Below are 72089 nucleotides of genomic sequence, written 5' to 3'. Positions count from 1 at the left end.
GATCCCAGTTGGCTTCCGCCCTCACCACAATGCAACCTCCACTCACAAGCAAGCTCTCTGGTCCTACTGTACTCTGAAGATTCACCCCGTCACTAAGAAGGAGACCTATGAGTTGCCCGCCTTTCTGGACATCCTTCATCACATCTTCTGAGAGACTCTCTTCCCTCGTATTGGGAACCTGGATATGTGTAACACCACGATGCGGCTATATCTCCCACGTGTCGAAGCACGGCTTAGAGGCATAACTGCATTGTGGTTTTGTCGCAAGAAGGGTCATCTTCACACAATCCCATGTAATGAACAAGACTGGGATAAAGAGTTGGCTTACAATCGCCACTTCACACAATGAACATAAATAAATCATACATCATTCAGAGTACACACATATAGTCCGACTACGGACAAAGCCAAAAGAAAAGAAGATAACCCAACTGCTAGATCCCTGATCGTCCCAACTGGGCTCCACTACTGATCAACATGAACCGAAACATAGCAACAACTAAGATCTTCGTTGAGCTCCCATCTGAGCTCGGTTGCGTCACCTGCACTGGTATCATCGGCACATGTAACTGTTGTGATAGTATCTGGTGAGTCACGAGGACTCAGCAATCTCAAAACCCGCGAGATCAAGACTATTTAAGCTTAAGGGTACGAAGGGGTAAAGTGGTGAGGTTGCAGCAGCGACTAAGCATATATGGTGGCTAACATACGCAAATAAGAGCGAGAAGAGAGCAAATGGAACGGTCGTGAACTAGCAATGATCAAGAAGTGATCCTGAACTCCTACTTACGTCAAACATAACCCAAAACCGTGTTCACTTCCCGGACTCCGCCGAGAAGAGACCATCACGGCTACACACGCGGTTGATGCGTTTTAATTCGGATCTGGTGTCAAGTTATCTACAACCGGACATTAACAAATTCCCATCTGCCTATAACCGCATGCACGGCTTTCGAAAGATTATACCCTGCAGGGGTGTCCCAACTTAGCCCATGACAAGCTCTCGCGATCAACGAAGGAATAGACCTTCTCCCAGGCAGACCCGATCAGACTCGGGAATCCCGGTTTACAAGACATTTCGACAATGGTAAAACAAGACCAGCAAAGCCTCCCGCTATGCCGACAAATCCCGATAGGAGCTGCACATATCTCGTTCTTAGGGCACACCGGATGGGTCAGCCTACGAGTAAAACCAGCCCTCGAGTTGCCCCGAGGTGGCCCCGCAGTCTGCCCGTTTCAGACCAACACTCGAAGGAGCACTGGCCCGGGGGGGTAAAATAAACATGACCCTTGAGTCTGCAGAACCCAAGGGAAAAAGGCTTAGGTAGGCAAATGGTAAAACCAAGGTTGGGCCTTGCTGGAGGAGTTTTATTCAAATCGAACTGTCAAGGGGGTCCCATAAATCACCCAACCGCGTAAGGAACGCAAAATCCGGGAACATAACACCGGTATGATGGAAACTAGGGCGGCAAGAGTGGAACAAAACACCAGGCATAAGGCCGAGTCTTCCACCCGTTACCAAGTATATAGATGCATTAATTAAATAAGAGATATTGTGATATCCCAAAATAACCATGTCCATCATGGAGCAATCTTCAACTTCACCTGCAACTAACAACGCTATAAGAGGGGCTGAGCAAAAGCGGTAACATAGCCAAACAACGGTTTGCATAGGAAAGGTGTCAAAGGTTAGAGGCTGACATGGCAATATGGGAGGCATGGTAAAAAAGTGATAGGTAACGCAACACAGCGATAGAACGAAGCAACTAGCAAGCAAAGATAGAAGTGATATCAAGGGTAATGGTCATCTTGCCTGAAATCCCGCAAGGAAGAAGAACAAGTCCATGAAGAAGACAAACAGACGTAGATGAATGAATCCTCACAATCGCAATGTAACCGGAACTATCAAGGAGAAGCGCAACCGGAAAGAAGCAAACGACATAGTAAACAACCATCACATAAACATGGCATGATGCACAATCAAGTATGATGCATGTCCGGTTTAAAGAGGCATGGCATGGCAAGGTAAAGCAAACAACACTACAATTTAAGTGGAGTTCAATATGCAACGAGTTGCATATTGACGGAACACCACATCAATTATTTAGTTCGCTCTTGTTTAAGTACCCAACAATATTAAATGTTATTAAACATGGCAAGAGGTGACACATAAATAAACTAACTATTTAGGCAAGTTTAAATGAGGCCGGAAACAAGAAACAACAATTCCGGAAAAACCTCATGTCATATAGTAGTTTAATGCAAACACAATTTTAAGCATTTTAATTGTTGTTATCATGATGCGGATGACATATACAAGTTTATGCAATTTTTATGAAAAAGTTGACATGAAGATGATAAGGAGCATTTGTCGCCATGGCGGAAGGAAAAGGGTGCCACGGTGGCAAAACGAAAAATGGTGCCACGGCAACATATCGAAAAATGATGCCACGGCAGCATATCGGTTCCGGTAGCTCATGGAGATACCGGTGCAAAATGAAGTGAGCGTGAGCGTGTCATGCAAGATGGTGGGGTGATCCCGAAGTCCGGGTTCCCATGGGTCGACGGCATGGCAAAAGAGGGGCATCGCAAGGACGATTCGATCACGGTGCAAAACTCGAGCATCTCATTCAAGACATGCATTCGGTCCACGGCGGTCGTTCTCGGCGGTTATACCTTTGAAGCGTGCGTTTTGGGGCGGTTCGAGTTCGATGCGATGTAGATGGAAGTAGATGTTCTCGCAACGGTCATTGTGGGAAGTAGTTGTTCACGTGGCGACGGTAGTGGTACATCTCGTAGTGGAAGTAGTTGTACTCGTGTCGTAGTGGAAGTAGACGTTCTCGCAAATGAAGTTGTACACGTCGGTGGTAGTCGAACTTGACGGTCTTGGCGACGGTAGTTGTACAACATTTTTCGTAGATGTTCAGGTCGACGGTAGTTGTACACGCGACATCGGGGTACTTGTCGGTCCGGTCTTGGCGGCGTAGATGTACACGGCAGTCGTTGGTAGAGGTACTTGGCGGACCCTGTAGTCGAACTTGGCGCATCCGAAGGGGTACTTGACGAAATCCACCTCGGATGTAGTCGTACCCGTGAAGTCGGACTTGACAAAAAAAATGCACACTGGCTGCAGTCACGGTACTTGGTGAAAAACTAAAGATGGCCTTGGCGGATGCAAGCAGCAGCAAAGGGCTGGTAGAGGCAATGCGGGACAAGGGCGAGGCGACGCCGCGGGGTTGCAGGAGGCGAAGCCACAGGGCGGCGCGGCTGCTGGGGTTCCAATGAACCCCGGCCAAACGGAGGGAACAAGCGGCGCGGGGCTCCTGCTTGGCACAGAGGACGACGGACGCAGGCGCAGGTGGAGTGGCACCAGGGGCGGCGAGGAGGAGGGGACCGGGCGCAGGGAGCTCCACTCCCTGGCTCGATGCGGAGGAGGCAACGGCGCAGGCCTGAGGGGCTGGCTGGCGCCATGGACGAAGGAGACGCGCAGGCGAGGAGGCGCGCGGGGACGGCGGGGCGTGGTGGCATCCATGGCGGGCCGGAGCAGATCGGGCGCGGGCATGCCGGGGTCACCAATGTTCGGCAGGGCCGCGGCGGTGGACTTCGGCGTGGGAGCCAAACGGAGGCGGGGTGACGATGCCGCTGGAGGGACGGGGCGAGGGAGCGAGGGGGATCGAGGGCTGCGCGGGGCACAGGCAGGAGGAAGGGGCGCGAGGGAGGAGATCAAGGGGAGCGGCCGTGGTAGCGAGGGAGATGAGAGCGATCGAGAGGAGGGAGACGAGGATCGGGCGCAGGGGCTGCGGTGCTAGAGGAGGAACGAGGGGAGAGATGGGGTGCGTGGGGGCTGGGCTAGGGTTAGAGGCGGCTGGGCCTTGGGAGGACGGATGGGCCGGCCTGCTGCAGGCTCTCTCTCTCCCTTCCTCTCATACATTCTTACAGAAAGCATTAAAGAGAAGGAAAATGAAGACGGGGTTAGGGAAAGAAAATGCGCAAGGGGATAATTTTCCTGGACTCACAAAAATATGCGCGTTCCAAGAAAAATAGAAAGGCCATGATTAAAAGATTAAATTCAAACTCATTTGATTTAAATTGAAATGGGTTTGAACGGAAGCGAGGGTTTGGGAAGGTCCAAAAATGTTCGGATTTTTGGTGGAGCTCCGGAAAATGATGAAATAATTATTGGCAAGGTTGGAGACCAAACTTGAAGCAGAAAAGGAACAAAATTATTTTGTAAGTGTGTTTTGGTGATTTCCGAAATAAAGAAATATTTAATATAGCTCCCTAATATTGGAGGATATGTTATAAAGAGAAGTCACCATGTGAGTTCCCTCGGTTTAAATAGATCAGAAGATGTATGCAATTTATTTAGTTGAGTTTTAAAAATTAAATGGCATGATGGCATGATGACACGATGCAATGCAAGAGATGACATGATGCAATGCAACAAGCAAAAATAAATCACACAGCGAAACTCGGAGTAGCTGGAAGTCTTCTAGAGCGTCGGTCTCGGGGCGTTACAACACTCCACCACTACAAGAGGATCTCGTCCCGAGATCTAGGATGGCACCGGAGAGAAACGGAAGAGGAAGAGAAGAGGTAAAATTAAGTTGCTTCTTCGACAAAAGAGTGAAACCAAAGAACGTTGAGAGGTTGAAAAGTTGAAAGAAAGGACATAACAGAGTTGAACACAATTGAGAGCACTGCAGTAGAACAAATAGAAACAAGGAACGCCATTTGAACCTTAGAGGTTGCAAAGCTATGAATGACGAGTTCAATGAAGAAGAAGGAATTGAACCCGCTCTGGTTGAAACGAGATAAACAAGGAACACGGAAGATCAAATTCAGACAGCACTCCGATTGAAAAGAGATGCAAGACTTGATAAGATGAAAAGAACTTGAAGAGATGACACAACATTCCGGTTGAATGGATAAGCATGAAAATAACATGATCCTCAATTCGAGAAGATGAGTGAAGAGAGCAACATCACAATGCCTCCGGAAGAAAGAATAGACGATAGATCATTGGAATAACAGAATGAAGAAGAAAGTGCCAACTTCTACCACAAATGAGCTTGGAAAGCATCCTTGCAAAGAAGGATTGAACGGAGTTGTTGGAAAATCAACAACGAAAAGAATAAGCTTGTAGTTGGCTTAAGGAAAACTTCCCAAAATGATGAGGTGACAACCGGCCACTATCGAAAACAAATGCTTGCTTGAGATCAACGAAGGGATGAAAAACTGCTTTTGCCGAGAGGATAGAAGAAAACTTGGATCATTGATAAGCACCACAATACAACATTCCTTAGGGAAGGCTTTAGGTGAAATATGACACAAGATACTCCAACGAAGAGATTAATGGATTTAAAATACCTCATTCTTGACAACATATGAATCATGAAACATGAAGGAAATTGTCAAGAGTGACATAACACCATCTCGAAAGATAAGATAGAAGGAATTGCACTTCAGAATGCAAGATGAAGAATGCTTGAATGCCTCAAAACAAAACATGTGTTGAGCACCATGTTTAATTTTGTAGAGTGTGGCTTGGCGGATCTTAACTTCGAGAGAAATCTTGAAGAACAATTGAAGAATGAAAATAATCCTTGATGAACCACCATGTAGAGCCTCCATGAAGAACTCCGATAATAAAAGGATGATAAAAAGAAAGGGAAGTTGAAAACACAAGGTGAATCCTTGCAATGATTTAGATGGAGCTTCGCGATGATATAATCGAGAGAACTTGGAACTCCAGAAAGAAAAGATGAACATCTTAGAACTGAGAATTGATATCATGAACAAACTCCGAAAGAAGGAATTGGATCCCCTCGAGGAAATAAGAATAAGATTTATTGTATGTTTATCCTTCATCAAATTAAATTGATGACAAGCAATGGATTTGGCATACTACTTATTCTCATAGAAAGAATTAAGAGAGATATAGCGTAAACTTGAGAAGGTATTGATGGAACCACCGATTGGATTTGTTAACAATGAATGAATTGATATGATAGCCAAGGAAGAGAACTCTTGAACGAACCACCGTAAGAATTCAAAATGACTGATGAAAGAGAATGAATCACCGGGAAGAATTAGAAGAACCAATATGCTAGAGGGGATTTAGGTACAAGAGAACTGGAAGAACTCGAGTTAATTAAAGAACATTTGAACGAAGTGCCGGGATAAACAGAGAACGATAACTGGAATGATGGCCTCCGGTGAAAATAAATGGAAAACAACTCATGAAATGCTCTGGATGGGTGAAAAGAATTCCCACAATCGAAAACAATTATGAGAAGATGGCATCAAGCTAGAACCACGAATCTTCAAGAGAGCGGACCAAGATTTAGGAGAAATCCTTCTTCGGTCTTCAAATGTTGAGAATGATGACGAGAACCACCCAAAATTGTTGAGACACTCCAGGAGAATGAAAAACAAAGGGGTTGAGCCAACAATAAAAATAATTTGAAATCGATCTTGGAAAACATCTGACTGATGAAATTCATTCTTACGTCAAACTTGGAAATGAATTCGAGAATCGCTCCTGATAATTAGAAGAGTCAGGTAAGATCCTGGGAAAAGACCTGTGGGTTAGGGCCCACTCAAAAGAAACATCGTTGAATGATTGATTGAAAGGGGGGATTGCATCGGTTGAATTAAATGGCTTGAAAGAGAGAAGAAAACCTCGAAATAACTCGAACGGATTAAGAATGGACACGCAAATATTCTGAGATATCTTCAACACTCCGGAACAAATGAATAGCAAGAGGTGAGTGATTGATAGGTGCACCGGTATGAGAAAGCATTTGACACGAGGAAAGGAGTATGATCAACACTGCAAGTTTGAATTGAATCCACCGGAGAAGAAAAGAGATGAAGAATAATAAACTAGAAGCTCTGTTAGTATCTTCACGAGGGATCACCGGATCAGAACATTGACGGAAAAGGTTGAAGTGACTTCACATGAATAAATGGATACATGATTAACATATATGAGTCCTTGAAGAAAAGGGTGGGAGGGCGGGAAAACAAAGACAACTTGGGATGAACGAAACAAACACCGTTGAGAAAACTTAGAATTGATCTTGCGGATGGGGAGAATGATGGGATCATCTCGAAGAGAAACACACCGGTAGGTAAAGAATTGACATGACAACCTCAATGATCAAGAAGGATTAGTATTCACATAGCAATATGAGAACACCATTTAGGGAAGGTATGGATTCAACATTTGACTTCGAAGCAACTCAAATGCCACGACTCAAAACAAAACAAAAGATTTGGCTTGCAAAATAAGCCAGAACAAACATATGATAGAGATTTCGTCCGAAGTTTTCGTGGTGGGGCCCACACGGGCTCGAGTGTACAACACCATCATGTACAAGGCAGTGCACATGACATACGAAGTGTCCCCGAACCAGCATAGCCAAGGGTTCTTTAAGACACAACGAGACCACTGTAAAAACGACCGTGGAATGGCGGACCACTAGACGTCGAACCCCAATCTCATATCATGCATCTGTCGAAAAGATATTCTAGGAGCTACTTGAATTCCCACCTATAAAACTCCCGAAACTTTCTGGTTATGCAATCTGGTGTTGGGGATACAGGGGAAGCAATATATATCTCACCCAAAACTAACAATCCCTACATCCAAGCTGTATCCATCCGTCAACACATAACCAAGAAACCTTCGGAAATCGTGTACCTCAACCTTCGAAAAGCATCCGTTATACGAGTTATGGCAATACTCTCGAGCTCGCCCCAGTACTGGGTTATCGAGGTTATCTCACCAACAACTGCATAAAAGAGATTTTCGATGTCGGCAAAACTCAGGTATTCCAGAACTGCAACGATAAAATTGTGACGACAACACCTCGGAGCTCAACTCCCCGGGACAATGCTACATAATAGACAGGAGGCACCAAGAACAATGTTCTCATCACAAAACCATCAGAACGATTCCAAGATACCCGCGTGATCCTAAAAAATTTAGTGAAATTTGAGGAGAGGAAAGTCAAAACATCTACGTTAGGAGACCTCACCAAAGTGATGAAGGGACTGAGGAGTAAAAAGAATCCTACTCTCCGATATATATAATCCTAAGACTCAAAACATTTTTTTCTAGACTCAACAACGCCAGCAAACAATCAAGCAGGGGGCTCCTAAGTCGGGGATGGCTCTGATTACCAACTTGTAACACCCACGATGCGGCTATATCTCCCACGTGTCGAAGCACGACTTAGAGGCATAACCGCATTGTGGTTTTGTCACAAGAAGGGTCATCTTCACACAATCCCATGTAATGAACAAGACTGGGATAAAGAGTTGGCTTACAATCGCCACTTCACACAATGAACATAAATAAATCATACATCATTCAGAGTACACACATATAGTCCGACTACGGACAAAGCCAAAAGAAAAGAAGATAACCCAACTGCTAGATCCCTGATCGTCCCAACTGGGCTCCACTACTGATCAACATGAAACGAAACATAGCAACAACTAAGATCTTCGTTGAGCTCCCATCTGAGCTCGGTTGCGTCACCTGCACTGGTATCATCGGCACCTGCAACTGTTGTGATAGTATCTGGTGAGTCACGAGGACTCAGCAATCTCAAAACCCGCGAGATCAAGACTATTTAAGCTTAAGGGTACGAAGGGGTAAGTGGTGAGGTTGCAGCAGCGACTAAGCATATATGGTGGCTAACATACGCAAATAAGAGCGAGAAGAGAGCAAATGGAACGGTCGTGAACTAGCAATGATCAAGAAGTGATCCTGAACTCCTACTTACGTCAAACATAACCCAAAACCGTGTTCACTTCTCGGACTCCGCCGAGAAGTGACCATCACGGCTACACACGCGGTTGATGCGTTTTAATTCGGATCTGGTGTCAAGTTATCTACAACCGGACATTAACAAATTCCCATCTGCCAATAACCGCAGGCACGGCTTTCGAAAGATTATACCTTGCAGGGGTGTCCCAACTTAGCCCATGACAAGCTCTCGCGATCAACGAAGGAATAGACCTTCTCCCAGGAAGACCCGATCAGACTCGGGAATCCCGGTTTACAAGACATTTTGACAATGGTAAAACAAGACCAGCAAAGCCTCCCGCTATGCCGACAAATCCCGATAGGAGCTGCACATATCTCGTTCTCAGGGCACACCGGATGGGTCAGCCTACGAGTAAAACCAGCCCTCGAGTTGCCCCGAGGTGGCCCCGCAGTCTGCCCGTTTCGGACCAACACTCGAAGGAGCACTGGCCCGGGGGGGTTAAAATAAAGATGACCCTTGAGTCTGCAGAACCCAAGGGAAAAAGACTTAGGTAGGCAAATGGTAAAACCAAGGTTGGGCCTTGCTGGAGGAGTTTTATTCAAAGTGAACTGTCAAGGGGGTCCCATAAATCACCCAACCGCGTAAGGAACGCAAAATCCGGGAACATAACACCAGTATGACGGAAACTAGGGCGGCAAGAGTGGAACAAAACATCAGGCATAAGGCCGAGTCTTCCACCCTTTACCAAGTATATAGATGCATTAATTAAATAAGAGATATTGTGATATCCCAAAATAACCATGTCCATCATGGATCAATCTTCAACTTCACCTGCAACTAACAACGCTATAAGAGGGGCTGAGCAAAAGCGGTAACATAGCCAAACAACGATTTGCATAGGAAAGATATCAAAGGTTAGAGGCTGACATGGCAATATGGGAGGCATGGTAAACAAGTGATAGGTAACGCAACACAGCGATAGAACGAAGCAACTAGCAAGCAAAGATAGAAGTGATATCAAGGGTAATGGTCATCTTGCCTGAAATCCCGCAAGGAAGAAGAACGAGTCCATGAAGAAGACAAACAGACGTAGATGAACGAATCCTCACAATCGCAATGTAACCGGAACTATCAAGGAGAAGCGCAACCGGAAAGAAGCAAACGACATAGTAAACAACCATCACATAAACATGACATGATGCACAATCAAGTATGATGCATGTCCGGTTTAAAGAGGCATGGCATGGCAAGGTAAAGCAAACAACACTACAATTTAAGTGGAGTTCAATATGCAACGAGTTGCATATTGACGGAACACCACATCAATTATTTAGTTCGCTCTTGTTTAAGTACCCAACAATATTAAATGTTATTAAACATGGCAAGAGGTGAAACATAAATAAACTAACTATTTAGGCAAGTTTAAATGAGGCCGGAAACAAGAAACAACAATTCCGGAAAAACCTCATGTCATATAGTAGTTTAACGCAAACACAATTTTAAGCATTTTAGTTGTTGTTATCATGATGCGGATGACATATCAAGTTTATGCAATTTTTATGAAAAAGTTGACATGAAGATGATAAGGAGCATTTGTCGCCATGGCGGAAGGAAAAGGGTGCCACGGCGGCGAAACGAAAAATGGTGCCACGGCAACATATCTGAAAATGATGCCACGGCAACATATCCGAAAATGATGCCACGGCAGCATATCGGTTCCGATAGCTCATGGAGATACCGGTGCAAAATGAAGTGAGCGTGAGCGTGTCATGCAAGATGGTGGGGTGATCCCGAAGTCCGGGTTCCCACGGGTCGACGGCATGGCAAAAGAGGGGCATCGCAAGGACGATTCGAACACGGTGCAAAACTCGAGTATCTCATTCAACACATGCATTCGGTCCACGGCGGTCGTTCTCGGCGGTTATACCTTTGAAGCGTGCGTTTCGGGGCGGTTCGAGTTCGATGCGGCGTAGATGAAAGTAGACGTTCTCACAACGGTCGTCCTGGGAAGTAGTTGTTCACGTGGCGACGGTAGTGGTACATCTCGTAGTGGAAGTAGTTGTACTCGTGTCGTAGTGGAAGTAGACGTTCTCGCAACTGAAGTTGTACACGTCGGTGGTAGTCGAACTTGACGGTCTTGGCGACGGTAGTTGTACAACGTTTTTCGTAGATGTTCAAGTTGACGGTAGTTGTACACGCGACGTTGGGGTACTTGTCGGTCCGGTCTTGGCGGCGTAGATGTACACGGCAGTCGTCGGTAGAGGTACTTGGCGGATCCTGTAGTCGAACTTGGCGCATCCGAAGGGGTACTTGACGAAATCCACCTCGGATGTAGTCGTACCCGTGTAGTCGGACTTGACAAAAAAAAATGCACACCGGCTGCAGTCACGGTACTTGGTGAAAAACTGAAGATGGCCTTGGCGGATGCAAGCAGCAGCACAGGGCTGGCAGAGGCAACGCGGGACAAGGGCGAGGCGACGCCGCGGGGTTGCGGGAGGCGAAGCCACAGGGCGGCGCGGCTGCTGGGGCTCCGACGAACCCCGGCCAAACAGAGGGAACGAGCGGCGCGGGGCTCCTGCTGGGCGCAGAGGACGACGGACGCAGGCGCAGGTGGAGTGGCACCAGGGGCGGCGAGGAGGAGGGGACCGGGCGCAGGGAGCACCACTCCCTGGCTCGATGCGGAGGAGGCGACGGCGCGGGCCTGCGGGGCTGGCTGGCGCCATGGACGAAGGAGACGCGCAGGCGAGGAGGCGCGCGGGGACGGCGGGGCGTGGTGGCATCCATGGCGGGCCGGAGCAGATCGGGCACGGGCATGCCGGGGTCACCAACGTTCGGCAGGGCCGCGGCGGTGGACTTCGGCGTGGGAGCCGAACGGAGGCGGCGTGACGATGGCGCTGGAGGGACGGGGCGAGGGAGCGAGGGGGATCGAGGGCTGCGCGGGGCACGGGCAGGAGGAAGGGGCGCGAGGGAGGAGATCAAGGGGAGCGGCCGCGGTAGCGAGGGAGATGAGAGCGATCGAGAGGAGGGAGACAAGGATCGGGCGCAGGGGCTGCGGCGCTGGAGGAGGAACGAGGGGAGAGATGGGTGCGTGGGGGCTGGGCTAGGGTTAGAGGCGGCTGGGCCTTGGGAGGATGGATGGGCCGGCCTGCTGCAGGCTCTCTCTCTCCCTTCCTCTCATACTTTCTTACAGAAAGCATTAAAGAGAAGGAAAATGAAGAGGGGGTTAGGGAAAGAAAATGCGCAAGGGGATAATTTTCCCGGACTCACAAACATATGCTTGTTCCAAGAAAAATAGAAAGGCCATGATTAAAAGATTAAATTCAAACTCATTTGATTTAAATTCAAATGGGTTTGAATGGAAGTGAGGGTTTGGGAAGGTCCAAAAATGTTTGGATTTTTGGTGGAGCTCCGGAAAATGATGAAATAATTATTGGTAAGGTTGGAGACCAAACTTGAAGCAGAAAAGGAACGAAATTATTTTGTAAGTGTGTTTTGGTGATTTTCGAAATAAAGAAATATTTAATATAGCTCCCTAATATTGGAGGATATGTTATAAAGAGAAGTCACCATGTGAGTTCCCTCGGTTTAAATAGATCAAAAGATCTATGCAATTTATTTAGTTGGGTTTTAAAAATTAAATGGCATGATGGCATGATGACACGATGCAATGCAAGAGATGACATGATGCAATGCAACAAGCAAAAATAAATCACACAGCGAAACTCGGAGTAGCTGGAAGTCTTCTGGAGCGTCGGTCTCGGGGCGTTACAATATGGTCCACTCTTTTCTCGTGGACATGCTTCTCTTCTGCCAGCATGAGAAGGAAGAAAACACTGGAGAGTCCCTAGACATTTCCCATGTCATGTGGTCTGAACTTGTCTCAGCCGTCTCTGAGTGCAAGTGCCCAATCTATGATCCGTTTATCATGTTGCTTCTTGAGAAGGCTTGGGCGCGTGTCTATCCTAAGGTTGTGCTGGAGACTAGAGAGTTGGTCTCTCATGAGATCAAGCGTCTGTGGAAGAAGGAGAACTGGGGCACCCCGGCTCCTACGTCTGGATTTCCATCTAAAGCTGCTCACATGGAGACCGAGGGTGAGGCTAAGGCCGATAATGATGAGGATTATGAGCCCTCGGGAGTGGAGCCCTCTTGGGCAAAAAAGAATAAGCGCAACATGAAGAAACTCTTCTGCATGGAGTCTCGTGGTCAGTACATGTCCCATGTTTCTGAGAAGAAGGCCCGGGGCCGTGATACATCTCCAACGTATCTATAATTTATGAAGCATTCTTGCTATTTTACTATCTATTTTGAATGTTTATGGGCTTTATTATACACTTTTATATTACTTTTGGGACTAACCTATTAACCGGAGGCCCAGCCCATATTGTTGTTTTATTGCCTATTTCAGTGTTTCGAAGAAAAGGAATATCAAACAGAGTCCAAACGGAATGAAACCTTTGGGAGCGTGATTTTTGGAACGAACATGATCCGGGAGACTTGGAGTACAAGCCAGGGAAGCTTCGAGGAGGCCAGGAGATAGGAGGGCACGCCCACCCCCTGGGCGTGCCCCCTGTCTCGTGGGCCCCTCAAGGCTCCCCCGACCGACTTCTTTCGCCTATATATTCCCATATACCCTAAAACCATCGAATACGAAGATAGATCGGGAGTTCCACCGCCGCAAGACTCTGTAGCCACCAAAAACCTCTCGGGTGCCCGTTCCGGCACCCTGCCGGAGGGGGGGGATCCCTCACCGGTGGCCATCTTCATCATCCCGGCGCTATCCATGACGAGGAGGGAGTAGTTCACCCTCGGGGCTGCGGATATGTACCAGTAGCTATGTGTTTGATCTCTCTCTCTCGTGTTCTCTCTATGGCACGATCTTGATGTATCGCGAGCTTTGCTTTTATAGTTGGATCTTATGATGTTTCTCCCCCTCTACTCTCTTGTAATGGATTGAGTTTTCCCTTTGAAGTTATCTTATCGGATTGAATCTTTAAGGATTTGAGAACACTTGATGTATGTCTTGTCGTGCTTATCTGTGGTGACAATGGGATATCGCATGATCCACTTGATGTATGTTTTGGTGATCAACTTGCGGGTTCCGCCCATGAACCTATGCATAGGGGTTGGCACACGTTTTCCTCTTGACTCTCCGGTAGAAACTTTGGGGCACTCTTTGAAGTACTTTGTGTTGGTTGGATAGATGAATCTGAGATTTTGTGATGCATATCGTATAATCATGCCCATGGATACTTGAGGTGATAATGGAGTATCTAGGTGACATTAGGTTTTGGTTGATTTGTGTCTTAAGGAGTTATTCTTGCATGAACTCTATGATAGATCGAATGGAAAGAATAGCTTCATGTTATTTTACTACGGACTCTTGAATAGATTGAGCAGAAAGGATAACTTTGAGGTGGTTTCGTACCCTACCATAATCTCTTCGTTTGTTCTCCGCTATTAGTGGATTTGGAGTGACTCTTTGTTGCATGTTGAGGGATTGTTATATGATCTATCTATGTTATTATTGTTGAGAGAACTTGCACTAGTGCAAGTATGAACCTTAGGCCTTGTTTCCTACCATTGCAATACCGTTTACGCTCACTTTTATCATTAGTTGCCTTGCTGTTTTTATATTTTCAGATTACAAATACCTTTATCTACCATCCATATTGCACTTGTATCACCAGCTCTTCACCGAACTAGTGCACCTATACAATTTACCATTGTATTGGGTGTGTTGGGGACATAAGAGACTCTTTGTTATTTGGTTGCAGGGTTGTTTGAGAGAGACCATCTTCATCCTACGCCTCCCACGGATTGATAAACCTTAGTTCATCCACTTGAGGGAAATTTGCTACTATCCTACAAACCTCTGCACTTGGAGGCCCAACAACGTCTACAAGAAGAAGGTTTTGTAGTAGACATCAAGCTCTTTTCTGGCGTCGTTGCCGGGGAGGCTAGGTAAGCGGCACTCACACCCCGTCAACTAAGCTCTTTTCTGGCGCCGTTGCCGGGGAGGTGAGTGCTTGAAGGTATATCTTTAGATCTTGCAATCGAATCTTTTTGTTTCTTGTTTTATCACTAGTTTAGTTTATAAAAGAAAATTACAAAAAAATGGAATTGAGTTTGTCTCACACGCTTCGTCTTTTTAATATCTTTCGTGAGTATGATGAAAAGGAAAATTGTGCTCAAGTGCAAGAAGAAGAATTACATAGAATGTTTGGCACTAAATCTTTATATGATGAGCATGATTGCAATGTTGTTAGTATGAATTCCTTGAATATCCATGATGCTAATGATATGCAAAGCCACAAGCTTGGGGAAGCTATGTTTGATGAAGATGATATGTTTAGTCCCCCAAGTTTTGATGAGAATATTTATTATGATGAAAGCATGCCTCCTATTTATGATGATGAAAGTGGTTTGGAAGAGTGTCAACTTTAGGAAGTAATGATCCCACTATTTCGGAGGATGTTGAACATTATTGTGATAATTATGAAAGTGGATTTGGAGAGGTCATGACTTTATTTACTGATGAATCCACTATTTTGGAAGAGGTTCCAATTGATTATGAGAACAAAGTTGCTATATATGATGATTATTGTGATGACTTGTATGCTATTAAGAATAGTGATAACCACGAAACTTGTCATCATGATTTTAGTTTTCAATTGGATTATGCCTCACATGATAATTATTTTGTTGAGTTTGCTCCCACTACTATTCATGAGAAGAATTTTGCCTATGTGGAGAGTAGTAAATTTTCTATGCTTGTAGATCATGAAAAGAATGCTTTAGGTGCTGGTTATATTGTTCAATTCATTCATGATGCTACTGAAAATTATTATGAGGGAGGAACATACGCTTGTAGGAATTGCAATAATACCAAGTTTCCTCTCTATGTGCTTAAAGTTTTGAAGTTATGCTTGTTTTGCCTTCCTATGCTAGTTGATTATTGTTCCCATAAGTTGTTTGCTCACAAAATCCCTATGCATAGGAAGAGGTTAGACTTAAATGTGCTAGTCATATGCTTCATGATGCTCCCGTTATGTTTCAATTCTTATCTTTTAGGTGAGCATCATTGTCATCATCATGCCTAGCTAGAAAGGCATTAAAGAAAAGCGCTTGTTGGGAGACAACCCAATATTTATCCTTACTGTTTTTGTTTTTTCACATGATTATGCTACTGTAGTAATCATGTTTTATAGCTTTTGTTTCAATAAAATGCCAAGTAAGACCTTTAGGATAGCTTGCGGTGATAGTTGTGTTGATCCTGCTGAGAATCGGAAACTTTTTCACCCAGTAAATTAGTTTTGTTAATTCACCAAAATGTGCTTTTGATCTGATTCTTTTTTCTTTGGATTGGTAAACAAATTGCTTAGGACTTCCTAATTTGGTAGAATTTTTGAAGTTCTAGAAGTATAAGTTTTATACAGATTACTACAAACTGTTCTGTTTTTGACAGATTCTGTTTTCTATGTATTGTTTGCTTATTTTGATGAACCTATGAGTAGTATCGGAGGGTATGAACCATAGATAAGTTGGAATACAGTAGATATTACACCAATATGAATTTAGAATGAGTTCATTACAGTACCTAAGTGGTGGTTTTATTTTCTTATACTATCGGAGCTTACGAGTTTTTTGTTGAGTTTTGTGTTGTGAAGTTTTCAAGTTTTGGGTAATGATTCGATGAACTACGGAATAAAGAGTGGCAAGATCCTAAGCTTGGCGATGCCCCGAAAGGCATCCCCTCTTTTCATCTTCGTTCATCGATAACTTTACTTGGAGCTATATTTTTGTTCGCCACATGATATGTGTTTTGCTTGCAGCGTCATTTTATTTTGTTAGTATTTGCTTGCTGTTATTTAGAATAATGTTTTGCATCTGTTTTTTCAATAAAAATGTCAAGGATAGCCTTTACCACGCTTATTTTGCTAGTATACATGTTGCTGTTTGAAAACAGAAAGTTTACCGCTGTTGCAAAAATTCCCTAGAAAAGTCAGAGAATGATATAATGTTGAAACTTTTTGCATATTGAGCTCTGATAAATCTTCTACAGCTTAGTATTTTTCCCATAATTTTTGGAGGTAGGGAAGTATTGATACTCTTGCATTCTTTACAGACTGAACTGTTTTGGCAGATTGCTGTTACGTTTGCATTGTTTGCATATGTTTGCTTGTTTAATGATTCTATTTGAGGATAGAAGTATTAAATATGCAGAGACATTTAGTATGCAATGTTGGATAATAATTTTAGTGATTTGTTACAGTAGAAATTGGTAAGTTTTTGCATTGGTTTGTACTAACCTATCTCACGAGTTCTTGTTGAGTTTGTTGTGAATGAAGCTTTTGATAAAAAGAGAAACCATGATATGAGAGGAATTAAGGAGACACAAAAGTTCAAGCTTGGGGATGCCCAAGGCACCCCAAGATAATATTCCAAGAAGTCTCAAGCATCTAAGCTTGGGGATGCCCCATTAGGCATCCCACCTTTCTTCTTCAACAATTATCGGTTATTATCCGTTGAACCTAAGTTTTTGCTTCTTCACATGAGTTGTGCTATCCTTGCAAAGTCATTTTATTTTGTTTTGCTTGCTGTTTGAATAAAATACCAAGATCTGAAATTCTTAAATGAGAGAGAGTCTTCACATAGTTACACAATTATTCAACTACTCATTGATCTTCATTTATATCTTTTTGGAGTAGTTTGTCATTTACTCGTGTGCTTCACTTATATCCTATGAGTAAATGGTTGAATGAGTTGATTGTCATAAATTTGAAATTATATATGTTTCATTTGCTTATCCCATGGGGAGTAATGACTTCACATCTAAGAAGTAGAGGTTGTAAATTTATTGAAGGTTAGCAAGCATTGTGTTGGTCATTTGAACAATTCATGAAAGAATATTGAAGAAAGAGAGATTTCACATATAAATATACTATCTTAGACATCTTTTATAATTGTCAGCACTCATTAAGTATCACATGCTAAAGAGTTGATGTTAGACAAGGAAGACAACATGATGGGTTATGTTTTCTCACATCTCAGTTAAAGTATATTGTCATGGATCATTTAAACATGTTGAGATTGCCTTTCCCCCTCATGCTAGCCAAAATTCCTTGCACCAAGTAGAGATACTACTTGTGCTTCCAAATATCCTTAAACCAGTTTTGCCATAAGAGTCCACTATACCTACCTATGGATTGAGTAAGATCCTTCAAGTAAGTTATCATCGGTGCAAGCAATAAAAATTGCTCTCTAAATATGTATGATCTACTAGTGTGAAGAAAATAAGCTTTATATGATCTTGTTATGGAAGCAATAAAAGCGACGGACTACATAATAAAGGTCCATATATAAGTGGCAATATAAAGTGACGTTCTTTTGCATTAAGATTTTGTGCATCCAACCATAAAAGCGCATGACAACCTCTGCTTCCCTCTACGAAGGGCCTATCTTTTACTTTATGTCTTTTACGTTATGCAAGAGTCAAGGTGATCTTCACCTTTCCCGTTTTCATTTTATCATTTGGCAAGCACCTCGTGTTGGAAAGATCCTGATATATATCCAATTGGATGTAAGTTAGCATGAACTATTATTGTTGACATCACCCAAAGGTGAATACGTTGGGAGGCAACACTATAAGCCCCTATCTTTCTCAGTGTCTGATTAAAACTCCATAACCATTAGTATTGCGTGAGTGTTAGCAATCATGGAAGACTATATGATAGTTGAGTATGTGGAGTTTGCTAAATCAAAGCTCTGACATAGACCCTTCCTGAAAATAAGATGAATTGTAATTGTTTGATGACTACGAATGAAGTTTGCTAGTTTAAAGAAAGTTTATGGTCTATGCTCTAACATGTGAATAGTTTGTTACTTGATCTTGAGAAGTTTTATGAGATGAACTACTGTTATGACATATAATCATGCTAGAAAAGGTGATTGAAATTATCATTGATCAAACTTGCGCACCTTCTAGCATTCACACTTCATAAATTCTTTCTTTTAGCATTTACCTACTCGAGGACGAGTAGGAATTAAGCTTGGGGATGCTGATACGTCTCCAACGTATCTATAATTTATGAAGCATTCATGCTATTTTACTATCTGTTCTGAATGTTTATGGGCCTTATTATACACATTTATATTACTTTTGGGACTAACCTATTAACCGAAGTCCCAGCCCATATTGCTGTTTTATTGCCTATTTCAGTGTTTCGAAGAAAAGGAATATCAAACGGAGTCCAAACGGAATGAAACCTTCGGGAGCATGATTTTTGGAATGAGCATGATCCGGGAGACTTGGAGTACAAGCCAGGGAAGCTTCAAGGAGGCCAGGAGATAGGAGGGCACGCCCACCCCCCTGGGCGCGCCCCACTGTCTCGTGGGCCCCTCGAGGCTCCCCCGACCGACTTGTTTCGCCTATATATTCCCATATACCCTAAAACCATCAAATACGAAGATAGATCGGGAGTACCGCCGCCGCAAGCCTCTGTAGCCACCAAAACCTCTCGGGAGCCCGTTCCGGCACCCTGCCAGAGGGGGGATCTCTCACTGGTGGCCATCTTCATCAACCCGGCGCTATCCATGACGAGGAGGGAGTAGTTCACCCTCGGGGCTGAGGGTATGTACCAGTAGCTATGTGTTTGATCTCTCTCTCTCGTGTTCTCTCTATGGCACGATCTTGATGTATCGCGAGCTTTGCTATTATAGTTGGATCTTATGATGTTTCTCCCCCTCTACTCTCTTGTAATGGATTGAGTTTTCCTTTGAAGTTATCTTATCGGATTGACTCTTTAAGGATTTGAGAACACTTGATGTATGTCTTGTCATGCTTATCTGTGGTGACAATGGGATATCACGTGATCCACTTGATGTATGTTTTGGTGATCAACTTGCGGGTTCCGCCCATGAACCTATGCATAGGGGTTTTCACACATTTTCCTCTTGACTCTCCGGTAGAAACTTTGGGGCACTCTTTGAAGTACTTTGTGTTGGTTGGATAGATGAATCTTAGATTTTGTGATGCATATCGTATAATCATGCCCACGGATACTTGAGGTGACAATGGAGTATCTAGGTGACATTAGGGTTTTGGTTGATTTGTGTCGTAAGGTGTTATTCTAGTATGAACTCTATGATAGATCGAAAGGAAAGAATAGCTTTGTGTTATTTTACTATGGACTCTTGAATAGATTGAGCAGAAAGGATAACTTTGAGGTGGTTTCGTACCCTACCATAATCTCTTCGTTTGTTCTCCGCTATTAGTGGCTTTGGAGTGACTCTGTGTTGCATGTTGAGGGATTGTTATATGATCTATCTATGTTATTATTGTTGAGAGAACTTGCACAAGTGAAAGTATGAACCATAGGACTTGTTTCCTACCATTGCAATACTGTTTACGCTCACTTTTATCATTAGTTACCTTGTTGTTTTTATATTTTCAGATTACAAATACCTTTATCTACCATCCATATTACACTTGTATCACCATCTCTTCGCCGAACTAGTGCACCTATATAATTTAGCATTGTATTGGGTGTGTTGGGGACACAAGAGACTCTTTGTTATTTGGTTGCAGGGTTGTTTGAGAGAGACCATCTTCATCCTATGCCTCCCACGGATTGATAAACCTTAGGTCATCCACTTGAGGGAAATTTGTTACTGTCCTACAAACCTCTGCACATGGAGGCCCAACAATGTCTACAATAAGAAGGTTGTGTAGTAGATATCAAGCCGTCACAAGGAGCTCATGCGTCTCTTGGGTGCAATAGTTGCCAGTGGATCTGAGGGAAGGATCACCAATGAGGAGGAGTGGGTTCAACAGCACTGCCCGTGGGCCGATTCGTACACCGAGCAGTTTCCTACCAATGACGACGGTGCAGACGATCCCCCTGGGATGTGATGCTTGAGATCCTCAGTTTGCTATCACCTGGGGCCGTAGCAGCGCTCTTTGCCTTTTTGGTGTCTCGATGCCAAAGGGGGAGAGAGTCTAGGGATTTGTGTCGTTGTCGAGTTGCGAGTGTGTGTTTGTGGCTTGTTCACTTTGTCTTTCTCGCAAACTCTTTTCTCGTCGTATGCTTTGATTTGGTTTGTGCCTATGAGACCTGGTTCCAGTTCATATGGTGTGAGACATATGCTACATTATTCCTTATTATCTATGTCTATCAAGTACTTTGGTAATTTGTGAGTTGCATGCTTATCTGGTTATATACCTTGCTCACACGCACCCCTCTACCCAGTTGCATTCTAACTGCATGTATCTTTACTTGTTGCTATTGCTGTTGGACTATAAAATATGGGGGGGTGTTGATCCTAATGTCCCTCTAATTTGATGCACACATTTAGGGGGAGCCCATCTATATTTTGTAGTTCTGGGATTCGTTTTACTTTCTCATCCTATCTTTGTGCAAATCCCGGGTTGTCATCAATCCACCAAAAAAGGGGAGATTGTTAAGGCATATCTCTCTTTATGTAGTTTTGGTGATTGATGACAATGCTTTTGCGGAATAATTGTGTGCATTGAGCATTTCAGAGATTCATCCTTTGGCACGAGATGATTCCTTCCCCTCGGAGGATTAATCAAAGACAATGTAGCTGTTTCGTTTTACTTTTGGTGGACTTGTTTCATAGGAGTCAGCGTACTATCAAAGGGTGTCCGCATTGGTAAGGCTAGGGTGGAATCAACACGTACACATCCTCTTTGCACCCATAGAGCCTTCCCGCTTCGATGGAGTTTTTCCTCGTCACTTCCCTGAGTGTGTGTTGGTCCCAGCGGTAGTACCGCGGACCCCAGCGGTAGTACCACTCAAGACCCACAGGCGGCAGTACCGCTCTGCAGCGGTAGTACGGCTTGTGGGTCCTCAGCCGTAGTACCGCTACGGTACCGGTCTCCTACCGCCTCGACTCGAGGGGGTCGCCTCTCGTGTCGGGTTGTGCGGCACTAACAGCGGCAGTAGAAGCGGTAGTACCGCTCGCAAGCGGTAGTACCGCCCTACCACCGCGGCTAGTACCGCCCTGGGTCCAGTTCCAACTCATATTCTAGCCCTCCCAGTCTGTGCGGCAGTACCGCGAGGGGGAGCGGTAGTACCGCTGGTCCCAGCAGTAGTACCGCTGCCCACTACGGTCGTACCGCCCTCTACGGGGCTGTTTGGGGGGTAACGGTTGGATTGTTCCCCCCTCTATAAAAGGAGGTCTTCTTCTCCAAAGTTGACCTACCTCTTCCCCCAAAGCTCCATTGATGCTCCAAGCTCCATTTTCGCCCGATCTCTCTCCCTAGCCAATCAAACTGGTTGATTCTCTAGGGATAGTTTGAGAAGGCCCCGATCTACACTTCCACCAAGAGAAATTCGATTCCCCCACTAATCCCTTGCGGATCTCACTACTCTTGGGTGTTTGAGCACCCTAGACAGTTGAGGTCACCGCGGAGCCATAGTCCATTGTGGTGAAGCTTCATGGTGTCGTTGGGAGCCTCCAATTAAGTTGTGGAGATTGCCCCAACCTTGTTTGTAAAGGTTCGGTCGCCACCTCCAAGGGCACCAATAGTGGAATCACGGCATCTCGCATTGTGTGAGGACGTGAGGAGAATACGGTGGCCCTAGTGGCTTCTTGGGAAGCATTGTGCCTCCACACCGCTCCAATAGAGACGTACTTCCCCTCAAAAGGAAGGAACTTCGGTAACACATCCTCGTCTCCATCGATTCCGCTTTTAGTTATTTCTCTCCTTTACTTGTGCAAGCTATATTGTGTTATATCCTTTACTTGCTTGTGTACTTATCGTTGTTGCATCATATAGGTTTTTCACCTAGTTGCATATCTAGACAACCTACTTTGATGCAAAGTTTAGTTTGGTAAAGAAAAGTTAAAAATTGTTAGTTTCCTATTCACCCTCCCTCTCTAGTCAACTATATCTATCCTTTCAGCTGCATTGGCCCGGGGAGACGGCATGGTGCAGAAAGGGAGGGAGCTCGTAGTGCCGCTGCCAGATCTACTCCGGCTGCGGAGAGGCCGGCAACCCACCTCTCTTGGATGGGATTACTGCCGGCGATGACCGGAGTGGGTGGGGCGTGGCGAGACGCCGACATGGCCATCGGAGAAACCGAACGGGCGGTGAGGTGAGAGAGATGGAGTGGGTGTGAACTAGCGAGGGAGGTGACTATAGGACCTTGAAGTATGTCTAGAGGGGGTGATTAGACTACTTGACCAATTAAAAACTTAACCTTTTCCCAATTTAGAGTTTGACAGATTTTAGCAACTTTGGACAAGTCAAACAATCAACACACAAATCAAGCAAGCATGCAAAGAGTATATAGGCAGCGGAAATTAAAGCATGCAACTTGCAAGAAAGTAAAGGGAAGGGTTTGGAGGATTCAAACGCAGTTGGAGACACGGATGTTTTTGGAGTGGTTCCAATAGGTGGTGCTATCGTACATCCACGTTGATGGAGACTTCAACCCACGAAGGGTAACAGTTGCGCGAGTCCACGGAGGGCTCCACCCAAGAAGGGTCCATGAAGAAGCAACCTTGTCTATCCCACCATGGCCCTCGCCCACGAAGGACTTGCCTCACTAGCGGTAGATCTTCACGAAGTAGGCGATCTCCTTGCCCTTACAAACTCCTTGGTTCAACTCCACAATCTTTGTCGGAGGCTCCCAAGTGACACCTAGCCAATCTAGGAGACACCACTCTCCAAGAAGTAACAAATGGTGCGTTGATGATGAACTCCTTGCTCTTGTGCTTCAAATGATAGTCTCCCCAACACTCAACTCTCTCTCATAGGATTTGGATCTGGTGGAAAGAAGATTTGACTGGAAAGCAACTTGGGGAAGGCTAGAGATCAAGATTCATATGGTAGGAATGGAATATCTTGGCCTCAACACATGAGTAGGTGGCTCTCTCTCAGAACTGGTAAGTTGGAAGTGTAGATTTGTTCTGATGGCTCTCTCCACGAATGAAGAGGAGGTGGAGGGGTATATATAGCCTCCACACAAAATCAAACCGTTACACACAATTTACCAATCTCGGTGAGACCGAATCAACAAACTCGGTCAGACCGATTTAGTAAACCTAGTGACCGTTAGGATTTCCGGTGGGACCGACATGCAACTCAGTAGGACCGATATGGTTAGGGTTAGGGCATAACGTAATCTCGGTGAGACCGATTACACAAACTCGGTGAGACCGATTTTGGTAATAAGCTAACCAGAGAGTTGGTCAGGTAAACTCGGTGGGACTGGTTCGCTCATTTCGGTGGGACCAAACTGTTACGAAAAGGAAACAGAGAGTTTACATTACAATCTCGGTGGGACCGATCGCTCATCTCGGTGGTACCGAAACGTTACGAAGGGAAACAGAGAGATTACAATCCCATCTCAGTGAGACCGAGATCCCTATCGGTGAGACCGATTTGCCTAGGGTTTGTGGCAGTGGCTATGACATCTGAACTCGGTGGCGCCGGATAGAAAGAATCGGTGTGACCGATTTTGGCTTTAGGTTTAGGTCATATGTGGATGTGAGAAAGTAGTTGAGGGTTTTGGAGCATATCACTAAGCACATGAAGCAAGAGGCTCATTAAGCAACACCTCATCCCTCCTTGATAGTATTGGCTTTTCCTATAGACTCAATGTGATCTTGGATCACTGAAATATAAAATGAAGAGTCTTGAGCTTTTGAGCTTGAGCCAATCCTTTGTCCTTGATATTTTGAGGGATCCACTTTCATCATCCATGCCATGCCATTCATTGAGCTTTCCTGAAATGTATGTCTTGGAATAGCATTAGCTCAATGAGCTATATGTTGTTATGAATTACCAAAACCACCTAGGGATAGTTGCACTTTCAATCTCCCCCTTTTTGGTAATTGATGACAACATATAGATCAAAGCTTCGACATATGATAATAAGAGTGAAAAACATCGTCGCTTTGAGAAGTATGTGATAAGCAAGAGCTCCCCCTAAATTTGTGCATAGTTTAAGATTTGCTTTGGACTGCAAATGCACAAGAGTTAGGCTCATGGGTTACTCTTCCATGTCACATACATCTTGGTGGAGCGCTCAAAATAATAAAGATTGAATACATGCACTCATCACCAAGCAAAGTGAATGATCATATAGAGATAGATAGGATAATTCATCAATCAAGCAAATGTAGCTTATGATCAAACACATGATCAATGTCTCCGGGTAATCCACAGTACTTAAGCATTCAAAAGCAAACAAGTTTAACCATCAAAGCAAGAGAGAACAAAAGCAGCAAATCTCTCTCTCGAAGCCTATGATCTATACATTTTTCTCCCCCTTTGGCAACAAGTTACCAAAAGTTCATAGAAAATGCATAGTGCTATGTCGTCTCTCAGGCTTGGTCTTCATGTTGGTGGTGTAGAGATGGCTCCAAGGACAAAGGATTCAGTTGATGTGGATGGAGCTAGAGGTGTAGGTGCTGGAGCTGGTTGCACTGGAGTTGTAGGAGTTGTAGCTGGTGCAGATGAAGTGGCTCTGGTGTCTGTCACTGGCACTGCAGCTGATCTCTGAGCTCTATGCACTCTGGAAAATGCATCAGTGATTGTCTTGACCTTCCTCTCCTACATATCATCCTGAAGCTACTCAACAACAAACTGGATCTCAATTACCTTCACATCCAAGTCATAGAACTTCTGCTCCATGATCCTCTTCAGGCTCTCCTGGTTTTGAGTCAAGGTGGCCAGCCCCTTCTCAATCCTCAGAGTGGATGCAATCAAGTAGCCTTGTTGATCTTGTTTGCTCTTCAAAAAGTACTGAGATGCCTCTTCCATTGTTGGCATCTTGGTAGCCTTCTCTTTCCTTGCCTTCTCCTTCTTTGCTTGAGCATGCACAGAGGATGGTTCATCTTCATCCATAACCACTTGTTGTCCTCAAAATCTGGAAAGATAGGCATGTGTTCCTTGTCCAATAGGTATGTGCATGTGCCCATCTTGGAGTTAATCAGCTCCTGGATTTGTGGGGCATACCCACAGCTTCTCTTCTGGTCAGCTGATGTCCTCTTGATAGTCTCAACTATGAGGCTCATGACTTTGAACTTTTGAGGCACATCAAATATGTGTAGCAGATTTATTGCATGGCCTATGATCATGTTGTGATCTCCTGACTTAGGCAAGAGTGTGTGCCTAAGGATCTAGTTGATGGTTGGCAGTCCTGACAGAAGGAATGTACAGATCCAAACTTGTGTGTCTCAACTGCAGCATCTGGGATCTCCTTGTACATAGTGCCATAGAATTGTGATCCTTCTTCTTCTTGGCATAGACATCCAAGTCATCTTCTTTCTCCTTTGGTGCATTGATCAGATTTGCCCATTCTTCAATTGTAGACTGGTAGCTTGTACCTTCAGACATCCATACTATCCTGCCATCTGGATAGAAGTGTGCTGTGGAGTAGAATTGCATTATGAGCTCATCATTCCACTTTGTGAACTTCTGTCCAACAAAGTCTGCAACTCCACAAGCACTAAAACTGTCATACACACCAGGATAGTGTTCCTCATTCTCCTTGATGTATTTCCAGTCCACCCACCTCATGTCACAAACTATAGGCTTCTTGTCCAGCAGCACAGTTTCATAGAAATCCCTGTTGTTCCTTAGTATGGAATTTGTATTCAACAGCAGTCCTTCTCTTGATAGCATAAGGATCAGATAACCTCCACTGTCTGAGTCCTGCATCCTTCCTCAGCTTCATGTTCTCAGCCACAGGATGAGAATCATTGTGGTATGGAATCTTGGCTTCAACTTCCTCAAGATATGCCTCTTCATCTTCTTCTTCTTCAGCAAGTAGCTTCAGGCACTAGGGCCTGTTCTTTTCAGCAGCAGATATGTTTCTGGTATTCCTCTTAGGTGCAGTCTTGGGCTTGGAGGTAGCTTTGGGTGCTTCTTTGGGCTTTGATGTTGCAGCCCCTGACTTTATTGCATCACCCATAAGCTTCTGTGCCTTTGGTGCTGGTGCAGCAACCTCTTCTTCCTCTTCCATCATGGAAGGTTGACCAATAACTCTGGCCATGGTCTTCTTGAACCTTTCCTTCCTTTTCTTTCCTTCTACAGCTAGCTCTTCAGGCATCTCAGGTTCTTGAGTTGATCCTTTGGCTTTAGACATTGGCTGTCTCCTTGCTGGCCTTTTGATCTTCATGCCTGGCTTTACTGCAGTTGAACTGAGCACCTTCTTGAGCACTACCTTCTTGGAAGTAGCCTCATCTTCTGCTGCCACATAGTCCTCATCCTCTGAGTCTGAGGTTCTCTTCCTTCTAGCTCTTGTGGCTGCTTTGGGCAAATTGCTTGGAGTGCTTCTGCTCCCTTCATCTGAAGTACTTGAGGGACTAGTGCCCTCACTCATGTGAATCTGCTCTTCTTCCCTGTTCTGACTGTCACTACGGTCTGACATGCTGCAAATTACTGACTGCTGACCCTGTGAATAGTTATAGTTGAGACAGAGTGGATGAGCATCACAAAATGCAGAGATTTTTGAAAAAAATGATTTAAAAACTTAGTTTTAGTTTCCACAGAAAGCATTTAGGATCTACCGATTTTCAAACTCGGTGATACCGAAGCAGTTTTGGAACCTAAACTAGTGATCTCGGTCAGACCGAGTCACAGTTCGGTGGCACCGAGACTTCTAGGGTTTCACGAAGTTCTAAAATCGGTCACACCGATTTTTAATTCTTGGTCAGACCGAGACTTACTAGTGCAATGGCGTTAGCCAGATCGGTGGGACCAAGTTTTCCAACTCGGTGGGTCCGAGATGGTTTGGGCGGAAACCTAACCCTAAATTTTCGAATCACATCTATTCTAAGGATCACATTGGCTGGATAGGAGTGTTTTAATCGTGGCAAGATGTATTACGAACACAATGTGCTGAGAATCAGATGAGGATAGCACTGTGGTTGAGTTCATACCCTAGTTCGGCGGTGAACTCACTACGGCGGCAACGGCGGAGAAGAAATCCGTTGACGCCGGCGGAGACCAGTGACAGGAGGCGGCTGGCGACGAAGCCGACGATCCGTAGACCTAGTAGGCAGAGCGAGCTACGCACGGGCGAAGGGGTTTGGAGGAATTTCCAAATTTTTGCCCGTGTCTATATATAGCCCGACACTGTCGGTGTGACCGAGTTGAACAACTCGGTGGCACCGAGATGCATAACTGTTAACAGTTACAGCAACTCGGTGTGACCAAAAAGTTCATATCGGTTGCACCGAGATTGAAAACCTAGATCGACTTAATGATCTCGGTTGGACCGAAATGGAGAAATCGGTCAGACCGAGAATCACAAAGAAGTTTTGGAAGTTTAAGTCTATGACGAATCAGGGACTCCAAGTGCTCCTCACACAGAGTGGTTCGAATCTGACTTGATCAAATTTTGTGATGTAGCATGAACAGAGTTTGAGACGAGAAAAGCATAGATAGCTAGAGAAGGTTTTTAGGCATTCTTGTCCATTCACTTGGCCAAAGAAAAAGGAAACCAATCAATCAAAACAACATGGATGTCCTTGAATGAGTAAAATATGCAATCAGCATGCTCACACAATAAAGTGACAAATGAAATATGTGGCAAAGCATGCACAACCAATTCTAGCATCTATCAAACAATTGTCGATGACTAGGTCATCTATATATGAGTATATTGACTTAGGAGTCAAATGAGAACATTTGATCATAGGTCATACTCATCGTTTAAGCTCAAGTGGGGTTACCACTTTTACATAATGCATTGATGTGTTCACACCATTAGAGTTGCTTTGACTCAATTCTTAGAGTTAAGCTCCCACTAGATGTGAGATCCCCCCTTGGAGGGATGAACTAACCTTGGGTTTTGTCGATGATGACTTCATGTAGGTGTTGAAGATGTGGATGCTCAATGTTTATGTAGATCTTTTGGAGCAATCCTTTGGAGTGAGTTGCACTTTCAATACCTACACGGGTTAGTCCCACAAGGAACAAAACAAGAATATCCATAGACATAGAGTGATGTACACACAAGATGATGTCCATGAACTCATTTGGTTACCTTGTCCCTTGCCTTACCAATATGAGGGTTTGTGACTCCTTGAACTAGTGCAAGATGTGGAGGTTGATTGCACTTGTTCTTGCCATAAAGATATGAGTGAAGAATGTTGGCGGAGTCACCCTCAAGAACTCTCTAGTTCTTCTTCTTTGGGATCCACATCATCTTGATGGGAATCCTTGGAGTTGTAGTTGTACTTGATGAAGTAGAACTTGACGTAGTCTTGGGAACCCACTTGACCAAGGCCTTAGGTGCTTCTTCAAATGCATCAATCTCCTCTTGAAGCTTGTCCTTGCCTTTATGGTCTTGTGGTGGAAGATCATCTTGAGCTTGTGTTCCCTTGAAAGAAGTAGGATCATACTTCTCTTGTTGAGGAACAAACTTCGTCTTGGGATATTGATCTTCTTCCCACTCAACTCCATTGGCATTGAACTTTCATTCAAAACCAACACCTTGGTTCTTCCGGTGCCTTCCTTGCTTGCGTACAATTTCCTCAAATTGCTTACTCCTGGCAAGGCTCTTGTAAACACCTTTCTCTATAATTCCCTTCAATAAGCTATTTTCTTGCTCAAGTGTAACTTGGCTAAGAGAATCATTAGTGGATTTGGCATGATTATTGTTACTACTAGAGGAAGAATATTTCTTGTTCTTGTTAATGGACTTGACTTGAGGCATGTAAGTTGATAAGAGTAAGCTCTTGGCAATGTAAGAAGAACTTTTCTTACAGAGATCATCATTGATTGCCTTTAAGAACTCATGCTCTTGCTCAAGGTTGAGCTTTTCAAAGCGTAACTTCTCATGAGCCCTTAAAAGTTCTCGATGATCTTCTAAGATAGTTTCATGAGCTAACTTAAGAGTGTTTAGTTCTTTAGTTAGAAGCTCAATCTTCTCCTTATCATTGTCATTCGTTTTATCTTGTTTAGCATGATTAATTGATGTTTCATCATAGTATTCATCACTAGAGTTGTCAATAAGTAAATCATCATCACCTAGCAAGTCATCTTCATCACTATTGAAATCAACATACTCGGGATGTGTTACCTTTGGACCTTTGGCCATGAAGAATCTTCCAATTCCTTCATTTGGTGAGTCAAATATGTCGTAGGAGTTGGTTGACACAAGTGCTAGACCGGCAACACCTTCATCTTGAGTATGTTCAGAGTCGGAGTGATAGCTTCTCTCGGAGTGATGTTCAGATTCGGAACCGGATACCCATTCACCAACATGAGCTTGATGTCTTTGTTTTGTGTAGCTCTTTGATGACTTGTCCTTCCTTTCCGAATCTTTGCTTCTCCGTGAGGGTCTTCGTTCATAATGATCATCTCTACTCCTTCTCTCTCTTGGTGGTGATTCTTCTCTTCTACTTCTTCTTTTGGAGAATCTTCTCTTCTTTTGTAGGGTGCCGTACACTCATTGGAATAGTGTCCGGGTCTCCCACAATTGTAGCAGTTGCGCTCTCGACTGGAAGATCTTTTGTCATTGTAGGACCTTGACTTAGAGCTTCTTTCTTTGCTTCTACTCTTGTAGAATTTGTTGAATTCTTCACCATTAAGCTCAATTCTTCATTGAAGGTTTGTTTCTCACTTGATGATGTGGGGGCTTCACATGAGGCTTTGTAAGCACCACTTGACTTGTTGTGAAGTTCCTCCTTATCCTTGAGTGACATCTCATGAGCAACAATTCTACCAATGACCTCCGTTGGCTTGAGATTCTTGTAATTGGGCATCATTTGAATCAATGTGCACACGGTATCATATTTTCCATCCAATGCTCTTAGGATCTTCTTGATGATGAATCTGTCGGTCATCTCTTCACTCCCTAAGCCGGCAATCTCATTTGTGATAAGAGCAAGCCTAGAGTACATTTCAGCGACACCTTCACCATCCTTCATTTTGAACTTGTCAAGCTGACTTTGGAGCACATCCAACTTGGATTCCTTGACGGAGTCGGTACCTTCATGCATATCAATCAAAGTGTCCCAAATTTCCTTTGCATTCTCAAGACGGCTGATTTTGTTGAACTCTTCGGGGCACAATCCGTTGAAGATGATATCACAAGCTTGAGCGTTGTATTGCAGCATCTTCAATTCTTCCGCATTAGCTTCACGGTTCGGCTCTCTCCCATCAAAGAATTCACCTTGCAAGCCAATACAAATAATAGCCCAAACGGCGGGGTTATGTCCGAGAATATGCATTTTCATCTTATGCTTCCAACTAGCAAAATTAGTTCCATCAAAGTAAGGACCTCTACGGTGATAATTTCCCTCGCTAGACGCCATACTCTCCTAGGTTGTGAAACCAAGGCTATGACCACCAAAAGCTATGGAAATCAAAGCAAATGGAGACCAAGGCTCTGATACCACTTGTAGGATCGGAAGTATGTCTAGAGGGGGGTGATTAGACTACTTGACCAATTAAAAACTTATCCTTTTCCCAATTTTAATCTTTGGCAGATTTTAGCTATCTTAGCACAAGTCAAGCAATCTTCACACAATTAAAGCAAGCATGCAAAGAGTATATGAGCAGCGGAAAGTAAAGCATGCAACTTGCAAGAATGTAAAGGGGAAGGGTTCGGAGAATTCAAACGCAATTGGAGACACGGATGTTTTTGTCGTGGTTCCGATAGGTGGTGCTATCGTACATCCACGTTGATGGAGACTTCAGCCCATGAAGGGTAACGGTTGCGCGAGTCCACGGAGGGCTCCACCCACGAAGGGTCCATGAAGAAGCCACCTTGTCTAGGACTTGCCTCACTAGCGTTAGATCTTCACGAAGTAGGCGATCTCCTTGCCCTTACAAACTCCTTGGTTCAACTCCACAATCTTTTTCGGAGGCTCCCAAGTGACACCTAGCCAATCTAGGAGACACCACTCTCCAAGAAGTAACAAATGGTGTGTTTATCATGAACTCCTTGCTCTTGTGCTTCAAATGATAGTCTCCCCAACACTCAGCTCTCTCTCATAGGATTTGGATCTGGTGGAAAGAAGATTTGAGTGGAAAGCAACTTGGGGAAGGCTAGAGATCAAGATTCATATGGTAGGAATGGAATATCTTGGCCTCAACACATGAGTAGGTGGTTCTCTCTCAGAACTGGTAAGTTGGAAGTGTAGGTTTGTTCTCATGACTCTATCCACAAATGAAGAGGAGGTGGAGGGGTATATATAGCCTCCACACAAAATCTAACCGTTACACACAATTTACCAATCTCGATGAGACCGAATCAACAAACTCGGTCAGACCGATTTAGTAAACCTAGTGACCGTTAGGATTTTTGGTGGGACCGACATGCAACTCGGTAGGACCGATATGGTTAGGGTTAGGGCATAACGTAATCTCGGTGAGACCGATTACACAAACTCGGTAGGAACGATTTTGGTAATTAGCTAACCAGAGAGTTGGTCACGTAAACTCGGTGGGACCGACATGCAACTCGGTAGGACCGATATGGTTAGGGTTAGGGCATAACGTAATCTTGCTGAGACCGATTACATAAACTCGGTAGGACCGATTTTGGTAATTAGCTAACCAGAGAGTTGGTCATGTAAACTCGGTGGGGCCGATTTGCTCTTTTCGGTGAGACCGAAATGTTACAAAAGGGAAACAGAGAGTTTACATTGCAATCTCGGTGGGACCGATCGCTCACTTCGGTTAGACCGAAACGTTACGAAGGGAAACAGAGAGATTACAATCCCATCTCGGTGAGATCGAGATCCCTATCGGTGAGACCGATTTGCCTAGGGTTTGTGGCAATGGCTATGACATCTGAACTCGCTGGCGCCGGATAGAAAGAATCGGTGTGACCAATTTTGGCTTTAGGTTTAGGTCAAATGTGGATGTGAGAAAGTAGTTGAGGGTTTTGGAGCATATCACTAAGCACATGAAGCAAGAGGCTCATTAAGAAACACCTCATCCCTCCTTGATAGTATTGGCTTTTCCTATAGACTCAATGTGATCTTGGATCACTGAAATATAAAATGAAGAGTCTTGAGCTTTTGAGCTTGAGCCAATCCTTTGTCCTTGATATTTTGAGGGATCCACTTTCATCATCCATGCCATGCCATTCATTGAGCTTTCCTGAAATGTATGTCTTGGAATAGCATTAACTCAATGAGCTATATGTTGTTATGAATTACCAAAACCACCTAGGGATAGTTGCACTTTCAGTGATAGAAGGGGGTGTGGGGAGCTATGAGCCGTCATGTCGTCTCCCACGTGTCCCTAGGCGTGCAAGAGCTCGCCACGCGTGGCTCCAGCGAGCCTGGCTCGCAAAAAACGACTGATTTGGGCGTTCCTCCAGAGCCAGGCCAAGGCTTGCATTGAGGTTCGTGCGGGCCACGAATTGGATGCGACCCAGGCATCCAAATGGGCCAGATTCTTCCCACGCGGGTCTAGCTCGACCTAATGTGACCAACCAAACGAGTCCTATATGTCTGTCGGTAAAAGGCAATTTGAAATTTAAATATGTTCGATCTATAGCGTGCCAGATCACATCATCGGCCGATCACAACAGAAAAAGGAAAGTATGCTTAGTTTTTACATACCCAATCATAAAGGAATATTGGCGGCAGTCCGTGCATTTTTCCCTACCGTCAATCTTAGTCTCCATGCTCAATTTGTCGTTGCCGCCATGTAATCCATCTGCGCCTCCTCCTCGGCATCCGCCTCCTTCTCCGACAGGTCTTCTCCGGGTCCATGGGTCGGCAATGGGAGGAAAGAACAGAGTGGGGAAAAGGGCATGAAATTGGTGGAGAGCGGTGGATGGAACAAGAGAGATTTTGCCACAAAAACAGTCCCACCAACTACAAAAGCGCGGGCTCCGCCTCAGTTTGGTGAGCCGGAAGTATTGTTGTCCTACGTGCCCCCCTCACACCCCACACGCATTTGTTTCGACTTTGCAAGAAAATTGTGGTCTGCACTTCCCCGTAGACCAATGGAATCTACGTTGGATGGCTTGTGGAGTCCGTATAACTGCATCCGCATAGATACGGACGGTTTGAGAGTTAGTGTTGGAGATGCCATCACTACTAGGGAAAAGCCTATACATAGGATATTACCAGTAGCGCGTTCTAAAATAAGGCACTGCTGCAAAATAGCAATAGCGTGCTCCAGCAGAACTCGCTCCTGAAATAAAAGTAGCAGTAGCTCGCCTCCACTAAGTCGCACTACTGCTATAATTCCCACGACCCCGCCGCGAAGCTAGTTATAGCAGCAGCGCGTTAATTCGAAGTGCGCTACTGCTAGGTAGTTTAGAAGTAGTGCCTTTACCTATAGCGCGCTACTGGTAAAACTAGCTATCTCCCACTACCCATGCTCTCCTCTATCCGATCCACACTCACACTCACAGTCACTCCATCTCCCCTTCAATCCCCCCCCCCCGCTGGTCCTCCCCCGCCGGCCGCCATTGCCTACCCCTCTTCCCTTCGCGCCGCCGTCACCTCCTCCTCCTCGCTGGACTCGATACCGCCCTCCTCCTCCGTCCTCCCTCGACTCGCCACCGGCCGTCCCCTCCTCGCTCCGCCCTTCCTCCTCCGTCCTACTCTCTCCTCACTCCTCTAGTCGCCCCTCCTTCTCCCTCCTACCTCCTCCATCCACAACCCCTCCTCCCTGCTACATTTTGATTTAGTAGGGTAGTTCATATACAACATTTTGATTTAGTTCATATGATTTAGTTGATTTAGTAGGCTAGTTGCTTTAGTTGATTTAGAACATTTTGATTTAGTTGATTTAGTAGGCTAGTTGATTTATAGAACATTTTGATTTAGTTGATTTAGTAGGCAAGTTGATTTAATAGGCTAATTGATTTAGTTGATTTATAGAACTTTTTGATTTAGTTGATTTAGTAGGCAAGTTGATTTAATAGGCTATTTGATTTAGTTGATTTATAGAACATTTTGATTTAACAACTATTTTTCTTTCCTGTGAAGTGGATCGTTAATCCTTTTCTCATATTGCTTTAGGAAAATGGCGCCACCACCACCACCACCACCATGTCGATTGTGCAAGTCAAGGTGCGACAACAGCCTTGCAACTGGCAAGCTGTTTGACATCTACTTCCAGCCGAGTTTTCGTCATGCGGCGGTAAGAAATTATATGAAATGTAACAACTATTTTATTTTTAGCGTTGGCATTACTGCATTGTGTCATTTTGCTTTTTTTACACAGATCGTCCAATGCAATGTGAGGTTCAAATTCAACAAGCTGACAGGAGACACTGTAACATTTGAAGCTCCTGGGTGGCCGTACACTATGGAGGTCGAGAAAGGACGCAATATATCGCAGATTGGAGGAGATGGATGGGCTCGTTTCCTCGCCGGCATGCATCTTACTGGTGGTGAGTTGATCAAATTCTCCTTCAGAGCAGAAAGACCCAAGCTGACTGTCATTTATATCAACCTGGTGGAAGATGATGAAGATGACGAAGATGATGAAGATAATGAGGACCCACTCGATGAAGATGATGAGGACCCACTTCTTGAAGCCATCGTAGCTCAAAGAATGAGGCTCAACGAGGAGGAGGTGTGCAACCTATTGGACATAATTCCGCCATGTGCTGACTTTGTCGGGGTGCCATTCGTGACCCGCCTGACAAGTACCATGGTCGATCGACATGATATGGTATGTTATACTTACAAATGCAAATTATCCGATGATATGCTTAGTGTGGAGTCCAATGATATATTGTGTGGAATCTAGTCGATGATATGCTTTAGTGTAGAGTTCAATCACATGCTTATTAGTGTAGAATCTAAGGAACTATTAATAGTGTAGATAGTCCATATATACCTATTTGCAAGAGTATGTGCGAGGCTATTTATTAATTGATATGTTTTTCTTATTCGGAAATTGGCAAAGAGCCTATCTATGAGTTATGGTACCGACCCTGATGAAGAAGGCTCAGCTGGACTACGCCTTACCGCAAGGGGCTCCGTCACAACCTGTACTTACCGCGTGGACACGGACGGTCGCACATACTTAAACTCAGTTGGGTGGAAGAGATTCCTCGATGGCAAGAATCTTCGTGTTGGACAGGCCATCCTAATTACTATCAGGAACACCCACCGCCCAGGCTTGAGGATGATGATCGTCTTCGATATCATCTAGAACTACATATGTGGGTGTGGCTATATCATCTAGAACTACATATGATGATTGTCGGTGTCAAAACCGGCGGATCTCGGGTAGGGGGTCCCGAACTGTGCGTCTAGGCGGATGGTAACAGGAGACAAGGGACACGATATTTTACCCAGGTTCGGGCCCTCTTGATGGAGGTAAAACCCTACGTCCTGCTTGATTGATATTGATGATGTGGGTATTACAAGAGTAGATCTACCACGAGATCAAGGAGGCTAAACCCTAGAAGCTAGCCTATGGTATGATTGTTGTTCGTCCTACGGACTAAAGCCATCCGGTTTATATAGACATCGGAGAGGGCTAGGGTTACACAGAGTCGGTTACAATGGTAGGAGATCTACATATCCGTATCGCCAAGCTTGCCTTCCACGCCAAGGAAAGTCCCATCCGGACACGGGACGAAGTCTTCAATCTTGTATCTTCATAGTCTTGGAGTCCGGCCGATGATGATAGTCCGGCTATCCGGACACCCCCTAGTCCAGGACTCCCTCAGTAGCCCCTGAACCAGGCTTCAATGACGATGAGTCCGGCGCGCATGTTGTCTTCGGCATTGCAAGGCGGGTTCCTTCTCCGAATAATTTATAGAAGATTGTGAACACCAGGATAGTGTCCGGCTCTGCAAAATAAGTTCCACATACCACCGTAGAGAGAATGATATTTACACAAGTTCAATCTGCTGACGTATTTGGTGGCGTGACGTCACACCACTACCAAGCCTTTACTCGAATCGTTTTTATTGTACCACCCCAGCGTGTTTAGCGAAGCGGTTTCCTTGGCACGTCTTGTCGAAGCAGAGATCGTGTTCCCCTTATTCCGGGATTCCCATAAATACGGACGTGGGTAATCCAACCGCGCCCGTTGCCACGCCCCCTCCATCAAAGGCAGGTTCCAAACGGTCACGGGGACGGCTCTTGGTATTCTTCCTCTTTATAATGAGACCAAGGCCCGTTCTTTTTCTTCAATCCTCAATCGAATCCGCCCCTCGCCCCGAGTTCCAACACCCAGGGCTCCAGATTCGGGTACTTTCGACCTTCGACAATGTCCGGCTCCGACCTACGAGGCCGGTGGATGCCCTCCTCCATCACGGAAGAGGACGTGCTAAAGATGAGAGACGCCAGGTACTTAACCTACGAGATTTCGCATAGGTTGCCTGCCCGAGGGCAAGTTATTCCTACTCCCGAGCCCGGCGAGAGCGTCGTGTTTGTGTCTCACCTCCGTCGGGGTTTAGGCTTCCCGATGGATCCCTTCGTGAGGGGGCTCATGTTTTACTATGGGCTGGAATTCCATGACTTGGCTCCGGAGTCCATCCTCCACATCTCATCATTCATTGTCGTCTGCGAAGCCTTCCTCCGCACTACCCCTCACTTCGGCTTGTGGCTCAAAACCTTCAACGTGGAGCCGAAGATGATTGAGGGGCGTCAGGCAGAGTGCGGAGGGGCGGTTATAAGCAAGAGGGCCGATGCTCCATGGCCCGAGGGCTCTTTTCAGGAGGAGCTCGGCTCGTGGCAACAGGAGTGGTTTTATATCACCGCGCCCAGGGGCAGCAGGCAGAGGCCGCCGCCCGTCTTTCGCCCGGGCCCTCCACAACGGCTGACATCATGGGTCAACAAGGGGCTTGACTGGGGGCCGTCTAAAGACGTACCTCTATTGCAGGACCGGATTCGAGGCCTCCAAGAAAGGGAGATCAATCTGGTCGTAGTGGCACAGGTTATGCTGATTCGGCGCCTTCTGCCCTGCAAACGCCGCCCCCTCCGCCTGTGGGAATTTAATCCGGAGGGGCCACGGGCTCTCCAACACTTCATGGGTTTGACGCCCGTGGAGATGTACAAACTGTTCTTCGGATCGCAAGAGATGCGTCCGGACTTGACCGAGGATGCTGGCCTAAGCTGCAATCGCCCGAATACTCAAGTAAGTAGCCCTGTGTCCGGACACATTGTCCATTTATTTATCATGGGTTTGCCTTTTAACCAGCTATCCCTTGGACAGGAGTGGATAGCGCAAGCAAAACTGATACGATGTCCGGCCCCCCTCCCTGAGACCACGCCGGATCCCGTGTTAATCAAAATGTTGGAGGTTGCACCTTCGGAGGAGGGCGAAGGGGGGCACAGGGAAACTACCACCTCTGCCAAGGAGGCTTTCAGTAAGGGGGGAATCGAGAGTCCCTTCTTCCAGGGGGAGAAGAGGACCGCTTCCGGAGACCCGGAGGCCAAGGCCTCAAAGCGGGGAAAGAAATCTGCACCGGAAGGTCCTGTGCCGGGAAGAGCCCCGGCAGCACTGTCTCCTCAGAGGAATCAGCCCTCCAGCGAGCCGTAAGTAAAAAGGGGGAATTTTGTAATAGGGGACACCCCTGCTTTATTTCTAAGGGTAACCGAAGTTTTCACCTTGTAGTTCGGATCTCAGCCCATCTCAGCAGAGCTCATCTTCGGGGGACCTTCGTCCGGAGATGATGGAGAGCGAAACGCCTCCATCTGCCGCCCCGTCGGAAGGGGCGGACGACCCTGAGGTGTCGTCACGGAGGGTCTCCCCGAGTCCGGCGGGGCCGGGGAGTTCGGCACCCACTGGAGTACGGCCGGTGGAGCTGCAGGATTTGCTCAAGAGGGCGTCTATCTCAGAAGATCACCGCACATTAATGAGTATGGTGATTGAAAGGATCTCATCCGCCGAGAGCGGGTTGTATGAGGCCGCCGGAAGTTTGCTGACGGGGTTTGAGGTACGCAAAAAATGACATACCTTTTGACAGTTTTGCACATGGAGTGCACCCTGTATAGATAGTAGCCCCTGAGACTTGGTATGCTGTCGAAAGCGACAGCGTGCCGAGGATCATAATCTCAGTTATAGGATGTCGCCTTTCTTATGCAGGTGGCGGAACGTTCGGTGGCCAGCCGGACTGATGGAATTGCCGAGCTGAAGCGGCAACTCGACGTTGCGGATGCGGACATTGCGCTAGTCAATAAACGACTTAACGAGTCACAAGGTAGGTGGTTGCTCCGCGGTCACTTAGTAAGGGAGCTGATGCCCGTTCCTTACAATTTGTATGCTTGATGCAGATGGTGCCGCTGCTGTGGAAGACCTTCGAGCAGAGCTTGCTCGAGCCAAGGAGCAAGCCAGGAAAAGTGATGCGGCTGCCTTGAAGGCAGCGGAAGAGCTAAAAGCCGAAAAGGCTGCTCACTGCCGAAGCAGGGAGGAGATGGCCGGAATGGCCGTGAAATTAAAAGATGCTACCGACCGCTATGAGGTTCTTGAAAGAGAACGCCGAGCGGAGCAAGAGGACCTGAAGAGGGCCGCCGCCGAAGCCAAGGATGCCCGTAGTGCGATGCGGGCTATGAAGGAGGAACTGCGTCAGGCCGGAGATATTGCGGCTGGAAAGCCCTTTCTGCTGCGTAGGAAGTTCACGGATCCGAAGTATGCTCAGTTGGGCCAATTGTGTGGTGCGGAGGATCCTTATCTGGATTTGGCGGCGAGTGCGGCGGACGCGGTCGTGCACTTCCGAAGCCAGAAGGATCACGAAATGGAAGAGCTTTTTTGGTCTCAATTCCATAGTCCGGAGCGTCCACTTCCGTTGACTGACCGGCTGGCTGAGTGGGCTGAGTTGAATAGATTGTCCGGACTTGCCATGACAGGTGTGGTCGCTCATCTGTGGCCGGAAAGGCCCAAGCCTGAGAGTTATTTTGGCTTGTTGCAGCGATTCCTTGGGGCGGTGCCGCATATCGAGGCGATGAAGCGGTCGGCATGCATAGAAGGTGCACGGATGGCTCTCGCCCGTGTTAAGACATACTGGGCGGAGATGGATGCCACCGCTGTTGCATCCCGGGGTTCGGACAAAGGCCGATTACCCGCCGAGCACTATTTTGAGGAAGTCCTGCAGGGCGCTCGTTTAATAGAGTCGCAGTGCTCGAAAGATGTTATGTTCAAATGACGTGTATGATTTATGAGATCATGTTTATAATGCAATAGCTTTTTATACTTGTGCGTTCAAGTATTGAACTATCTCCTGTGCGGCCGTGTATGTATAACCTGAAAGATGGCAGTCTTTGGCTTCAGCCCCCACGCACATGGTGCGGGGGTGTTTGCAAAAAGAAAAGCGCTTTTTCACACTTAATCCAACGTCTTGGTCCTTTGAAGGAGGTGATAGCGTAGCAAACTAGGCAACCGGACTATAATGCTTTATCACTTTCACTTAGCCATAGGAGCTCGAAGGTGGGGCTACTATATAGCCCCTAGAGGCACCGCGCTTCTCCGAACTCGGGGCGCGTATGTGCCTGACCGGGAAGCGGTCCTTCGTCAAAGCGGAGGAATTCTAAACAATCCAGTAGTCGATCGAGTGGTTGACCAGTCTCTCGCTATATCATGACAGTCAGTTTTCGGCTTTCTCTACTGAGGTGCTCGGCCGGCCGAACCGGGGCACAATCGCAGTAGTTCTCCTGGTGCCGCGTTAGCCGATGGTGCGGAACGTAAGGCAGCAAAACACAGGAGCCGGGCAAACCCAACATTTGACCAAAGACATGATTCGGAGCTGATGCATATAAGGCCTAACTCGAGACGCCGAACACTCCCTGAGGTGTTCGGTCTTTATGATACCGGGCATGACAATGCCCTAAGCCCCTAGTGTCCAGGTACGGGCGGGAACTTCTGACGCGGCCGATGCCAAAACGCCAGCCTCCTCCTCGGTTATGGTAAGAAACCGGGGGATGTGTATCAACAAGAGACAGTAAGAAAGGTTTACGCAGGGTCTTAATCTGAAAAGAATCCTTGTAACGGGTCCCTGCTGCACGTCTGCGCCTGTGTCTCCGTTGTGTTGTATCCTGGACAGGTGTAGCACGTGCTTCATCTGTAAAGGAGAAGAACTTAGTTTGGAAAAGTATCGTGCAAAAGGTGTAGTTAAAATAAAGTATGATGAATTTGAGCTTTATTGGCTCTCATTGTTTGTACGTGCAGCCCCTTGTAAAGGGGTATGCGGCGGTGAAGCCCCTTGTTTATTTATGCCGGACTCGCCTAACCGTGTCCAAGGTCTGAATGACCTGTTTTAGGGCTTTGACCAGCAAGGTCGGATTAGTGTGCGGCTGTCAAAGCAGTCTCACGTTTTCCGTGGTCGAGGAACACTCAGATTTACCCTTTGCTGAGATTATGCCGTATGGACCAGGCATTTTAAGCGTAAGAGACGCGTAATGCGGTATTGCGTTAAAGTGGGCGAATGCTTCGCGTCCCAGTAGTGCTTGATAGCTACTTTTGAATGGGGCGATATGGAAAATGAGCTTTTCGCGACGGAGGTTGTCGGATGAACCGAACACGACCTCTAGTAGTACAGAGCCTGTATATTTGGCGTAAAGGCCAGGCGTCACTCCTTTGAAGGAAGTGCTGCTATGGTGAATTTCGGTAGGGTCTATCCCCATTCTGCGGACGGTGTCCTGGTATAGCAGGTGCCGCACTATGTTTCCGTGTTATCACATGGAGTGAGTTCACTGTTTTGACTTCTAGTGGGAAAGTCTTCTGTTTTCCGGCGTGCTGCTTGTGGGGTTCGTCGTCTTCGCTTGGTGTGTCGGACCCCTTGCGTTCGGCGTTAAGTCGGCCGGACTGCTTGAAGACCCAACAATCTCTGTGGGTATGGTTTGCAGGCTTCCCGGGGGTACTATGTATTTACATATCCTATCCAAAATTTTGTTTAGGTTGGATAGCTCGTCACTGTTGTCCTTGAGGGGCAGTGTTTTATTATTCGGCCGAGAGCTTTTGAATCCGGCGTTGACCGCCGTGCTATTTGGGCCATTTTCCTTATTCCGGCGCTGATCTTTTCTGCGTCGTGATTTTCCATTTCCATCCCTGACTTCGGATGTACTCGGGTCACTGGTGCTGCATCTAGCCAGCCAGCTATCTTCCCCTGCAAAAGCGGGTCATGAGGCTTGTTAGTGCGACCATTGTTCTTGGTTTTTCCTGGCCGAGGTGTCTGGCGAGCCATTCGTCTCGGACGTTGTGCTTAAAGGCTGCTAAGGCTTCGGAGTCCGGACAGTCGACTATTTGGTTCTTTTTGGTGAGGAACCTGTTCCAGAATTTTCTTGCTGACTCTCCGGGCTGTTGAGTTATATGACTTAAATCGTCTGCATCTGGAGGGTGGACATAAGTCCCCTGAAAATTTGCTCGAAACGCATCCTCGAGCTCTTCCCAACTTCCAATGGTGTTTTCTGGGAGGCTTTTGAGCCAATGCCGAGCTGGCCCTTTGAGCTTGAGGGGTAGGTATTTTATGGCATGGAGATCGTCTCCTCTGGCCATATGTATGTGTAGGATATAATCCTCAATCCAGACTCCGAGGTCTGTTGTTCCGTCATATGCTTCTATGTTGACGGGTTTGAATCCCGCTGGAAATTCATGGTCCAGTACCTCATCGGTGAAACATAGTGGGTGTGCGGCGCCCCTGTATTTAGGTGTGCCGTTGTCTTCAAATATTCGGTGGGTTGTATTGCTCCCTGGAGTCTTCTTTTTTGGCCCATAGATGGACCTAACCGGGCCATTTTTTTGCGAGGATCTTTATGTGGATCGTATGCCGGCTTGTGTGCGGCGCCCCTTGCCGCTCTTAGCCTGTCATCTGGTCGTCTAACCGGCCAGGCGGCGTTTTTGTTTTTTGACTGTGGGGGCTCTACGGCCTCCTCGTCAAATTCGGGCAACAACTTGCGCTTCGGGTAGCTCTTCGCCTGTTGACTATTGCCGTATTTATCTGCGGTATTGAGTACTTTGCTCCATCTCATTCTGAGTGTGTCCTCCGCTGTTTTGAGCTTCCGCTTTTGCTTCTTCAGACTTCTTGCAGTGGCGACGAGCCTTTTATGAAGGTTCTTATGCTCCGGTAGTTTGTCGGGCGTGAGATCGCCTTTTTCGCTGGGGATGGGTTGCTTGCCCAATCCATCCTGTTCGGATGGTTGCTTGGTGGCATGTTCATCGTCCACTGCTTCACCCTGCTCTAAGGCTGGGTCAGTATGGGTACCGTTGTTATCGCGGCGGGACTTCGGGTGGCGCTTGCGTCGCCGTTTTGGTTGTTTGTTGGGGGAGTTGTCCTTCGCCACGTCCCGTTGTTCCTCGTAGTCGCTTCCTTTTGGTGTATCCACCATGTATATGTCATATGATGAGGTGGCTTTCCAGTGCCCGGCAGGCGCTGGTTCTTGGTCGTCTCCGGCATCGTCGTCCATACCGTCGATGTCTTCGGAGTCGAAGTCTGGCATGTCGGTTAGATCGTCGACAGTGGCTACCAAGTGGGTGGTGGGTGGGATTTGAATTTCTCCGTCGTTCGTATCCCAACCGTCCTGACCGCAGTCCGGCCAGGGCTCTCCTGATAACGAGAGATACTTTAGCAAACTCAAGATGTCGCCGAAAGGTGAGTGTTGAAAGATGTCCGCAGCGGTGAACTCCATGACCGGCGCCCAATCGGATTCGATTGGAGGGGGCGCGGGAGGTTTGGAGTTCGGCGAGGAGTCCGGCCCCTCGGAGTCACGAGCTTCATGAGGACTAGGTCAGTGTTCGGCTCTATCGCCGTAGAGGTTGCAGCCCCCGAGGCGGTGTCTAGCCACCCGTCCTCGATCTGCGCAGCCGACTCCGAATTGAAGATCGGAGCGGACTCGTGTGCGGCCTCCAGGTTACTGTCCGGCTGCAGAGCTAAGTCATGCCCGTCGTGACAGTGCGGCGCGCTTGGCTGTGGCTCGAATCCATTGAAGATCAAGTCCCCGCGGATGTCAGCCGTGAAGTTCAAACTTCCAAATCTGACCTGACGGCCAGGGGCGTAGCTTTCGATCTGCTCCAGATGGCCAAGCGAATTGGCCCGCAGTGCAAAGCCGCCGAATACGAAGATCTGTCCGGGGAGGAAGGTCTCACCCTGGACTGCGTCGTTGTTGATGATCGAAGAAGCCATCGAGCCTATCGGTGACGACACAGAGGAACTCTCAATGAAAGCACCAATGTCGGTGTCAAAACCGGCGGATCTCGGGTAGGGGGTCCCGAACTGTGCGTCTAGGCGGATGGTAACAGGAGACAAGGGACACGATGTTTTACCCAGGTTCGGGCCCTCTTGATGGAGGTAAAACCCTACGTCCTGCTTGATTGATATTGATGATGTGGGTATTACAAGAGTAGATCTACCACGAGATCAAGGAGGCTAAACCCTAGAAGCTAGCCTATGGTATGATTGTTGTTCGTCCTACGGACTAAAGCCATCCGGTTTATATAGACACCGGAGAGGGCTAGGGTTACACAGAGTCGGTTACAATGGTAGGAGATCTACATATCCGTATCACCAAGCTTGCCTTCCACGCCAAGGAAAGTCCCATCCGGACACGGGACGAAGTCTTCAATCTTGTATCTTCATAGTCTTAGAGTCCGGCCGATGATGATAGTCCGGCTATCCGGACACCCCCTAGTCCAGGACTCCCTCAATGATCGTCGCCGATATCATCTAGAACTACATATGATGATCGTCGTTGATATCATCTAGAACTACATATGATGATCGTCGTTGATATAACCTTGTACTGCTTAAGGATGCATGTTGACTATACATGAAATTATTATCTAGTACTCCCAAACCACGACGAGTAATTTGGAACGGAGGGAGTACTATCTAGTACCTATAATGCTTTATGAAATTGATATCTAGTAGTACCTAGTATCTGAAAATTACAGTTTATTAAAACCGAAACCGGGTAGGAAGCGGGGAAAAATGATGAAAGATATAGCAGTAGTGAGTGGCTAGAAAATCACTACAACTAACTAATAGTAGCGCATTCCAGAAAAGCGCTGCTGATATAATTAACAGTGGTAGCGCAGGTGCAGACCGCGCTACTACTAACAGTTAGTTGTTGCACCATAGTAGTAGCGCGGCTGCCCGCGCTGTTGCTAGCCTCAAAACACGCGCTACTGCTAGTGTTTTTCCTAGTAGTACATAGCAACGAGAAGAAATGGGCGGTCGGGCTCACTGCCCTACACAGCCAGGAAATCGCGCTGAAGATCATGGACGCATGCAAAATCCTTTCCCTGGAAAAGATGGCGTGCGCGCGTACGTACCTTCGATCGCAATGCGTCAAGTTTCAACGCCCAGATATCGCCTCCGGAAATTAGACCTCGCCGTCCCCTGGCCGGCCTCGATTCCGGGGGCGCATGCACCAAGCTGGCCTCGCTGTCGCACGATCCGGAGAAAGTGACCACGCATCCATCCTGTTGACCATGGCATGCACTTGCAGCGCTGTCCCGGCTGCGTGTCGCTCGCCTCGGCGCTAGCTTCGGACTGGCGCATCGCTCGACGCCTTTGCCCGCGCTATAAAGACCGCCGACATCTCGGCATGCAAAGGCACCCACATACGACAAGAAAACTGCACCAGTGCACACCAGTGCTAGTGTGTGACACGCCACCATGAGGTCTCTGCAGGCTGTGCTCGTGGCGGTCCTCGTCCTGCTCGCCGTCGCCGCGACGACAGACGCCGCGTGGGCGCCGATACCGGACCGCGACCTGAACGGCATGGTGGTGCAGCAGGCGGGCCGGTTCGCCGTGCTCGTGCATGACATCACGCACCGGACGACCCTGGTGTTCGTCAAGGTGGAGCGCGGCGAGATGGAGCGGCCGGTCGGCGGCGGCAACGGCACCAACTACCGGCTCGTGGTGACCGCGGCGAGGGCGCCCGGCGGGAACAAGGGCCAGTACGAGTGCGTCGTGTGGGGCGTGCCCGGCTCGCGCACCAGCACCTGGAAGCTCCTCAGCTTCAAGGCGCTCTAGCTGCATGCATGGCCACTGAGCACTCGTACGTGTGAGTGTGATGGTCCGAGGCAAAGCCGCGCGCGTACTCCGCTGAATAATCTGCATATAGTATGTGCATGGGTTTTTTAAGTACTGGTACACGTCCTTTAATTTGTAACCCGCGTAGGCACGGCAAATACCTGTCTGCGTGCAGTCCGCACACACTAGCGCCGGAATAAGTAAGTTGTGACTATCACCCAGTATACTTCTTTTTTGTCATCACTGCCCGAATGATGTATGTTGGTGATTTTATAAGAGTCTTGATACTATGATCGTTCTCAAAGGTGTTTTCCCTATACTCCACTATAATTCAAGCGTCAAATTTTTAACCATGACAAATCAAACGTTTTTTATGATAATATGTGTTTGCCGATGATGAATTTAGTTGATAAGCATGTCAAATCTGTCTCAATTTATTTATTTTTTGTTAGGGAATTTTCGTGCTCGTGAACTAAATTTGGCATAAAAAGTTAAATTTTCCATGCTTAAAAAATTTGATGCCAGATTTGCATTACCGTTTTTCTATACCTATTACGAAATAAGAAAGATTATAGTAACAAGAACAATGCATTGGTAGGAGATTGTGCTTTTTTTTCGAGCAACCGGCAGGAGCTCTGCCTTTTCATTAAGAAGAGAATTGACCAGTTTATAAGGAAAACTGGCCGAAAACCGATACATCTGCCATACACGCACACGCCAGCCCCGATGCTGCGCACCACTCAAGTCGACGACACTGTCACCCAAGTGACCAGAGACGACACCCCACAACAGAACACTGGGCTTCAGAGCCGCTGCTCCGACATCCACACCGGCCCCGAGGCCACGCACCAGCCTAGTCGATGGCTCCGCCGCCCTAGAGGCCAAAGCCAACACCCTATGCACACGAGATATCCGGCGCCGCCGCACCGACTTCCACTCCGGCCCCGAGGCCACGAACCCACCTAGTCGATGACCATGTCGCCCTGGCGACCAAAGACAACCACCACACGTGGGAGATACCCGGAGCCGCCGCTCTGACTTCCACGCCGGCCCCGAGGCCGCGCACTCGCCTAGCCAACGACGAAGGTGAAAAGCCACAAAGCCACCGCCAGCAAATGAATGACCGGACCTCCAAAGGCGTCACCCCCAAGAGAGAAGCGACGAGAAAGGCCGCCGACGCCCACTTCGGCCAAGGCCGAAGTTTGGGTTTTCACCCGAAGAGCCCGTGGCTGAGATGACGAGGGAGATGAAGAGGCTCCACGACGCCGCCTTCAACAAGGGAACGACGTCCTAGGACGCCGTCGACGCCGGCATCGACCAAGGTCGAGTTAGGCTTTCACCTGGAGCTCACCAAACCCATCTTCACCACAGCCAATCACCACCGACAGCGGCCAAGCACTCTATACCGCTCGCCACCGCCAACCACCTCTTACACGGCCAGCAAAACCACCACGACACCACGCGCTGTCATGGCAGCCCCGCACCCACCGCTAAGAGCGGCGCCGCCGCTGTTGGAAATATGAGCAATTTACCGAATGATTTTATTAACAGAAATACTAGATAAAGCATGACTAAAATAGCAAATATAAAGCAAGTCATGCAATCTGACAGAGAGAAGGTAAACATCGTCTGCATATATGAACTTGAGCTAAACACATCTAGAACAGACACTAGATGAAGTTGCTTATACGACATAGACCCTAACATACGTAGGGCAGAAATTAGAGCCAAGAACTGAAGCAGAACTTCTAACAGAAAGGAGAAGAACACGTACGGCACAGCAGCAGCAGAAGCGCTGGACTTGGGGTCGGTGTCCTCGCCTGCCATGTCGTTGAGGAGGTCGTGGACGTCGGAGAAGAAGTCGTCGCCGGGGAAGTAGTCGTCGGCGACCGGATCATCTGTGATGAAGCAGCCAGTAGTCGCGCTGAGCGCTCCCCAAAAACCTTATCACCCTTCTCCCATACAGGACTCAAAAGGTGCGGTCTCGGAGGCCTACTGTCCTGACCTGCGGTGCACGCCGCAAGTCGGGATGAGGAAGAACGTAGTAGCAGCGCAGTGCTCAGGAACTTGTGGCGAGAGGAGGAAGAGACTCTGGTGCGTATCTCTGGGAGGAGCAACCTCCCTTTTATAGGCGCAAGAGAAGAAGGCGAGAGGCTGCGCTGGGAGCTGAAGAGAACGAGGGAGAAGAAACGAACAGGCAGCAGGCGAAGAGGTGCGCCGTTCGTATTCAATCTCCACTACAGCAAAACGTTTCAGCTTCCGCGTGCCCTTTCGTATACCCGTAGTGCGTGGCAAGAATTTACATCGACTCGGCTCATTCCCGCAACCTGCGGCGCGGCGCGGCACGTCGTGACGAGGCGGAGGAGGAGCGCGCGTGGATGTCCCTCTTGTTCTCATGCTCATACAAGTGGGGAAGGAGCCTCCCTTATAAAGAGGTCCAACTCCCTCTAAACTAGCAAGGTGGGACTAAACTTTAGTTCCACCTCTTGCCTTGCACGAATGGGCTGCGTGGGCCTCTAGGATTTATTAGGAATTTTTGAAACTGCTATGCTAGGCCCAAATAGACAAAAATTCCAGCAATCCCCCACCAGATCCCAGAGGCACACAAAATTTGCCTTTGGTTCCAAAACACTGTTTTATATACCGTTACTGCAGTGAAGACTGTTAAGTTGAACTTCCACCTAGAACTCTATGCTACACTAGTAAGCAACTTGAACAGTGGACTGGGCCTTGAACTGCAAGTTTTCTGCGAATCTAGCTTCACATAAAGCCTTGATCGATACGTGGCTACCGTGGGTCTTCCCCGCGGGTGGAGCTTATGCGTCATACTCCGTGACCTCTCATGAGTTTATTAGAGAGAACCCTACTCTCATAGATTGCGAAGTTTAACAATCAGACTCATATAGGTGCGTTCTTCAAAAGATGTTCTGCGGGACAACATCTCTGCTTCAAAGAGCCACTTAGAACACATTAAGATATACATCAACCTGCCATGCAGATTAGGAGAGTATTGCATCTTCATGGAGTGGTATTTTAACAGTAAGGATACTCTCCTCCCAGTTGACCAACAGCTTGTCTTCCACATCTAATTCACGGGATCTCCGATCACAAAGAATAGGTTACCACTATGAACAACTCATATTGTGGGTCTCATACCCATCTCCCTCGATGCATTATCTATCACATTACGTGATAGACCCTTAGTAAAAGGATCTGCCAAATTTTTAGACGTTTGGATATAATCCAATGCAATAACTCCGGAGTTTTTCATTTTTCTGACAGACTTTAACCTTCTCTGAACGTGTCTTGATGACATCATGTTATCCTTTGAGCTGCTCACTTTAGTGATCACAGTTTGATTGTCACGGTTCATAAGGATACCCGGTACAGGTTTCTCAACTATCGGCAAGTCATTCAAGAGCCGACGAAGCCAATCTGCTTCAACCGTAGCTGTATCTAGTGCTGTGAGTTCTGCTTCCATTGTTGACCTCGTTAAGATGGTCTGCTTGCAAGACTTCCAAGAAACAGCGCCACCTCCATGAGTGAATACATATCCGCTCGTGGCCTTTATCTCATCAGCATCTGAGATCCAGTTTGAGTCACTATACCCTTCAAGCACCTTTGGGTGCCCAGTGTAGTGAATTCCATAATTCGCAGTGCCTTTCAAATAATGCAAAACTCTCTCTAGAGCTTTCCAATGCACATCTCCTGGTTTTGAGACAAACCGGCTCAGTTTGCTAACAGCAATAGAGATGTCAGGTCTTGTAGCACTGGCTAAGTACATAAGCGAGCCAATGATCTGTGAATATTTCAATTGGTCTCTAGCAATTCTCCGATTCTTTCAAAGCAACACACTAGCATCATATGGTGTTGGAGATGGCTTGCAGTTACTGTAGCCAAAGCGACTCAAGATCTTTTCCATATAGTGGGATTGAAGCAATGTAATCCCACCATCACCGTCTCTCAACAACTTGATGTTCAGAATGACATCAGCCACTCCTAAATCCTTCATCTCAAAACAGCGAGATAGGAAATCCTTGACCTCTTTAATAACATTCAGATTTGTTCTGAAAATTAGTATGTCATCAACATACAAGCAAAGCATAACCCCCTCGCCCCCACCATGGCGATAGTACACACATTTGTCAGCTTCGTTTACAACAAAGCTTGTAGCTGTTAAAGTTCTTTCGAACTTCTCATGCCACTGTTTGGGTGCTTGCTTGAGTCCATACAAAGACTTCAGCAACTTGCACACTTTCCCTTCCTGACCATCTACTACAAACCCATCTGGTTGTTCCATATAAATTTCCTCATCCAACTCTCCATTTAGGAAAGCAGTCTTAACATCCATTTGATGAACGAGAAGACCATGTGAGGCAGCTAGTGAAAGTAGAACTCGAATAGTGGTCAGTCGAGCCACAGGTGAGTAAGTATCAAAGAAGTCTTCACCTTCCTCTTGGGTATAACCCTTTGCCACGAGCGGAGCCTTGTACTTTTCAATAGTACCATCAGCCCTAAGCTTCTTCTTGAATACCCATTTGCATCCTATAGGTTTGCACCCATAAGGACGATCAGTTATCTCCCAAGTTTCATTCGCCAAGATGGAATCCATCTCGCTACGAACCGCTTCCTTCCAGTAGTCAGCATCTTCAGATGCATAGGCCTCTGAAATAGAACTGGGAGTGTCATCTATGAGATACACAAGAAAATCATCACCAAAATACTTGGCAGTCCTCTGTCTCTTGCTCCTAGTAGGAACTTCATTGTTCTCCTCCACAGGACTTTCAAAGTGTTCCATCGATATGGCCGGTTCAGTAATTTTAACTGGTTCCTGATTCGATGAACTAGGCATCTCCTGGTTAGATGAGGTAGCCATATCCTTCATGGGAAAGATATCTTCAAAGAAAGTCGCATCATTCGACTCCATGATCGTACCGACATGCATGTCAGGTAACTCAGATTTTACAACCAAGAATCTATAGCCAATGCTATGAAAAGCATATCCCAGGAAAACACAATCCATAGTTTTTCTTCCCAACTTCCACTTCTTTGGAATGCCAACATTGACTTTCGCCAAACAACCCCAGGTTCGTAGATAAGAGAGCTTTAACCTTTTCTTCTCCCATTCCTCGAATGGAGTTATCTCTTTGTTCTTTGTGGGAACTCGGTTTAGGACATGAGCAGTCAATATCGTCTCCCCCCACCATGCCTTGGAGAGACCCGATGTGTCTAACATGGCGTTAACCAAATCAGTTAGAGTACGGTTCTTTATTTCGGCCACCCCATTTGACTGAGGTGAGTAGGGAGGCGTCCTCTTATGGATTATACCATGTTCCGCACAAAAAGCATCAAATTCATTGGAAAAATACTCTCCACCACGGTCGTGAAGGAAATATGCCCTAGAGGCAATAATAAAGTTATTATTTATTTCCTTATATCATGATAAATGTTTATTATTCATGCTAGAATTGTATTAACCAGAAACATAATACATGTGTGAATACATAGACAAACATAGTGTCACTAGTATGCCTCTACTTGACTAGCTCGTTTATCAAAGATGATTATGTTTCCTAACCATGGACAAAAGAGTTGTCATTTGATTAACGGGATCACATCATTAGGAGAATGTTGTGATTGACTTGACCCATTCCGTTAGCTTAGCACTTGATCGTTTAGTATGTTATTGTTGCTTTCTTCATGACTTATACATGTTCGTGTAACTATGAGATTATGCAACTCCCGTTTACCGGAGGAACACTTTGGGTGCTACCAAACGTCACAACATAACTGGGTGATTATAAAGGAGTACTACAGGTGTCTCAAAAGGTACATGTAGGGTTGGCGTATTTCGAGATTAAGTTTTGTCACTTCGATTGTCGGAGAGGTATCTCTGGGCCCTCTCGGTAATGCACATCACTATAAGCCTTGCAAGCAATGTAGCTAATGAGTTAGTTATGGAATGATGCATTACGTAACGAATAAAGAGACTTGCCAGTAACGAGATTGAACTAGGTATTGGATACCGACGATCGAATCTCGGGCAAGTAACATGCCGATGACAAAGGGAACAGCGTATGTTGTTATGCGGTTTGACCGATAAAGATCTTCGTAGAATATGTAGGAGCCAATATGAGCATCCAGGTTCCGCTATTGGTTATTGACCGGAAACGTGTCTCGGTCATGTCTACATAGTTCTCGAACCCGTAGGGTCCGTACGCTTAAAGTTTCAATGACAGTTATATTATGAGTTTATGAGTTTTGATGTATCGAAGGAGTTTGGAGTCACGGATGAGATCGGGGACATGACGAGGAGTCTCGAAATGGTCGAGACGTAAAGATTGATATATTGGACGACTATATTCGGACATAGGAAAGGTTTCGAGTGATTCGGGTATTTTTCGGAGTACCGGGGAGTTACGGGAATACGGGGAAGAGTATTGGGCCTTAACGTGCCTTAGTGGGAAGGAGCCAGGAGGTGGCGTGTGCCCCTCCCAAGCCCAGTCCGAATTGGACAAGGGGTTTGGGGCGCGGCCCCCCTCTCCCTTCCTTCTCCACTCCCCTCCTTTCCCCCCTTCTCCTAGTTGGACTAGGAAAGAGGAGTCCTACTCCCGGTGGGAGTAGGACTCCCCTTGGCGCGCCCCTCCTTGACCGGCCACCCCCTCCCCCTTGGCTCCTTTATATACAGGGGCAGGGGGGCACCCCGATACACACAAGTTGATCTACGGATCATTCCTTAGCCGTGTGCGGTGCCCCCCTCCACCATATTCCACCTCGGTCATATCGTCGCGGAGTTTAGGCGAAGCCCTGCGCCGGAAGAACATCATCATCGTCACCACGGCGTCGTGCTGATGGAACTCATCCCCGACGCTTTGCTAGATTGGAGCCCGGGGAACGTCATCGAGCTGAACGTGTGCTGAACACAGAGGTGCCGTACGTTCGGTGCTTGGATTGGTCGGATCGTGAAGACGTATGACTACATCAACCGCGTTGTCATAACGCTTTCGCTTACGGTCTACAAGGGTACATGGACAATACTCTCCCCTCTCGTTGCTATACCATCACCATGATCTTGCGTGTGCATAGAATTTTTTTTGAAATTACTACGTTCCCCAATAGGTCAGACCTAAGCCTCTTGATTTTTCGATCAAGTTGGTTTTCCACTTCAGCTTTATAGATCTTGAAAAAGTTCAAAGCCTCATCCTTAGATTTCAGAAGATACACACGGCAGTATCTAGTGGAGTCGTCAATTAACGTCATGAAATATTTCTTTCCACCTTTTGTCAAAACACCATTCATTTCACATAGATCTGAATGTATAAGTTCTAGTGGTGCAAGATTTCTCGTCTCCACAGTCACGTGAGACTTACGAGGTTGCTTAGCTTGCACACACACTTGACACTTAGATCCCTTGACAGCGGTGAAACTAGGGATTAAGTTCAACTTTGCTAGTCGCGACATGCAACCAAAGTTAACATGACAAAGACGTGAATGACACACATTTGATTCACTATTGTTGCAAATATGATTAACAACTTTGTTGCAAACGTCTGATAAGGATAAACGAAACAGGCATCCTGACTCATAGCCTTTACCAACAAAGGTACCATACTTGGATATTACAAATTTATTTGACTCAAAGACAAGCTTATAGCCATCTCTACACAAAAGAGATCCGCTAACAAGATTTTTATTGACGGAGGGGACATAATGCACGTTCTTCAGCCGCACGATCTTCCCCGAAGTAAACTTCAGATCGACGTGCCAACACTACGAAAAGAAGCACTTGAACCGTTGCCCATCAGCACGGTTGAAGTCCCTGCGGTCTGATAAGACGAAAACATGGAAATATCACCGCATACATGCACATTTGCACCCGTGTCAATCAACCAGTCAGGAGAATGACATACTGAAAAAATAGTGGGAAATATACCATATCCAGCATCCTTCATGTCAGTGTCTCCAATGACAACATTAGCGGTCTTGCCGCCTTTCCCGGGATGACGCTTGTCATAGCGATTGGGGCAACTAGGAGCCCAATGATCAGGATCTTCACACACATGACATACACCTTTCTTCTTGTCATTCTTCTTCTTGAAGTTCGTGTGCTGCACAGCCTTGTTCTTTCCATCAAACTTTGCTTTACCATCAAGCTTGCCCTTGTTCTTGAACTTGTGGGTCTGGAAGTTCTTCTTCTGTACCAGATTGGCACTAGATCCTCCCTCAATACCTCGAGCACGTGTGTCCTTTGCTCTCGCCTTTTCTTCCACATCAAGAGTACCAATGAGATCCGGGACGAAAAACTCCTGTCTCTTATGCTTCAGTAAGGTAGCAAAGTTCCTCCACGAAGGAGGAAGCTTAGTGATGATACCCCCGGCAACAAACTTGTCCGGTAAGATACAATTGAAGTGCTCAAGTTCTCTAGCAAATGACTGTATCTCATGAGCCTGCTCAACCATGGAGCGCTCTTCAGTCATCCTGTAATCATAGAATTGCTCCATGATGTACAGCTCAATGCCGGCATCCGAGACCCCAAACTTGGCCTCGAGTGCGTCCCACATATCTTTTTCATTGTCAATTGATGCATAAGCATCAACTATGTTCTCACCAAGAACACTCAAGAGAGCAGCCTTAAACAAGGTATCCATTTTCTGAAAAGCTTGTGCCTGTTGGGCATCTTGCTCCCCTTCAGGTTTGCCAAGAGTGGCGTCATAGCAGCTCATGGTCTGAAACCATAAGACTACTCTCACGCGCCACCCCTTATAGTGGATACCCTCAAACATAGGAGGTCTCATGGAAGCAACAAAACCACTCGGGATAAATTGCCTATAATAAGGTTTTTGGATTGTTGGAAATATGAGCAATTTACCGAATGATTTTATTAACAGAAATACTAGATAAAGCATAACTAAAATAGCAAATATAAAGCAAGTCATGCAATCTGACAGAGAGAAGGTAAACATCATCTGCATATATGAACTTGAGCTAAACACATCTAGAACAGACACTAGATGAAGTTGCTTATACGACATAGACCCTAACATACATAGGGCAGAAACTAGAGCCAAGAACTGAAGCAGAACTTCTAACAGAAAGGAGAAGAACACGTACGGCACAGCAGCAGTAGAAGCGCTGGACTTGGGGTCGGTGTCCTCGCCTGCCATGTCGTTGAGGAGGTCGTGGACGTCGGGGAAGAAGTCGTCGTCGGGGAAGTAGTCGTCGGCGACCGGATCGTCCGTGATGAAGCAGCCAGTAATCACGCTGAGCGCTCCCCAAAAACCTTATCACCCTTCTCCCATACATGACTCAAAAGGTGCGGTCTCGGAGGCCTACTGTCCCGACCTGCGGTGCACGCCGCAAGCCGGGATGAGGAAGAACGTAGCAGCAGCGCAGTGCTCAGGAACTTGTGGCGAGAGGAGGAAGAGACTCTGGTGCATCTCTCTGGGAGGAGCGACCTCCCTTTTATAGGCGCAAGAGAAGAAGGCGAGAGGCTGCGCTGGGAGCTGAAGAGAACGAGGGAGACGAAACGAACAGGCAGCAGGCGAAGAGGTGCGCCGTTCGTATTCAATCTCCACTACAGCAAAACGTTTCAGCTTTCGCGTGCCCTTTCGTATACCCGTAGTGCGTGGCAAAAATTTACATCGACTCGGCTCATTACCGCAACCCGCGGCGCGTCGTAACGAGGCGGAGGAGGAGCGCGCGTGGATGTCCCTCTTGTTCTCATGCTCATACAAGTGGGGAAGGAGCCTCCCTTATAAAGAGGTACAACTCCCTCTAAACTAGCAAGGTGAGACTAAACTTTAGTTCCACCTCTTGCCTTGCATGAATGGGTTGCGTGGGCCTTTAGGATTTATTAGGAATTTCTGAAACTGCTATTGGGCTAGGCCCAAATAGACAAAAATTCCAGCAGCCGTGCCGCCATCCTACCTCCTCGCTGCCGCAGCCAACGTGCCATAGCGCCGCCCGCAGCCCGCCGAACTCGAGGCCGACCACCACGCGCCAGATCCGGGACAGCCTCGCCCGGATCCACGCCCTGAACGCCGCCGGGACTCGCCGTGCTGGGAACACCTCGAGCCGCTCCTCCGCCGGCCACCACACGCCAGATCCGCGGGAGCCCCGCCTGTATCCGATTGTGCTGTCTACCTTCAATCTCCACATTCTGAAAAGAAGAAAACATAGGTGATTCTCACGCATTAGCAAAGCTCAAAACTTGCTAGTCCTACTTCCCGCGGTTGGCCGATCTTCGGGGGACTGCGTAAGCCTAACACATCCGGCTAAAATCGTTCTCTTCCTGAAAAAGCCCGATGCCACAAAAGTCGAAGACTAACAGCCGATCAGCGTGATAATATGTTCAAGACAATCTGATGGTTAACCCTCTGGTGCCTGACGTTCCGACACTAGTATCCAAGTGCTAGAGTGCCTTCCTGCAAAAACGACGCGTCGACGAAAACCTCGTATATGTGCATAATCTGACTAAAGATCTACAACGAACAAACAAATCAGGTATGATTCTCAACTTGAATATCTCCACCTCCTTCTATCATGTCAGTTGGGTTTATCTTCTTGAGGTGCTTCGTCGCCTGGGTCTAGACAACACTGATGGACATTGGGACTAGATTTCTTTGTCAATGGTCACAGGGTCCTTGTTGTGAGTTTTGTCCCGCGGGAGATTTTCGGAGCCCGGGGCCAAACAAAAACTCAGGGCCCTTTAATATAACAAAAATAATCACTACTACTAATAAATTTGTTATGCATTCAAAATAAATACGTATTTATATCAGATAACTTGTACGCATTACCTTAACAATTTCTTCTAATACTCGATGCAAAGTCTCCTATGATGGGGTTGATGTCAGTCTCATCATTGATTAATTTATGAAGTACCAGTATTACTCCTGAAAGTTTTGTAAATAGCTTTTCTCTGTGATTCTATCACACTTAGTGGCAAAGGTAGAAACAGAACATGACTGACTTCTAGCATACAAAAAAATTCTCTAATTGCAATAAAAAATGATATAGTGTAAATTATATATTTAGCACTAACATACTTATTAATTAATCTACTAGAGAACCAAAAACAGCCAAGGTTGAAGGTATGAAGGCAAATTCATAAATAAATAGCATACCTGGATAAAGTTAAGTTCTCTCAATGGTTTTGGTGACTTGAATAAAAAATGATGTTCTCTTCATTCTTTGCAAAGATGACTCCCTTAAGGTTACTTCCAATGCATTGGTGCTTATACATGAGATGCTAAGTGCATTAAAAACCTTAACAACTAGTCTCCCCAATGCATAGGTGCTTGACTTTTGTAGCTAAGCTTTCCTCGTTGAATTGTTTAACAATTAAATTCCTCCATGCATTGGTTGGCAGTCATTTTGCATAGGCCCACACGCTTAGCACGGTTTTCTCCCGGGTCACCATAATGTTCTCTCTCCTCTTCAATTGCATTGCCACATCATTTTTTTCCCTATGTGGCGCCCTTAGCACCTATACACCGTGGAGCACTGGAAAGGGCCTAATGCAACCAGGGGAATCTTTGGCATAATTACCTACCATCCTAGATATGACTGAATCATTACAACACTAGTCATCTTGGTACATATGCATTCATCAGAGGGTATGAAAATTAGAGAACAACAAACCTCTTCTGGTGAGATGGTGGCACGACGGAAGTATGTGGAACGCAGATTGAGGGAAGCCGGACGCGGTCGTATACTCGTGTGATTGTAGAGGATCGATGACCTTCACTATGTGGGGGCGCCATGAGAGAGATCGTTGGCGGCGGACGATGGGAACATCAGATTAGGGATTTTGGAAAATAGTGACTGAGGAGATTAGACGACCTTTTTATTGACATCAAGGAGATTAGACGACCTGCTTCTCCGTTGCCTTCCTTTATATTCCCTACTATGTACAACTATGAGCGCATTACACAACGATAAAGATACGATCTCGGCCATGTGCTCATGCATCTAACTCTCAGCACACATGATTGATCGATCGGCTATGCCCTCGCCTGTACGATCCTAGCACCAGGCTCGAGAAGTTCATGGGCTAGCCCGCATACTTGTGCTGGAGGGGGACCCTCGATGTTGGGGGCCCGGGGCGGCGGCCCCCTCCCTCCCCCCCCCCCCCCTTCACCCATGCGCATGGCCTGCATCAAGGATCTATGTCTTTGCCTATGCTATTCGTTTTTGCCATCAACCCCTTTCACAAGAGAGTTAAGGTGGGATATTTGATGGCAATCCTGAAGCCCTATCAAGGGGCGTTTGGCTTGTTGCAAGATCTACATGTTTGCCGATGACACTAGCATTCATGCGAATCTGGTGGAAGAAGAGCTACATGCAATCGTCGCGATTATAGTTGCTTTCGCAAGGCCGGTGGCTTGATCGCCACTTTGTTCAAGATGTGTTCCCGATCTGTTGCAATGATATTGACCTTCCAAACATTCTTCCAGCTTTCCATCTAGAATACATGCAACAATGTTGCCCAAAAGAGACAGTAAGAAGCATTTGGCTCATAAGCAGGGCAAGCCCATTAATCCAACAGTACCGAGCCCCATTTCACACCATCCCTTTGTCATGTATAACTTAATCCATGGGAAAAGTTGTTCCTGCACATGTAAGTTGTGAATTCAGTGACAAAACTATCGTGTACAGTTGAATGGTTATCTCCAATGTTTGCATGTGTACCACAAGGATATAATCCCGAAGCAACATGCGATTAGAGGTTGCTTTTATGACTTTAGGTGAGGAGCCTTCCAAATATTAATGTCCTGAATTGGGGATAGCTTATGTGGAACTGTGCGCAATATGCAAAGCTTGGAAAGTACACCCAAGCGCAACCCAATTCCAGTAAACTGGGTCATACCAAAAAAGGACCAAGAGGAATTTCAAGCGAAAAAGCCCCAAAGGTCAATGAATTCCATGAGTTGTGTAGGTTCCGGTCAATTCTAGTGATAGATCTGATCAAAATTAAGTCCCTTTGGGACGAAGGGAAAGCAATAGAATTTTGGAGGAGAAGATTATTGCACGAGGTTTTTCTTTGATTGTTTGGAATAAATGAATGGTTACCCAAGATTCATGTGGAGTTCCAATGGATGGCTACTTCAGAGCAAGTACAATAGTGGGCTATAAGCCCGCTTACATGACACTTTTGCCTATCTGGAGAAGAGAGACAAGAAAAAAGTGATGGAGTGAACATGCAAGAGCCCGCCGCTACACGTGCTTCTAGGTAAAAGCATTTAATGAGAGAAAAGAGAAAGACACAAAGTTAAAAAAAAATCTAACCTTATAGCGAACCTTATAGTCAGCTCTCTATTGTATGAGTAATTAATAATGCTAACTCTTAATGACATGTCATATTTATACAGCCAGCTGCTGGCTATATTATTAACCATGCTCTCATATGGATTTTGGAGGAAACCAAACATGACGAGGTAATAAAGTCATGCGTTCTCCTTTCCCCCCTGCAATTTATGTGTGTTTACTCTTTTGAATTTTCATATGGTTTACATTCCCATAGGGACTATGGATCACAAGGATAAATGACACCTTAATTCCATGTGATTTTTATGTGTCTCACCACTTGTTTTTCACCTATTTCGTTGCTAAAGTGATTTGGCGTATTGTAGGGTCCGGTTTTGGCACTGAGGTATGCCCTAACAATATTTGGCAATTTTACTCGTGGTGCTACTCTTTATGGTCGGAAGGAGAACAATTTGGCACAATTTTTTCTGAAATACGCATGAGTGTGTTTATCATATACTCCATCCGTCCCATAATACAAAAACCTTTTTTACACTACACTAGTGTAAAAAGCGCTCTTATATTATGGGACAGGGAGTATTGAAGAAGAGACTGGGGAGAAGAGTCCCCCCCCCCCCCCCCCCCCCCCAGGTGTGTTTATCATATACTCCATCCGTCCCATAATACAAAAACGTTTTTTACACTACACTAGTGTAAAAAACGCTCTTATATTATGGGACAGGGAGTATTAAAGAAGAGACTGGGGAGAAGAGTCCCCCCGCCACACACACACACTTCACAACATTATATTGTTACATGCAAACACTGGTCCACCAACAATTTTACAAAATTGGTTTAGTTGCGATCCATGAGCTATGTGGATTGCCCGAAACAAAGCTACCTTCGAAACAATTGGTTTAGCCTAGAGCCCGCAATCAGATTGAGTTAACCAGTTAATGGATTAATGACACATTTCATCACTCATGGAATGGGATTAGTAGCCTGGCTAAAAAAACTATGATTTTTATGTTCCTGCCATTTTTTTTATCTTCGTTACAAAGCTCTTTTGTAGCTTTACTATTAAATCCGTCTAAAAAAAATGCTCTACTAATAAATCATACGTACTACTTCAGTGAACTACGGATTATGTAGCGTAGACTTTAAGGTTTTACTACATGAAAACCGGAAATGATAGCTGCTGACCTGCATCAAGAAGTTCCAACACACGCTGCACCGCCCACGACTACCCGCTAATGCAAGCCGGCCATGCCAAGCTCATCATCCCGCTCGATCGATCTCATGCATGCAGATCTGAACTTGATCCTAGCCAAAACAAAAAACAAACCTGAAATCTAAAAAGCGGCCGGCCACTAAATAGACAGAACGAGCGGCCGAACGCTCGCCGCTTGATCGACTCAGATCGTGCGGCCCGCAACGCCAGGTGTTACCTGGTCGGCGAGGCAGTCGCGAGCACCGCGCTACACGACAGACGTCCAATCTCTCCTCCTCCACCTTCTCCTCTTCAGCCACGCCCATCTTCCCCCGTCGTTCCCCTTCTCCATCCACCTGCCCCCGAGCAGCAGGGAGCATCGGCGCCTGCGCTGCGTCGCCATGGATGGCCCGCCCCGAGTAGCAGCCAGCAGCCAACGACGTGAGGCTGGGAGTTCCTCTTCTCCCCGGATCCCGGTGACGGCGAGATCCAGCAGATGTAGACCAACCGGTGGTTGTCGTCGCCACGGCACGCGGCCCTCCATGGGCTTGTGCTTCCGCTCGCCTGGCGACGTGGTTCCCAGTGACTTACCAAACGGCTGCTTCGATCTGTGCCCCGATGACATACCTAGTGCCCCAAGAAGGTCGTATCTTCTCCTCATCCACTCCTTTTGCTCTCTTTCTCTCTCTTCTTCCCTGGCCTGATGCGATGATTTGCCCCCAACAAATCCATCAATTTTTCATGTTTCCTTGTCGGGAATGAATAGATTGGATGTGTTGGTTCGTTGCTGCAGGGACGTGCTGGAGTCCTCGTCCACTGCATCTAGTAATTACAGGCCGCAGCATAGGAAGATAGAGAATCTCTGCCAACATTTCTGCTCAGATTGCGTACAACTACAAAGTGTTGCAGTACCCAGATCAGAAGCCTCTGCATCCTGAAACGGCACCTTCGCCACTTGCAGATCCAGAACAAGTATTTATAGGGTAGTTTTAGTTGGCATCTATAGTAGTTTTAGTTGCACACATAGTTGTTTTTCGTTGGACATGATTATTGGAAAGTTGCACATACGGTGATCATTTTTGTTGGCATCTATAGTAGGTTTAATTTAATTGCACACATATTTGTTCTCAGTTGGATACGATCATTGGGAAGTTGCACACACAGCGATCATTTTTTGTTGGCATCTACAGTACTTCTAGATATTACGCACATAATTGTTCTCGGTTAGATACGGTCATTTGGAAGTTACATACACGGTGATCATTTTTTGTTGGCATCTATAGTAGTTCCAGTTGCACACATAGTTGTTTTCAGTTGAACATAATCATTGAAAAGTTGCACACACAAGGATTATTTTTGGTTGGCATCTATAGTAGTTCTAGTTGCACACATAGTTGTTTTCAGTTGGACACGGTCATTGGAAAGTTGCACACACGACGATCATTTTTTGTTGGCATCTATAGTAGTTCTACTTGCACATATAGTTGTTTTCAGTTGGACACGGTCATTGGAAGTAGTTGGCAGGGGCAATAGAAGTAGTTGCACAGAATCTGCTAGGCAGTTGGCCAGGGCAACAGATAAAGTTGCACATTTCACTGACATGAATTTGTTGAATGGTGAAAAAATGCACATCCATAGACCATGAGGGTGCAGAAAAGTTGTATACAGGTGAGATCTTTGAAACTAGATCCCGCATGGATATATTTTGACGAATTTTTTTCGATGCCAATTTTGGAGCTATATAGTGCAACTCTATTACTGCATTGTGCAACTTTATTACTACATCGTGCAATTTTTTTCCAAAACTAATGTTTGGAGCCGCGCCTTCGTATGAGGTTACAACCTAGCAACCACGACAACTTTGATGTGCGACTAGTCTATTGCCTCGACGAAAGTCGATGTGCAACCTCCTCTTGTAATGTAGTCTAGTGGCACACACATTGATATTTAGTTGGCTTGTAATGTAGTCTAGTTGCACATACATTGATATTTAGTTGGCTTGTAATGTAGTCTAGTTGCACACATATTGATGTTTAGTTGGCAGGAAGACTAATTGCACACGCATATGCTTAGTTGGCTTGTAATTTAGTCTAGTTGCACACACACTGATGTTTAGTTGGCAGGACACTAGTTGCACACACATATGCTCAGTTGGTGTGGCAATTTAGTCTAGTTGCACACACATTGATGTTTAGTTGGCAGGACTTTTTTGGCACACACACATATGCTCAGTTGGCACGGCAATCTAGTCTAATTGCACACACATTGATGTTTAGTTGGCAGGACTTTTTTGGCACACACATATGCTCAGTTGGCGCGGCAATCTAGTCTAGTTGCACACACATTGATGTTTAGTTGGCAGGAAGACTAGTTCGTCGAAACATCCCCATGCAGGATATAGTTTTGAAGAGCACGTCGCGAGGATTCCAGCGGTGAAAACGAATCTTAATTCCGACGCGCGGTTTGGAAGATATAGCTTTTTGAAAATTTTGAAAACCGAAACAAATGCATATGTGATCTGTTTTTTCCAACTGACTGTGACCGGTGTGAATGTATTAAATGCTAAAAGATACATGCGCTAGCGGACAAAAATTACACACATTCATGTCTATTTTAGGCCAGCCGCTCGCGCATGTATGGCTGGCCGCTCCATCGCGCTAGTGGGCAGCCGGCCGCCCACTAGACGCTCCCAAAAACAAAAGGAAAACACGTAACGGCCGATCGACGCATTGCTTTCGCCTTTTCCCACGCTATAAATCGGGCCAAAGTCTCACGTAATCAACCATTGCTCGCATCGGTGTAGCCTCCTCAGTCCTCACTCGTCTGATAGCAACATAGAAGATGAGGTCGCTACCGCTGCTGCTGCTGCTGCTGCTTGGAGCGGTCCTCCTCGTGGCCGCCACGCTCCCGGAGGGGGCGTCGGCCAAGTTGAAGGAGGCAAACCCGCGGGGCGTGGTGATCCAGCAGGTGGGGCGGTTCGCGGTGATCGTGTACGACCTGGCGCACAGCGCGGGCCTGACGTACGTGGGGGTTGTGCGCGGCGAGACGGAGGAGGCGGTGGGCGGCGGCAACATCTACCGCCTGGTGGTGGCGGCGGCGAAGCCCGACGGGAGCAAGGCGCAGTACGAGTGCCTGGTGTGGGGCGTGCCGGGGTCCAGCCTCAGCACCTGGAAGCTCCGCAGGTTCAGGAAGATCGCAATAGTATAGCCGACAGGGCAAGTATCAACCGCTAGTACACTGACGTCTTTGTTGGCTCACGCGTATGATTTGCAAGTTTGTTTCTGTCGTCCTTGCTTTCGAGTGCCAGTGTATTTTTCTTAAGAGGGAGTGCCAGTGTAAGTGGCCGTGCAATAAGTTTTCTCCCAGCACAATGTGATTGCCATATGTTTTCTAACGTTATATATATGCCTGAATCGAATAAACGATTTCACGCGAGTTTATCTCTTTTTCTTACAGGGAGTTCACCTATTATTTACACTGGCTTGTTTTTAAAGAAGGGTCCCGATAACTGCCACACGTGTGGGCGTTAAGGGACCTGCCCACATGTTCTGTGTGGTGCCTAAGAGGACCAGCCCACACGCTTGTGTGTGGGCAAAACAACTAACGCTCACACGCCTTTTTTCCCCTCCTGGTCTCTCTTATACGCGTGCGTGTGGGCGAAATAGATAACGCCCACACGTCCGGTACGTCAGGCCTCATACTTCATGGTCCCGCACGCCCCACGTGACACTTTACCGCACGCACGCAGTTGCCATGGGCCGGACCCTCGTCTATGTTCGTTTAAGTGCAGTTGTCATGTCGCTGAACTACGGTTGCCATGTCGGACAACTACAGTTGCCATGTCTGCTCAACTGCAGTTGCCATCTCAGATCAAAGTTCCAGATTGCCATTTTTTGGACAACTATAGCTGTTGCTATGTGTGGTCTGGTCTACTGCAGTTGCCATGATTTCAAAACTTTAGGAGTTGCCACCTACTAACACTAGGTAGTTGCCATCTCAGGTCAAAGTTCCAGATTGTCATTTTTTGGACAACTACAGCTGTTGCCATGTGTGGTCTGGTCTACTGCAGTTGCCATGATTTCAAAACTTTAGGAGTTGCCACCTACTAACACTAGGTAGTTGCCATGTAGCACTAAAAAAATGGCATGGCAAAAAAACATGTTCGGGTAAAAGAGAGAGTTGCCATGTGCTCACAAGCACGTTAGGGCAGTTGCCACGTAAAAAGAAAGAGTTGCCATCTGCTTACGTGCACGCTAGGGCAGTTTGCCATGTACCATGCAAAACATATGGCAACTGACATATTCAGTTAAAAAAAAGAGAGAGTTGACATCTGCTTGCAATCACACTAAGGCAGTTGCCATGTACACTGCAAAACGTATGGCAACTGGTAGCTTGGGTGTCGGAGAGGAGGCGGACGTGTGGGCGAGATGGCAAACGCCCACACCAGCCCTTGTGCGTGATTGAAAACTGGTGTGTGGGTGAACTGCTAAATGCCCACACACCGGCCCCTCCGTGTGGTAAAACGGATGTGTGGGCGAACTATGTCACACAGCACACACACACGCCTTGTCCTACGTGGCGCAGAAAATCAGCCAGATTGTGCCAAGATTCGTGCATATAGTACTGGACGATGATGGATGCGTGTGGACGAGATGGTCAACGCCCACACGTGTGGGCGTTAACATTTCCGTTAAAGAAAATATCCGACTTACATTAAATAAACGGAAACACTAACGCCCACACGTGTGGGCGACGTTTGCATCTCGCCCACACGCGTGGATCCGCGTCTGTTTGTGAGTGCACGAATCTTGGCATGTTTATGGTGCCACATAAGACTGGGCTAGTGTGTGTGCATTCACCTAGTCGTCCACACGTCCATTTCACCACACGGAGGGTCCGGTGTGTGGGTGTTTAGCAGTTCGACCACACGTCAATTTTCATTCACGCACAAGGGCTGGTGTGTGGGCATTTGTCATCTCGCCCACACGTCTGTCTTCTCTCCCACACCCAAGCTGCCAGTTGCCATGTGTTTTGTAGTGTACATGGTAACTACCCTAGTGTGCTTCTAAGCATATGGAAACTCTTTTTTTTACCCAAACATGTTAGTTGCCATGTATTTTGCAGGGTACACGGCAACTGTCCTAATGTGTTTGTAAGCAGATGGCAACTCTCTCTTTACTCGAATATGTTGTTTTGCCATGTATTTTTGTAGCGCTACACGGCAACTGCCTAGTGTTAATAGGTGGCAACTCTTAAGGTTTTCAAATCATGGCACTGTTGTAAACCATACCAGACATGGCAACATCTTAGTGTTAGTAGGTGGCAACCTCTAAAGTTTTCAAATCATGGCAACTATAGTAAACCAGACCATACATGGCAACAACTGCAGTTGTCCAAAATGGCATCTCGCACTTGACCTGAGATGACAACTGCAGTTGAGCAACCCTAAAAAAACTGTAGTTGAGCAACCATGGCAACTATAGTTGTCCGACATGGCAACTGTAGTTTAGCGACATGGCAACTGTAGTTTAGCAACATGGCAACTGCAGTTAAACAAACATTGAAGAGGGTCCGGACCATGGCAACTGCGGGGACACATGCTGACTGTCACGCTGGGCATGCATGACCGTGAGGTAGGTGGCCGAGAGAGATCGTGTGACATTATCGATTTTGCCCACACGTAGGCGTGTAAAAGGGAGCGCAAGGAAAAAAAGAGACGTGTGGGCGCTAATTATTTTTGCACACATAGGCATGTGGGCTGGTCCTCTTAGAACCACACAAAACATGTGGCCAGATCCCTTAACGCCTACACATGTGGCAGTTATCGTCGTCCTAAACAAATAAGTTATATCAAATATAATAAAGCGAATAACGAACAGACAAGAAAAGCTCCATTCTCTAGATGTCACTATTATGAACACACAAGCTAACATAAAAAAAACTTATATTACACTTCAACGTTGATTAATGGTTCCCCTTCTCTAAGTGCCGAATTGGCTACTAATCGGAACTAGTGAAAACACGGCGAGAAAAACAAAGCTTTCATCCGGTTTTTGCGCTTGTTGCCAAGAAAAGGACATCAAATCATGCATGAGGCAGGATTGAATAGCGACGACTACTGCTCATGAATGCTGGTTCTTAGGGGCACGTGCATAAAGACTTCTCGACTATCATCGATAAGGTCAGGCCGGCTCCAGTATGAGAGCGGCGACAGCGACGCGTCGGTGGCTTGTTCTAGCGGCGACAATGGTAGTCCTGTTGTCCATGGACTTTAATGTAATTTTTATTATGTTTGGTGATCTTTGTACTTTCGACGAATCTTTATAATAGATATGATATTTTCGCCAAAAAAATCATGCATGAGGCAAATGGGCATGGCCACTCTATTTTAGTCAACTTTCATGTCTTGTTGGTTTCTTCTCGTTTTCAATAAGTATTTTCGATTTATTCCGAAGTTGGTTTCTAGTTTTTTCCTTTTCTCCTTCCATTTTATAAACATTTCGAAAATACATTTTATCCTTTTTTATATTTTACCTTTTTATACGAAATGATGTAAAACCATTTTTCATACTTGCTCAACATTTTATTTCATACTCCTATCCATTAATTCTTTTTAGAATATAAAAGAAATTGTTCTGAAATTAAATAATTTTTAATAAGTTTTATTATGGGATAATTTATTTTATGCCCCTAGTTGGGTCACGCTCGGCTGGTTTACCCCTAGTTTTCCAAAACACTTGTTCCTGCCCAAACCACTTTGCTCCTCTTATGCTTTTGCCCTTTGACCGTTTGACCATCACTTTGAAAACTTCATAAAAAATTCATACCTACTCAGAAAAATTTAAATAAGATATCAAAATGATCAGAAAAGCATCACCTATACGTGCATGTCATTTGCATTCATGAAAAAAGTGTTGGACAGTCCCCATCTCAGTTTTAGCTCATATGATCTTAGCATGAACAGTAAGATCTAAAAAAATTCTAAAAGTTCTAAAAAAAATTGGTGGCAAACTTTGACCAATGTTTTAAGTGCTTGCCAAGTTTCATAAGGGAATGATATTCGTGGAAGTCGTGGCAAAAAAACAAAAATCAGTGCTCCAGAATTTCATTTTTTACCATGACTTCCACGGATGCCATTCCCTTATGAAACTTTGAAAGCACTCAAAATATTGGTCAAAGTTTGCCACCAAAAAAATTTAGAATCTTTTGAATTCTTTTAGATTTTACTGTTCATGCTAAGATCATATGAGCTAAAATAGAGATGAGGACTGGCCAACACTTTTTTCATGAATGCAAATGACATGCACATATAAGAGATGCTTTTCTGAACATTTTGATATGTTATTTGAATTTTTGGGAGTTAGTATGAATTTTTTATGAAGTTTTCAAAGTGATGGTCAAATGGTCAAAGGCCAAAAGCATAAGAGGAGCAAAGTGGTTTGGGCAGGAACAAGTGTTTTTGAAAACTAGGGGTAAACCTGCCGAATGGGACACAACTAATGGCACCAAATTAATTACTATTATATGAATATTTTATACTACAAAATGAAAATTTTATTTAATATATATATATATTTTAAAACACGAGTTTATAAAAATATTTAAGCCTATTTAATAACATATACTTTACAAATATGTGATAATTTTTTATTTGATACATGAACATTTGTATTTACATACGCGTATATGTTTCCTTTTCCGCAAAAGGATTTCTATTTTTTAATTTTTATTTAAATGTGCTATTTTCACAAATATATGATTTATTTAATATATTTTCCGACAATACTTTTTGTATATCCGTTAACATAAAATATGATAGAATCCTGAATGTGCTGCTACGTACTTCCTCCGTTCCAAAATAAATGACTCAACTTTGTACTAATTTTTTAGTTTAAAGTTGGGTCATCTATTTTGAAACAGAGAGAATAATACCATAGGACACAATTTGCATGGTATTTTCCGCTTGCTAGGAACTGGATCCCTAGTATGTTGGGCCGTGATTGTCTCAAAGGGGTCAATTGATCATTGCCCCACCTTTGCTCTATCCGGGCCAAAATATGCCACCTTACAAACATGAAAAGGATGGGTTATGCGTGTGTGCTCTCTTGTGTTTTTGGCTAGGGGTCATTATGTCATTTCCATCTATAATTACAATTGTTAATTAAAAATAGATGTTTATTGCAATGTGGAGCATTTTACCTAGAGGCAATGCAAAGATGAGGCATTTTAGCAATTGCAACAGCCCTGCAGCCTTAACCGCCCGGACCGTGGCGGTGACAACTGCGGCCTCCCGGGTGCAAGATGCTTAAATTGGCCGAAAGTTGCACAATAGACTACTATGATTCTACCTGATATTCTGTAATGTTTTCATATTTTTATAGGCATGTTTTGAATTTTTGGGGCATTCGTACAAGATGCATGGGCTACTAATATTTTGTTTTTTGTTTAAGGGTATTTTGGTATTTTCCACCCTCTTATTTTATCATACGATAAAGATACATCATCAAGTTAACTATGGGGCATGTTATATAGAGGCAGAGCATAGATGGGGCATTCTATCAATTGCAATGTAACATGGTCATATTGGTCGGGGCAGAGTAAAGGTGGGGCTAATGATCTATTAGCCCCATGTCAAAGGGTATAATATGTGGTACTCTCCTAGAATAGATGAAAAGCATGTGTCTGTCGGGATTTAGCGAGAGTTTTTACTCTCTCTTCTAAAGTGGAGGGCCATTTGAAGATCCAAGTGGTCGTCAATAAGAGTTAGATCAGCGCTCACGCCTCCCACCTCTCTCTCCATAAAAAAGTAGTTAGGGTTTCGTTTGAGTGCTGATGTCGGTAGTTTCCCTTGCCTTCAGGTTCCTTCCTGCCAACAAGGTGGGGGATCACTGATTGGGGTTGGCCTAGTTTGGGTTGCCCTAATAACTTTGGCTAGGGCTAAGTCTAGGTGTATGGCTAGCAATGATGATGCGATGTTGTAAGAAATGTCGTGGAATAAGTTCTTCCCATCCCTACCTCATTCCAGCAATGCTGTTTAACATCGATGGCAAGCATGTGGAGCTTTAATCAAGGTCAGACATTGGGCCCTGTTTTGTATATGTTTTATCTAGGTGGTCTTAGATAGTGTCGTTCGATGGTCTGGATTGGATGACGATGGTTCATGTTTTGGTATTCTGATTTTTTCTTCGTTCATCGATTCATGATGAACTTCGGCTTCATCGGAAATATAGTAAGGTAAGGCCTTCCCGATTGTGTTTGGCCAGACCTAGGATGGTTGTCCAGCCCCCTTCATCACCTTCCCTTTTTTAGGTAGGCGATATGATCCTCGGTTCGTTGTCGCTGGCTTCCTCTCAGTCTGACCAAGGAGTCTCCGGCCTTCAGATCCAAGGGCCCCAATCTCTTTTTGGCACAATTCCTGTGCTTGGGTGACTGGACCCGAGTGATGAATGGTGGTCCTTAGCTGTTTAGGAATGCAACAGTGCCAATTGAAGACTACGATGGGATTACGAACATTGATGAATACAAGCTGGATCGTATTCTGGTCTGGGCGAGGATAATAGGGATTCCAGAGGGATTGATGAAGAAGAAATTGATTGCGGAGAAGATTGCAAAAAATTAGGGATTCCCCCATTTATAGTGGTTGTCAATGAGGGTCGTCTTAACCCTACAAAATATATTAGGGCCCGGGTGTTTGTGATGCTGAACACACCTTTGGTCCGATTTGTTCCGCTGACTCTGAAGGAGAGTAAAAGGTACCCGATTGAATATGAGAAGCTGTCCAATTTTTGCAACTACTGTGGTCTTGTTGGACATGTGGTAACAGAGTGTGGAGATGGAATTCATGAGGATACAAAATGTGAATGGGGGAATGGCTGCTTGTTGATTTTGATGCACCGTTAGGCAGAGGGGGCGCGGATCTGCATGAGGTGATATGTCAGGAAGGGGAGGACATTTCGGCATTGAATGAGGTAACCCAGGTGACCCAAATGAGGAAGAAGAGAAGGAGATGAATCTAGATGAAAAAGAGGACCCTAGTTCAGGGGTAATGTTGGGGAACGCGGTAATTTCAAAAAAAAATCCTACGATCACGCAAGATCTATCTAGGTGATGCATAACAACGAGAGGGAAGAGTGTCCACGTACCCTCGTAGACTGAAAGCGGAAGTGTTTCAATAACGCGGTTGATGTAGTCGAACTTCTTCGTGATCCAACCGATCCAAGTACCGAACGTACGGCGCCTCCACGTTCATCACATGTTCAGCTCGATGATGTCCCTCATGCTCTTGATCCAGTTGAGGACGAGGGTGAGTTCATGTCGGCATGACGGCGTGGTGACGGTGATGATGATGCTACCGACGCAGGGCTTCGCCTAAACACTATGATGGTATGATCGAGGTGTGTAACTGTGGAGGGGGGCACTGCACACGGTTAAGAGAAAGTTGTGTGTCTTTGGGGTGCACCCTGCCCATGTATATAAAGGAGGGAGGGAGAGAGGCCAGCCCCCTAGGGGTGCGCCTAGAGTATGGAGTCCTACTAGGACTTCCAAGTCCTAGTAGGAATCTCTTTCCCTTTTTGAGTAGGAGAGAAGGAAAGAGGGAAAGAGAGAGGGAGTAGGAAAGGGCAAGGGGGGCGCTGGCCCCTTCCCCTAGTCCAATTCGGACCCATGGGGGGGCACCACCTCCCATTTAGCCTGCATCCTCCTTTCCCGTATGGCCCAATAAGGCCAATTACTTCTCCCGGTGAATTGCCATAACTCCTCGGTACTCCGAAAAATACCTGAATCACTCGGAACCTTTCCGATGTCCGAATATAGCCTTACAATATATCGATCTTTATGTCTTGCCATTTCGAGACTCATCGTCACGTCCGTGATCTCATCCAGGACTCCGACCAAACTTCGGTCATCAAAACACATAACTCATAATACAAATCGTCATCGAACGTTAAGCGTGCGGATCCTACGGGTTCGAGAACTATGTAGACATGATAGAGACACATCTACGATAAATAACTAATAGCAAACCTGGATGCTCACATTAGTTCCTACATATTCTTCGAAGATCTTTATCGGTCAAACCGCATAACAACATACGTTGTTCCCTTTGTCATCGGTATGTTACTTGCCCGAGATTCGATCGTCGGTATCATCATACCTAGTTCAATCTCGTTACCGGCAAGTCTCTTTACTCGTTCCGTAATGCTTCATCCCGCAACTAACTCATTAGTCACATTGCTTGCAAGGCTTATAGTGATGAGCATTACCGAGAGGGCCTAGAGATACTTCTCCGATACACGGAGTGACAAATCCTAATCTCAATCTATGACAACCCAACAAACACGTACGGAGATAGATTTAGAGCATCTTTATAATCACCCAGTTACGTTGTGACATTTGATAGCACACAAGGTGTTCCTCCGGTATTCGGGAGTTGCATATTCTCATAGTCTGAGAAACGTGTATAAGTCATGAAGAAAGCAGCAGCAATGAAACTGTAACGATCATAATGCTAAGCTAACGGATGGGACTTGTCCATCACATCATTATCCTAATGATGTGATCTCGTTCATCAAATGATAACACATGTCTGTCCTCAGGAAACATAACCATCTTTGATTAACGAGCTAGTCAAGTAGAGGCATACTAGGGACACTATGTTTTGTCTATGTATTCACACATGTACTAAGTTTCCAGTTAATACAATTCTGGCATGAATAATAAACATTTATCATGATATAAGGAAATAAATAATAACTTTATTATTGCCTCTAGGGCATATTTCTTTCAGTCTCCCACTTGCACTAGAGTCAATAATCTAGATCGCATCGCCATGTGATTTAACACCAATAGTTCACATCTGTATGTGATTAACACCCATAGTTAAGATCGATGTGTGACCAACAACCAAAGGGTTTACTAGAGTCAATAATCTAAATCACATCGCTATGTGATTAACAC

General features: G+C 46.0%; 2 protein-coding genes across 2 annotated transcripts; both read left to right on the top strand.

Moving 5' to 3' along the window:
* Window positions 1–45270: 45270 nt before the first annotated feature.
* LOC123089239 (uncharacterized) lies at window positions 45271–45993 on the top strand. The gene has a single exon (XM_044510963.1). The coding sequence runs from the start codon at window positions 45317–45319 to the stop codon at window positions 45674–45676; it is 360 nt and encodes a 119-aa protein (XP_044366898.1). The 5' UTR covers window positions 45271–45316; the 3' UTR covers window positions 45677–45993.
* Window positions 45994–62975: 16982 nt separating this feature from the next.
* Window positions 62976–63341, top strand: LOC123090226 (uncharacterized). Its single transcript, XM_044511631.1, has one exon. It carries the CDS (start codon window positions 62976–62978, stop codon window positions 63339–63341), a length of 366 nt encoding a protein of 121 aa, XP_044367566.1.
* The last annotated feature ends 8748 nt before the right edge of the window (window positions 63342–72089 follow it).

The sequence above is a fragment of the Triticum aestivum genome, chromosome 4B (genome assembly GCF_018294505.1).
Source record: "Triticum aestivum cultivar Chinese Spring chromosome 4B, IWGSC CS RefSeq v2.1, whole genome shotgun sequence".
NCBI classification, from domain to species: domain Eukaryota; kingdom Viridiplantae; phylum Streptophyta; class Magnoliopsida; order Poales; family Poaceae; genus Triticum; species Triticum aestivum.
Note: the sequence above shows the minus strand (reverse complement) of the source record. Positions and strands in the feature narration are given on the sequence as shown.

Excerpts from the sequence above, each read along its gene's own strand:
- LOC123089239 (XM_044510963.1), top strand. The coding sequence starts at position 45,317 with ATGAGGTCTCTGCAGGCTGTGCTCGTGGCGGTCCTCGTCCTGCTCGCC.
- LOC123090226 (XM_044511631.1), top strand. The coding sequence starts at position 62,976 with ATGAGGTCGCTACCGCTGCTGCTGCTGCTGCTGCTTGGAGCGGTCCTC.